This window comes from Argentina anserina, chromosome 7, assembly GCF_933775445.1.
Source record: "Argentina anserina chromosome 7, drPotAnse1.1, whole genome shotgun sequence".
Taxonomy (NCBI): domain Eukaryota; kingdom Viridiplantae; phylum Streptophyta; class Magnoliopsida; order Rosales; family Rosaceae; genus Argentina; species Argentina anserina.
The window spans coordinates 4,095,145-4,167,233 of NC_065878.1; the positions used below are offsets into that span (position 1 = coordinate 4,095,145).

Here is a 72,089-nt window from a genome sequence, read left to right on the forward strand (position 1 = left end):
ACGATTGGTTATGAAAGAATTAGTCGAGACGTGTGTGATACCACACTGTCCTTATGACGTTTACGCCTCCTCTACCGGTGCAAGGATGCTTGGCGCTTGTCTCCCAGGATATAACGACTAAACGATTCTAGGAAGTTGCACTACTAACTAAAACCTTCAACGGACTCGAAATGTACATCTTTCTATCACCAGAGAAAATCTAAGAATTTTGAGAGTGGGAGAAGATTGTGTTTTCGAATGGGATGATTTTACAATGAAAGGATTGTGGATTTTATACAGGGAGGATTTGCAATCAGCAATAAATAAGATAGCTATTATAGAAATCAAAAGATCATAACATATATGAGTTACATATGTTACAAGTACTGATTTCAATTCTGTTATAATTCTCCATAACACACAATAACTCATTTGTTACAAAAGAAGAATTTGAACAGTCAAGAGAATTTGAAAAGTCAAAACCGAATTTTCGGAAATGTAAAAAGAATATGCGTTCCGACCCTCAATTCGGTGAGGCATTCGTGTCCGCAGGTCGCACGGGCATACACGAGTTTCCCTTGTGACCTGAGATTTGCACTCCCCCTGCGTGTGCGTGCGAGGGTATAAGGGAGCTTACAGACTTTACAATCCATACACAATGGATTCTATATAAAGTCTTTTCAACACTTCTTTTTTCCAATGTGGGACAAATACGTTTCCCTCATTCTAAGTAGTCATATTTGAGTGACAATTTCTTATTCACCCACAAACCACAAATTACACAAAAAAACATATGATTTTGTAGCCCTCATTATGAAGAACTTAAATCCATGTTCATTTTTGATTAATTATAAATTTAACTTCGTTAAATTAATCAATTGAAATTTAATTTTAAATGATTTTTCTAACCATTTTCCAACAAGTTGTTACCACCCCCACTACCGGAGGATATAAAACGAGTCAAGGCTGGTCTGCGTGAAAAGCTGTGTTAAAGCCAGGTAGTTCTCTGTAAAATTAGATCTTAGCTTAATTAAAGTTGTTACTTGTATGCTGTTATAAGTCTATAACTTTGAATCTTTTACAGGGAACGTGTAAAGATTTTCAATGAAGTATTGTCTGTATTCAACAAGGTTTTTCCTAGTGTTCCATCAAAGAAGGGTTCAAGAACAGAAGGTTTTTCTGGAGATTGATATGACTTTGGTGTTACCGGGTGATCGTTCAATGATGGGACCAAGCATCGGTAAGATTGATATGCAGAGTCATGCTGCGGCAGGTGGTTTTGAACTTGAGCAGCAAAAGTCTGAAGAAAGGACAAAAAATTATGTCCCTAACAAACGCACTCTTACTTCTTTGGTGGATGTGAGGGTCAGTATCTGGGGAAGAGGATCTCTCCTTAGCTGGTGGTTGTCCAGTTACCCTTAACTTTTAATCCAAACCGTTCAGGATATATCCAAGAACTAATAAAGGCCCACGCTAACAAACTCGATAATAATGTAGAATATTTTTATTATTTTGCAGCCAACAATGATTAACCCCGTCAATATATCTATCATTTTATTTTTTCACGTGACTTCCTAGTTCTTACCTTCATCGCTACAACTCTGCATCTACAACACACAATACGTGCATTTTCCATTAATTCCACGGAAATTGACAAGTATTAATCAAGTAAAAGAATAAGACCAAGAATTCAACCAAATCATGAAATTAAAATCATTTCACAACGAGAGCTTATTCCATATATGGGGTGTGTATATACATGGATTTGGTTGGTTTGCACGTGCTACCCTCTTTCATTCTCACCTCCACCCTTTCTCTCTCTTTTTACATTCCTTCCTCCTCCCATCTCCCAATCTCAGTTCCAATTTTATCGACAAAATTAAAAAATAAAGCGGCGAAGATTTGGGCTTTATTTCTCAAATTCGTATCTCTTTTCTTCTCCTTCAAAACCCTAATCCAATTATCTGATCCATCTTCCTCAACCTTGCCATAAATCCCCATAAAAGATTGAGGAAGAGGATCGTTGCTATACGAATTTGACCTCACCCTCCTTCGTCACCATTCACCGTCGTAATTGCTCTATGAATTCGACCTGTTGCTTTGCCTACGAATTCGATATCATGATTGAGACATTTGAAGCTATCTGCTGCCTTTAGGCACTCCCATGACACTCACCCATGCTGCCAGAATTAAAAAGAAAGGAAGAACAATTTTAACCCGACCCACTAAGAACAAAACCAAAAAAGCTTGCTACTGTGGTGGGTTTTTTTTTCCGATGATTACTAGGGTGGTTTTTCGATGATGATGATTACTGGGGGTGGTTAGTTTGGGGGAATGGTTCTGCTCATCTTCACTCGCCTCACTAAGAAGGCTCAAGCGCGTTAACCCTCATCGATATAAATTGTTGTCCACCTGTCAAATCCAACGGTGCACATGACTCGTTTATATTCACGGGTCGTGTACTGTGTACGGTTGTTGATTTGAGTATATTGGAAAAGCTAAGAACTTAGATTTTAAGAGCGTCTTCAACAGCTTTAGCATTTTAGAGAAAACGTGGGGTTTTGCAAAATATTGGGTTTTTTCTCACTCCAACAGCTTATGCATCCTCTTGTCCAAAATAGAGAAAGAGATGAGAGAGAATGAGACATTCTTCAAATTTGTAGCAACCTGAAAATTTTTGCATAAGCAGCATTTAATACACTTTATCCAATAACTCAAGCTTTAATAACAACTAATTATAACAATAAATAATTAGAACCATTTATTTCAAACTAGTAAATTAAATATAAAAACTAATTTATGGTTATATAATATTTTATTCACTTGTAATAAATGCATAAAATATGCAAAATAGAAAAATTGTTAGAATTTGAGCATAATTTTGTTTTTGGAGATTTTAGCATTTGTTTCTCCATTTTAGAAATTTTTTGTTAAAAGTGTTGGAAATGCTCTAATAGAACTTCAAAACCTCAAGTCTTGGACAGTCGTAAAAAACACACCAACCTAAACAAGAAGCAGTCAATTAATGCTATGTTTACTGGTAAACAAAGATGTCATTTGGTGAAAACTCATGGAGATCGAAGTTGAATCAAAGATCATTCGTTTTCCTCAATTCCAAAAAAAAAAATGATCGACTATCGAAAAAGATATGAGGTTGGGCTTGAGGGAAATATTGAATCTTTGGAAAGAATGGTGATATGAGAAGGGGAAGGGAACGTGCAGAACTCAAAAGAGAGAATGGATGCTCAGAGAGTCAGAGAAGGTAGAGTACCTCAATGCAGAGAATTCATTATATTTTGTATGGAGAGGGAATTTTCCAAATCAAAACATATAGCATGCAGATTCTCTCCCATGAATTTTCATTCCCAATCTTGGATTTTCAGAAAAATTAAAGGAAAACTAAAAGAATTTGAGTTATTTGACGACGTTAGGCGTGGTTAGTCGTACAGTCTCATATATATTGAATTTATTATCGAGTTTGCTGACGTGGGCCTTTATTAGCTCTTGGATATGTCATGGATGGTTGGAATTAAAATCCAAGGATAACTGAGGACAACCACAAGCTAAGGAGAGGATCCTAATCCCAGTATCTGGATATTTTATTTTCTATATTTGCTTTCTTCTTTTATATCATGAACCTTTTTGACTTATGTAAGTTAATATCTAGTCTCTATAAAACAGAATCCAAAAGCTTCACTAATCTAAATATACTCATTTATGACTTTTATTGAAAAACAACCTACTAGGGGTGTTATGATTAAAATTAAATAAATAAATTGACAAATATTATTTTTTCCTCATATTGTAACCATATACTTTTCACGCAGATAGCTACTCATTTTCTCACACACATAGAGTTGTGTGGGCGGATTCTAGTAATAAATAATATACCAAAGTTGAAGAATATTTTCTTAATTTGTAGTCGTTCGGGGAAAACTTGAAGGGTGCGCCATTACAATCATATGAAATGTTGTATGTTGAACTTCTAACTCATGAAATAAACAGGGTTTTAAAAAAGCACTCCTGAGGCTTGAAAGGCGTGAGGCGCATGAGAAAATGCCTCTGTTTTTTTGTGTAGCTTCAGAGGCATGAAAGGCGTAGATGAAGGCGTGAAAGGCGCAAAAAACGCAACTAAAGGCATGCAAGGCTAATGCCAAAAAAAAATTTTGACGCCCAGAAAATAAGAAAGAATAAAATCAAACAATTTAGAGGCATTGAAGATTAGAAGGGTGAGAGAAGAACCTATGTAAGAGCCGTGAACTTTAGATATCTAGCTGAGAAAGATGAAAAACAAAGGAAAAACGAAGAAGAAGAAAGGCTACGTACGTATTAATCTTTTTAGTAGAGTTTGTATCCATGTCAAACTATTAGTAGTAATCTTATTTATATTCCATGTTACTTTTCCTAGTTATACTGTACTATTGACTTAGTAATTTAGTTTTTTTACTTCAGTTAATTTCTCATCAGTTTTAGTGTTGTTTTGTTATTCGAATTTTCTATTGTTTAAATCTTAAGGATATGATAATAAATCAATAAATTTACACTAGGTTAGTAGGTTATGATACATATGGGAAAAATACTCTTTCGCTCCTTTCCTCGAGAAAAATTACGAACGCACTCTGCTCCTCTTGATGGTGGTGACTCGACAAATCTACTACCTTACGGCAGGAAATCTTGCTCTGGAATTGATGGTGTGGCTCTCTTCTCTGTCTCCTTTCCATCGATAGTAGCGGTGGATTTCGACGAGGCATTTGCCCGTTTTGGTTGATATTTGGTTGCCTATTGAGTAGTCTGTTCCCGATTCATTGGGTGTTGAAGCCGATGGGACGCTCTAATCCATTAGTTGTTGTGGTGCTGGCGTCAGAGGAGTTGCAGGGTTTCATGGTGACGACGCCAGTCATTTGGGATGCCACTGATGCCTATTCTTGAGGCTCTGTTTTTGGTTTGAAATGGGTGATTAACGACGTTAGTGGTCCTCCTGATCTGGTAGATTCCTGGCGGCATCAGGTGGTTGATTTTGCGAGGATCCAAAATGGTGGAGGTTAGCTGGCGCGGGGGATCACTATCGGAGGAGGAGTTGGTGAAGTCAGCACTAGCTGATTGCTTCCCCAGATCTATGCCCTTTGGTTTTATTTGGCTTGGGCCCTCGTGTTGCTTGGGTCTAAGTGTTGTTGGGCCCTCACTTTGCATTGGGCTTGGTCAGGCTAGGTTTTTCTGCTCCACTGTCAGGCTAAATTAGTAAGGGAGAAGTTTTCTTCTCCTTTTGCTAACCTGGATTAGTTAAGTTTGGTCAGTGGTCACAGTGTTTAGGAGGTTTGGTTGTATCATTTATTCAATCTTTTTAAATGTTGTTAGGTAGTGAAATCATAGCGCTATAAATGATATTCTAGTTCAATCATAAACCTATACACTAAAACCATATACCCTAAACCCTAAACTTTAAACCCGAGATTCTAGTTCAAAATTATCAATACCCATGAAGCTTATTTCACAAATAATAAAAATATATAAAATTATAATTTTGGTGTAATAAATCCATGTGTCAAAATATAATAGGTGAGGAGGACCACTTGACATTGCCTTGTGGTTATTCGGGAGCAATGAAAAAAATTTCATAGAGAACACATTAATTGTTTATACCGTAAGGCTTACGCCTTGCTGAGGCTCTCTGGAAAAAGCCTTGGTTACGCCTTGGCTTTTTAAAATATTGGAAGTAAATGAGAGGAGCTTTGCATGAGTTTTTCTTTGGCGGCAGCTTGGCACCATTGCCCACTAGTTTAGGATTTTTCCTTCTTGAGGGGTAGTAGAGATGAATTTGATGGTGGCGTGGAGATCCATCAACATCATGTTCGTTCATGTGGAGATGGTGATGCTGGGTTGTGGCTTTGTTATCGAAGTTCTCAAGCGAGTGGCGTGGTTGCTCCTAAGTTCGGACACTAGTGCCCTCATGTCTCCATTCTAATTGAACCTCGATGTGGCTGCATCAGTTGAATTCAAGGCGTTGGGTTAGATTAGTTGGGGTATCCACCAATTGGGTCGCAACATATCTAGGATATAGGTTCTCAATTGTAGATGTGGTTTGGTGCTCTCCGGTGATGGTGGTTGGAAGAGTTGGTAGTAGGCGGTGGAGTGGTGTTCAGTTGTGTCTGCTTGTCTTGGCTAGCTTTTCTCTAAGATAGACAGTATGTGGTGGAGGTTCACGACAGTGGTCAACGGCTTTGGGTGCTGATATGTTCATAATGTGCTATGCTTTTATGGCTCTAAATTTTAGTTCTTCTTGTTTTTAGTTCTTTTACTTAGTTTAATATCATGAGGAAAAAGTAGGAAAACAAGAGGAAATACATTGAAGAGGAATTCCTGATGTTGAAACAGTAGTAGTCTTTGTGGAACTGCTAACTTTGAGGATTAAACTATATGTACTGATCTAGACGGAATTAGAGAACACGTCTTATACCAAAAGAAAGGCCTATATGTCTACTTTGTAAAGGATTTTACAGTCCGTGATTCCGACATTCCTAGGGGGAGATATGGAAGTTTGAGTACGGGCAGCTCAGGCTACGCATGAGTCTGCTATGTGTTACATGAGCTCGAGCTTTGAAGGCCTAAATGACTTGGCAAAATTCCAAAAAATTAATACATCATTGTAGACCGTCTAAGAGCCTAATACATATTTCCTTGAAGATTGGTCCGTGCTGCAATACCTTATTGGAGTCAAATTTCTCAAAGCCTTATGCAAGAAGGAAAGGTTGCATATATATATATATATAGAAGATTATGACAAGGCACGTGGAGGAGTCAATCATTCTAGACCAGATTTATACAAAGGGCTGCTACCATCACAACGTTTCCTCCATCTTCATGCATTTAGTTTGTTTATGATTTTAAGTATACTTGCTATGTTTTCTAAAAACATGAGTTGCTAAACTTATTTTCTAGGGCTAGGATAAGGCCCTAGCATGATGATTTTATGAATTTGATGTTTAATTGATGGATTTCTGATTTTTTTTTAGATGAATGCTTGATCCTTGTTTGAATTGTATGCTTTATGTTTAAGTTTTTTGATTGATCACTTTAGGACTTTGTGTATAGTAATTCGAAGATAAATTTGAAGTAGAGATGAAATATAATTTATGAAGCTTCTTGTGATTAAATGTGGTGAATTACATTGTTACTTGAGAGAGAATGATGGTTTGCTTGATTTCCTTGTTTTTTAGAACGTAATGAGTCATGCATGTTAAATTTATTCCTAAGAGGGATAGACTGCATAGTTAGGATATACGACCTTTACCCGAGAGGGAGAGCATCATACACTTAAGAAAAACTATGGTCTAGAATACCTGAGAATGACTTAGCTACGGAAATTCTCATCTAGAGAAAAGAAAGAATCCATTAGTTGCATCAAAGCGTAGATATGATTACTTGTGGTTGATTCTAATACCCCAAGCTCATCATTATCGTATACTTACTTCTGATCTTTAAACTTCTTGTGTTCTCGATTGTTCACATTTATTAACTTTGTTTTATACTTATTTTCTTGTTATATTAATGTCTTTTTCAGACAGAAAAAAAATGTCTTTCAAAACCAATCATAAGAACAATTTTATTGTGAATCACTTTATTTGTTTCAGTCCCTGTGTGTTTCTTATTTTTTGTGTTTTTAGTCATGATTAATTTAGAATTTCATACTTTGAATTAAGCTAATATCCTCGTGGGAACGACAACCCTCTCTTCCATACACTATCTTACATCTTCTCATTTATTTGTGCCTTCTTTGACTTTCTTTGATGCATGAATTTATAATGATTCTAATATAGATTCGTGCCTCTATATATAGGAGAAACACGGCCCAACTTTCCCTCATAGCCATTGGATCAAAAGCAAATCAATGGCTGAGATAACTCTGCCGAGCCAATTGGACCTCCGAGTAATGATTCGGTCATATCTCCCTATAGGAATGTTTCAATTTCAAATCCTACAGAAAATATACTCCTAGGGCTTTCCATCAATATAAGGAACGTCTTCTAATTTGATCTGAGCTGTCTAGAGGAGCCCGTCAAAATTGGACTACGAATCCTGACAGCTTTATGATTCTTGCATGGATTGGACTTCTATGTGCATATCTTATTCTCCTTGATAATTCTAATTTATATGCACGAAAATATCTTCATATACACCTTGACAATCTATCTCCAACTTGATTTTGAAATCCAATTCCCAATAGGAAACCATCAATGCCGCACGGTCTCTCCTTATCCTACTAGGAAACTGATTTTCAGTCTCTCATCTTTCCTTGCGCAACTAGGATTGCTTTCCTTCTCCAACATGGTCTTGTATTTCCTAATAAGAATAAGTACGTTAGAAACAAAGAAATAGGAAATGATGAATCATACTCGAACAAGGAATCATATCTCAACAATGATTCTTAACACTTAGCACGATATCATCATCAATTCACTCATAATTGATATAAGATCTACCTAAACACTTATTCATTCAAAAGAAACTAACATTCTAAATAAGAGGTAACATAGAGTAAGAATATGACATAAACACAGTAAAAATGTCACACTTTGTGCTCCTATCACTTTGCTTATAGTAGGAGTGGGCATAAAAACCCATAATCCCAAACCTGTTCCGAATTTTACAGGGATGGGATGAGACTGAAATATAATAAACGTTAGGTCCATCCCTGTCCCATCCCGTTCGATTACGGTGGATTGAAACGTGAAAGTAATACCCATTGAGGCCTATCCCGTTTCGTTTCAAAATAAAAACTTGTAATTGCTATACTTTTTGTGTCGAAATGGAACTTACTTATGGTTTTGAGAACTTCAAAGTATTAAATATTTCTATAATATCGATAATTAGTTATACTGTAATAACCAATCAATTAAAACCACGGGAAGAAGTCAGTAATTGGAGTCTCCGCTTTTTGCAGAGCATCTCGGCGCCCTTTGAAACCTAGGTTTTGAGTCGATGGCGGTGTTATCTCTTTCGAGTTGCGACGATCGTAGTGGCAACACATTAGTGGAAGAGGTTGGTCGTGGAGATCAATGGCAGAGTGGGCTGTGGTGGTGGTGTGTCTAGGTGATGCAGATTCGAAGTTGTAATCTTCGAACGTTGGGTATCGGTTTCGAGGGCGGTCTTCGGAGGTGTGCCAGTCTTTCTTATTGGCCTGGATGTGGTTGTTTTCAGTAGAACAGAGTTGTCTTGCGGGGTTTTCTAGATCGGATCCAAAAGAGTGTGGCAAGCTTTGCTTACCTTGGGTCTGATCACCTTGTTAGATGACAAAGTTACTGTGATGGGAGCAAGCCCGGTCACCGAAGATGGTCAAGATGTCCTTGGTTTGAGTTCGTGTATGGGCTTTTGGGCTTGGGCCTGAGTCCAGACTTGGGTTTTTGTTTGAGCTTGGGTTTTCTAGCCTGAGTAGTTTAGTCCATTTTTTCTTTTCAAATAAATCAAGATAAGATTTTGATGTAGTTTCGGGCTCTACCTTGGCAACATCGTTTGGTTCTTGGTTTTAGTTTCTATTGGATTGTAATTTCCTAAGGTTGTATTGCTTTAGAAGCGAGGTTTTATTTAGATTTTCCTTTTATGATTCATTATTGATGCATCTAGGGATCTCTTGGTGGGTCATGTTGGTAATATAACCTTTGTTTATATATATTAATTGATGTGATGTCTCCGATGATTTAAAAAAATAAAATAGTTATACTTTAATACATCTTATGCATTTATCTTGTTAAAAATTCATTATTAGATTTGAATTCTTAATGAGAATTTAATATCATAGATTTTTATTCAACTTCCAGAATGGCAGGAATGGACCCTTCCTGATCTTGAGCAAGATTAATCTTGGTGGGATTAAATTTTAAAAACACAAGTAATCTCATTTCATGCCTAGTCCTAATTATAAGTGCGGAAACTAAGAACCCCAACAACGGAAGACGCACGATATTGGTGCTTACGTGCACCCCAACATCTAAAGAGAATATCCATTTTGATTAAGAAAGTAATTATTAAGTACAAAGACAAATGTAAGAAGGGGTCGGTCATCTATATATAGACATAATATTTTCTATAAACATAATTGTTTATTAGTTGATCAGCTACAAATCTTATCATGCATTTATACGAGAGATGAAGTCTCAATAAAAAAACAGATGTTAGGCTCGTGGAATCTGTAGCCAAGACTCTCTTAAACTCGTGTATTTAAAGCACAACACACGCTATGTGCACTCTCCCGGCCCCTTTGGCTCCCAAACTGTTTAAACTAACCACATGGAAAGAATTGCTTAATCATACGTACTCAACAATTTTCCTCCAACACTCATAGGTTCATAGCTAGCCTGCCTTGGTTGATACATTAGCAGCAGATATGATTTCAATGCAGCACAATCATCAACTCTCGTGGACTCGATTATACTAGTTGTATTCGATTATTTTGGACAAGGTTCCTTCAACATATGCATGAGTTTGCCAGATGTATGATGTATACGTTTTGCTAGCAGTGCAGTTTTCGATCAACTGCATTGAGGGTCTAAATGGAGAGGTTGTTCAGATGTTGTTGTTGTTGTTGTATTTTTTTTTCTATAAAACCAAGTTAATCATTTTTGCCAACTCTGCGAGTCCGTTTATAAGATCTACACTCTAAGTTAATAGTTAAAGCCACATAGTTTTTATGGAAACAACAGACACGGGCACACACACGCCGAGGAAGTTGAGAAATTATATTCATAACCATTTTATTTTAATGAAAATTCTGATGTAAGAAGCAGACCATGAATAACTTAATAGGCCATGAGAATGACGGCTGTGTGTGTGTATATATATATGAATGCCATGATCTACAATTTCTAAGCAAACAAGCCTACAATTCGATTCGATTCAGCAAGTTAATCAATCTCGAGCTCTCATCATGTTGGCTTTATCTCCTTCTCTATGTTCAACGGGTTGGCCCTTGGAGGATTATCCCATGAGCCACGTCTATAACAACTATTTCTCTGCAGAATCATCGCTTCTTCATTTTCCTACGACTCTACAACCCCAATTTGATCAGGTTGATGATCACTCCACGCCAGCCACCGCAATCAGTGGCGAGTCCGACATTTCTTCAACGGTAAATAAGAAGCTTAACCACAATGTCAGTGAACGTGACCGCCGGAAGAAGATCAACAACTTGTACGCATCACTCCGTTCACTTGTTCCTGCTGATCAAGCGGTATGCATAGCTAGCTAGATAATTACTTTCCTAGCTAAACCCTGAATTACATATATAAAAAAGACCCAAAGGTAGGGTTTTAGAGCATGAAATACAAACATGCAGTTTGTTCGTGTCATTGTCTAGTATTGAATCCTACTTACAATTTCCAAATATCTGGTTTCATTACAGAAAAGATTAAGCATTCCGGCCACAGTTTCACGGGTGCTGAAATACATTCCAGAGCTCCAGCAGCTATTGGAAAAATTAGGTCAAAAACGAGAGCAGCTTTTGTCGAAAATATCTAAGCAAGATAACATTATATCACAGAAGGAACAGGAAGTAAAAAACACAGCTCGGAGAAGTCCAAGCTCATTATCTGTTGTTTCAACAACTCGTCTTTGTGACAGTGAAGTTTCCATTCAAATATCTACGGTTAAGCCCTCTCACAATTTCCTATCTCGAATTTTACAAAGTCTGGAGGAGGATGGGCTGGAATTACTGAATGCTTCTTCCTTTCAGTCATCTGGAGGGAGGGTCTTTTATAATTTACATCTCCGGGTAATTTTTCTCTTATTCAAGTTGTACACATTCTCTTGATCGTTTACATTTTTCATTTTTGTGTGTGATATATATAGTAATTGATCGTTTACATTTTTCATTTTTTTTCTTCTACAGGTAGACATGCTCTTTAAGATGGATTGCGACATTTTAAGAGAGAAGCTCATGTCCTGTGCATGAGAAAAAGTAATTCTAGAGGTTTTTCTAATGATTAATGTGTTACCACTTACGTACTTCCGACCACCAGTTCTATCTACATTGAATGGATATCGCTTATCTTCAACAATACCAACAAATAGCCATGGCGTGTATATATGAGAGAAATTATGACCAATACATAAAATAGCTTGGAAGAAGATGCACATTGAACTTTACCAGTAAGACGACCAGAGTGTATTGTTTATTTTTTTTCAGCACATATAAATTGTGTATTACTCTAAATGATTTCTTCCTGTGAAGGGAATAATAAAAATTACACAACCAGCAGGAGTGCAGCCTCTCACTAATTTTAAAGCCTGTGGAATATAAACTCAGTGAATGCAGGGAAACTAGCCAACCTACAAAACCCAAACCACGGGCTGAAGATTAAAGAACAAGATGCCCTTGCTTGTTTTAACTTTTAATACTCTATATACAGTCGCACAGAGAGAGAGAGAGAGAGAGAGAGAGAGAGAACAGCAGCAGCAAAGCATGCATATGAATCACATGATAATACAGTGTTAGTCATTAGATTATGTCAGCCTTAGTTAAGTGGGATTAGATTTAAATAAATATACTCTTGATCTTTTTTTTAATCATAGTTACATATGTAATGATTCATGACATATTTTTTCATTAAAAGAAATAGACAAACACTCGTGGAGTGTCTATCCGGTCATCGCCGACGAGGAATGACATCGGGAGCGTGGTCTGCTCGGTGGCAAAGAGCGCGAACAACCGGCCGGTGACCGGTGTGGTTTTTGAGCCGTTTGAGGAGGTGAAGGCGCAGCTTAAACCTAAACCCTAAATCAGAAAATGAAAATTATCTTGCAGTAAAGACAAAATACTACAAGGACACTGAAGATGAAGAACTTTTAAGATAAGTCACATGAAACATCCAATTTTCTTGATCAATTTAATATCAGGTCTTGACAATAAATTGCATTTGCCGATTTGCCATGCAAACTACTTTCTCTTGATCATATCCAACATAAACACCGATGTCTTAATTTTTCTAATCTTAGACATCACCCACTAACACATCGAATTTTGTTTACTATCATCGGTTAGGAAACGATGTCTGTAAGCATATATAGTAGTGCTAGCCCACTCTACCTGCTAACTTGAACGAAGTGTACCAACCTTTTAAGATCATGATGTCAAGCTACTGCAATTAAGTACAAATTTACTGGAAAATATGTACCCCACCATTCATCACTTCCACGATATAGTGAAAGATCAAGATAAAAGGTGATACTAAGGTAATGAGAAAAAGAAAACACTAAGGATATTTCCTACAAAACAAGTATCACACAACAAAAATACTTACTACTCTGCAATCTAGTCAAATCCAAAGGAGTCTGTATATAACCAACTAGATAATTCACTACAAGTGAATAGAACTTAAGAGGACTCTGGTGAGGATCCAACAGAACCCAATACTGAAGCTTTGGTTCTCCAGTATTGCTGAAACCTCTGCTTCGCATATTCCAAGTAGTCAAAATCAATTTCATTCACATGTTCCTGACAGATTGGGAAACAAATAGTAAAGAGCACATGAGGGAAAGCCAAGAAAAATCTATATGGGATGCAGTAGACTTGACCGCAATTAGAAACAAAGAATTTGAAATTTGAATTGGATGCCTCATTCTACACTCTAAAATGAGCTATCAATTTGGTGAAGTCAGCATATTGATTTTGTATACTAAAATGGAAGTCAGCATATTTGTATAGAAAAGTTAACTAGCATAGTTATAAAATTTAAAATCAGAGAAAGACAGCAATTTTTAGCTAGGGGTGGGCACGGGACGGGATGGGACGGGACGAGGCTCATCCCACGTCCCGTCCCACTCTTTTGAATCGGGATGGGACGAGGGTTTTTAAGAATGCATCCCACTCGGGATTAATCCCGGTTGGGACGGGACGGGATCGGGATCGGGACGGGACAAATCCCACCTTCCTATGAAGTTAAATAAAAACCCATATTTTTATTTTTTTCATAATAAAATAACATTCAATAATGAAATTTTAATAAAAAAATGCATATTATGTTCAAAATATTATAATTTACCATTATCATTTGAGTTGATATAATTTTAGAGTTATTAAGAACATAAATTAGTTTCATTTTGATACAAATATATAAGAATTTTTAAGTTTTCATTAAAGGTAGGACGGGACGGGACGAAGCAGGATAGAAATTATTCGTCCCACGTTCCATCCCACTATTATGAAGCGGGACGGGATCGGGACGGGACGAACATTTTTAGACCTCCGTCCCATCCCGTCCCTATGAATTTCGGGACGGGATCGGGATTTCCATTTTTTATGCCCACCCCTATTTTTAGCAATCAAAAGTCACATGAACTCAGAAACCACTAGACCAGAGAGCACCTACTTCCATAGTTGTAATCTTAATATTTTAGACAGATTTTATTTAGAAAGGATAAGTACCGATATTATTCCCCATAATCCCCAGAACAGATGATCTGGAAGGGTATACTTCTCAACATCTTGAACTAGCTGCTCCAATTCATTGTCGCTGGGTTGATTCCCTGCAAAAAAATACAAATACAAATTTTGATCAAGGTAACAAATTCTTCTAGTTCCCTGTATGATTCTATTGTTACATATTACCACAATCCACACAGTAATACTACAGTTTTGATTCTTTAAAGCTGTTGATAATTGAAAAGACAAATGACGAAAACAAAACCACCAAATATTTAAAAAATAGATGTATACTAAAGAAAATATTGTATGAGGAAACAAAATGGTGTTTCTCTACTGTAATTGTTTTTTTTTTCGCCAACATACGTACTTAGCTTGTATATACTATATATAGGACGATTTCACTATATATACATAACGAATCCAAAAGGACATTACCTGAAGAACTCAGATACAAATGAACAAACCTCTTGCGCTCCTCTAAGCCTATTAGTGGCAGACCAATTATATCTCATGTCAAAAGATTGAAATAAAAGAAAAGAAGACAGAGAAGAATCTACCAAAGCATATGACATACCAGGATATTTATTATAGTTCAAAATATGTGGGGCGTCAGTGTGATAATCAGCGGCCATCTCACAGAAATGGTTTGCTATGTCAAATGCAATAGGATTATAACTTGCATACTCATAATCCTGGTAAGAAGTACACAAATAATTGTTATGAAGTTGAATCAAATTGTATGGCTCACGGTTTCCTCATCTGCATATTGAGGAAAACAAAACAGAACCTAAAGGTTAATGTGCAGACAAAATTACACAACTGAAGTTATTCACTGAATTGGAATAATTAGTTTGCATATTTTCAAACTTCATAGAAGGGACCGTTACGGATTTGAAGTCTAATACATCAAAGAATACCAATAAATCACAAATCAACTCAAATAGTATAGTGCCACAATACAAATAACAAAAAAGGGTTGTACCTGTTAATAACAATAAAACAAATAAAAAATAAAAAATATGAAGAAAAAATCCCAGCCAGCTGACACAACAACAGGTTGCTAGCCTGCTGCAGAATGAAGATTCGTACTCCTAGGAAATAGAAGAATGTGATTTCCATATATAGGCTCTGTAAGCCTCTTCTGGACGGGCAAATGGAGAGTCTAGAGTGCTAAATTCACTATATATTAATATTATTTGTTTTTCAAAAAGTGATCAAGCAGCCAAACAGGTGTAATAGGTGGTAGGGTAAACTTCATATCTTATCATCCTCTGTGCCATGCAAGCTATATAAATTTATAACTTTTTTGACTATGTATCACTAATACTAAGTGGGAATTGCAATCCTAAAGTCAGGATAAGCTACCCTTCATACCATTATTTATTATTCTACATTACCCCGCCACCGACAAAAATAATATCTCATCAATTACATATACATCCTGAATAGAATCTGAGCTACATACATCATTATCCAAATCAAACAAACACAGATTGTCCGACCACAAATCAAAAGCATCAAAACAGAGACACAAATCAGAAGGAAAAACTCACAATTATTGTTATCGCTTTACTTTCTTCCTCAATCATTATGTTACCGTACTGTAGATCATTGTGGCAGAAACCAATCTGCTGATTAGGCACTGAGAGCTCCTTTTCCAATACAGAGATTTCCTCTTGAATGGAATCTAACTGAAATTCATTAGCTTCTTCTGGACTACACAATCTCTTGGCTGTATTGAGCCAATTTCTGTAACATTTACGAAGTGTTGGTTGCACATATGGTAAATTAAAAAAGCATCTAATGTAGGCGAAAATTTGTGGTCTTATGTAGACATGTGTTGCTCAATATCTTTTAATGAATATAGGAGAGAACAGGAACACACCTCAATCTGCCCCAGAGGATGACATCCTTTGGACCGGGCATCTCAAGATCATGGAACTCCTTCAATTTAGCAGCTATAAGAGCAGATATATCTGGATCACGAAGATCAGATGCTGAAAGTGTCTGAAATTCACAAGTGCAAAGAGAGATGTGATACATATTTCAAGAGGGGAACAAAAGTACTTCACATTCAAGGATGTATAAAATCTTCAATTTTGAATGTATATGCAATTTATCTATTTACTGAATTAAATTTGTGATTCAAATTCTCATAAACAAACTGCACCAACATACATCACTGTACCACAGGAATGGCATAAAAGTTCTTCAGTAGAAACATACGTACTAAGATTCGTAGATAAGTGTTCATGGCCAAAAATTTCATTGCTGAGCTCAGGAAAATAGGTGGTCTAAAAATTGCAAGAGTATGATTTCTTTTAGGTTTTGAACCAATTCCACTAGGCTGCTCTACAAACAGACATACACTAGTATTATGGCAAATAAGAGCATTTTCTGCAATTACATAAAGCATTGCCAGTACTTATCAGAATAACAGAAAGATAACTAAACAATGAAGTACCCTTGCATGGATGAACTCTTCAATACGGCCATTAGGAAAACGCCCCAGCAGACGAGGCCCCTGTCCGTTCTTTGACATGTACTCAAATGTCCGGATCTCATTGTCCCTGTCAAAGAACACCTCAACACCCTCACCGTAAATCCTAACCAAAACTTTACGTGAAACTTCCCCGGTGCTTGTTGGCCACTTTATTTGGAACACCTCATTGGTCATTGCACCCTTGAGAGGGATCACCTGCAACGCAGTTGAATCTGCCACATTTTCCCACTTGGTAGCCAATGATTGTAAAATCTCCTTGGCTTCTTTTGGAATATGATCATACCTACCCATGGAATTCTCCGCGGAACACATGCCAAAATGATCAACCTGATCTTCCACACCAATATGATGAGAGCTGCCCAAGCAACTCAATGTCTCAATGTGGAAATCTCTGCCGGATAAAATAAAATAAAGAACAAAAGACACATAGTGTGATTACCAAAACTCTATAGTCGATCTTAACTTCAAATTAAGAAAATGAAATCAAACCCCCAAAGATGTACAAATACTAGTGATCACTAGGTCATTTTGACCTCAAATTTAGGAGCACACCCAAAATGCAACCAAAGTGTCATAAAGCAAACAATTTCTTAGACTCTCCGTGAATCATTCAGCTGATTAGCCATGCAAAGCAAAATAAAGCACTAAAGTTCTACAGAAATGAATTCCATATGCACTAATCTGCAATTGCACCAACGACGAAGATTATGTTTTCCGCCCATTCACGGTTGTCCGAGCAAAGAGCAACGACAGAGAAGCGTAAACATTATTCACAAAACAGAGAAGAAAAAGAAAACGGTTCATTTCTGCATGCAGATTATTCTGAACAATCTCAACCCCATAATTCATCTGAAAAAGTAGAAGCAGAACAGAGATCAAAATTGAAGGAGTGCCCTGAATCTTAGCGTTACCTAAGAAGAAGAAGCGGATGGGCCGGGTAGGACACCGTACGAGAAGAAGGCTAGGAACACCGGCGGCTATCGGAGAGCCACGTGATCGTTCGGTTTGAGTTGAGTTTTGAGGAGGAAGACGACCGGAATCCGAGAGAGAGAGAGAGAGAGAGAGAGAGAGAGAGAGAGGGTGATTTTGTTTATCTATGGGAATTGAATAGTTACGGGGTTGGCAGAGGAACGTGGGCCGTCGGATGACGGTGACGAGATTTGTATTTCATTATCGGATATGGTCAACTATGATCGGATATTCCCCATTTTGTTTTCATTTTTTTTTTACAGAAAATTAGTTAGAACACCGATGTGGTTTAAGAATTTATACTCCATTGCTCATTAGTTATTACTTATTAGGTGTAGTTATGTACACAGTACAGTACAGTTTAACTTCAATAACTATGCCTTTCGGCCTGATGTTAGGCCCGAAATCACCCTCACTAGATGAACCTTGGGGTGGAACTCTTTCGGTTTTCAGAATATTGGATCTTTAAGAGATTTTTTAATGAGGACTGTCTTGTTAAGAATTTTAGACATATTTTTCGATCATATTTTTTCATCTCAACGTTTACATATTAGGTACATATGAATATATTGTGTATACAAATTTTCAGCCAATTTAATAATCGTTAAAGTATCAAATTATGTAAAATTAATAAACGAACCAAAATCGTCAAACATGAACCGTTTATGTTAATAATAAATAAATCATATTTATAAATGTCTTAATGATTATTAATTTTAATGAAATTTTTCAAAGATGATCTACTCGTATATATTTACAAACTAAACGGTAGAGATCTAAATATGACTTCGAAAACTTGGTGAACCAAAAAAGTTTTCAACTAGTCCTTAACAAAATGATCCTCATTAGAAAAAATCCATTGGATCCTTAAAGTTATTGATAAGATATGTTTAAATAAACACGTATGTGTCACTGATTGATTCAAATCTCTTTAAATTGCAAAATCTTGACATTTATACATAGAGAAATATCCTTTCAAAAAACAATATACATAAAGAATAGTTAAAAAATAAGACACTATATCATAACCTAATCAAATCCTTGTGATGTGGTTTTCTGATGGCAGAATAACGCTAGATGAAATGAATAGAAAACTTAAATAACCGAAGCATGAAAAGATGCAAACATTAGCAATTTGAAAAGAACAAACCCATGCCAGCATATGCCTAAGCATAAGGCAAAAACCAGAGTAGCCTACGGTTCGGTTCGGTTCTTAGAAAAAAAATGAAGTTATACAGTAGAACCGAACCGTTTTTAAAACAGTTCGATTCGGTTCGGTTCTAAAATCTAAAATGTATAGGAACCGTTTGGAACCGTTTTGGGACCAGAACCGTTTGCAAAAGGGAGAAATTGCTTTAAACTAAAGTACTAGTTATACTCCATTTGGTGGAGGACAAAGACTATACCCGGGTTTGGAATTATCTTGTCTCGAATTATTAATCTTTCCCCATTTCTTGTCACCAGATATAAGTATGATATGCTCAAACTAACATCAGTCTTGAATTTAAGACAATTTTTTTTTGGAACCAGAACCGTCATGGAACTGTTAGAAACCGAACCAAACGGTTTCTATTCCGAAAAATACAAGAACCGAACCGTTTAAATAACACGGTTCGGTTTACGGTTCCACCTATTTTTGGCTGTTTTGGAACCGTTTACAGCGCTAATAGTAGGTAACATACCCTACAGAAAGAAGCGAGGTAGGAGGAACTAACATATAACAAATGCTAGTAATATTCAATTAATGACATATGTGACATCAGTATATAGCTGTTTATAGCATGCAACTTCCTTAATGCATGCCAAAATATTTTACACTGCACTGCAGTTATCGTTTATGCAAGATTATGTGTGCACCATATTGCGGTTGAGTCGTTATAAACGTGATTGGACCATGAATATAGGTTGGGGAAAGCTCAAATGTGAAGCTGTGTAATATCAAGGACAACGCCAATTTTGCTTCCATCAAACCAAAGTTTTGTCCAATGCATATCCGAGGACCCCATCCAAATGGAATAAATGAAACCGGACCCTTTGTTGCCTTTGAAATTCCTTCTGAAAATCTCTGTGGATTGAACTCCTTTGCATCCTCACCCCACAGGTTTTGATCTTGCTGCACGAGGAGTATTGGTAATGATAACTGGACTCCAGCTGGAAGTAACAAATTTCCGACCTGTGTTTCCTTCTGAACAGTTCGAGTCATCACCGGAAGTGGGGGGTATAACCTCAAAACCTCATATAAAATCATGGTGACCTGTGTCATGTTGATCAGTCATCCATTAGTCTCACAAAAATCCATAATGAGTTAACATTTCACTAAGACGGTGCAACCTATCAAGACATGATCGTCTGCATATACTTACTAAGAAATGTTAAAGCATGCATATTATGTAAGTATACTCACGACTTTTAGTTGAACCAGACCATCAAAATCAGGTTTTTTGTTGCCAAATACTTGTAAAACCTCCTCTCGGGCACGAGCCTGCCAGTTTGGATATCTACTGAGTAAAATTACTGTCCAAGTAAGCAAGATCGAGGTAGTCTCTGCCCCGGCAAAGTAAAACAGCTTACATTCCCCAATCACCTCATCAATGCTCATTCCAACATTCTTGTTGCCTCCATACTGTTGTATTTCTTTCCGATTCGATTCTAGAAGTATGCCTAACAAGTCATTCTTAGCGTCTTCATCACCTGCCTTCATTGCCTCCTTTTTTTACTGATAATATGCTTCAGTGTAGCATCTATTTCTTTGCTAATAGCCTTCATCCTCCTGTTCAACTTAGTAGGTAGAAACCTACAAACAAATTACATTAGATGACTCAATGTTCGATCTATTTATCTAGGTACCTAAAGCTGGGTCCTTGACACAGATCAAACTATCTGAAACAAAAGGATCTGATGTAAGCAAACTCTTTCAGTTACATGTGACTTTGTTTAAAGTTGGATCAGACATCTAAAATATTGTTAGAATTTAAAGAATGATGTAATCTTCCAAATGCCAACTGGACCTAGTTGGATTAAGGGGAAAAAATATCTGATTTAGTTGGCTAGAGTTAATATAAAATTTGATTACCTTAATCCTGGAATGTAAATAGTGAATAAGGCTTTAACTATAAGTTGTGCTTGTTCTTTCTGGAGTTCGAATATAGTTCTCCCTTCTTCATAACTACTACCGAATGCTGTCCTAGAAATCACATCTCCTGACATATTTTGAAGAAAAGGCCAAATGTCCAGTTCACAAGACCCCTCCTTGGACACCATGATCTCCCATTTGGTGACCATATTGGCGCAGCTCTGATAAAATGCTGGCAGCATATTCTAATACAAAGAAATGATTTTATTAGAACATTTCTGTTAATTTAATTCACTGTTTAGTGCACATGATATAGAAAAGCGAAATTGCAGTGACAATACACCTCTCATATGCATAATTGCATTTTAAATTTCATAGGAATAACACATTTTCTTGCTTCAGCTTGACAACTAATCTGAGTATTAACTTGAATTTGAATCAATTAAATGAGAAGTGGTGATAATACCTTTAGCTTCTCGATATGGAATGCCGGGTTAATAACCTTTCTCCTTTCAACCCATTTTTCTCCCTCAAGGTTCACAAGACCATATGATAGCAACTTGACAACAGGACCAGGATGTGGTTTCCGAAAATCATCATATTTGGTATATATCTCTTTCAAATAGTCGGTGTTCATAATGGTCACCCTTGGTGTGGTACCAAACCATGTGAAAGAATTCTTACCTGCAAAATTTTATTTTAGGCTTAAATAAAATCTGAGGTTCATAAGGCATCCAGTGCCATTATGCAAATGCATTTTTTTTTGAAATAGAAAAGAAGACGGTCCTCCCCATTCCATTGGTTAAAACAAACCAACATGAGCGTCGAAAATGAATATTCTTTAATCTTATGGAATACAATTGATACACTTATATGCCTAAAGCTACTATACAGTTACAAGTAATTATAAGGATAAATTCCTCCTATGGTATCTGATGTTTGGCTACTTGGACAATTTGGTACCTGATGAATGAAAGCGGACAATTTGGTACCTAAAGTTTTCAAATTTAGGCCATTTTGGTACCTCTATCAATTTTGACCATATTTTCAGGGTTATTTCCGTCATTCTAGTCCTAAATTCATTAAATTCACATTTTTCTTCATTTCTTCCTATAATTGCCTCTTTTTGGAGATAATTAAATTGATATATCTACTCCACTTAGCATCTACTTCGCATATATCGAAAATAAATTTTTTTCTTAATATACTCATTGTATCCTAATTATTTTATGCAAAGGAAATAAATTGCCTTTATGCAATTGTAATTTTTTCAAATTTTTTTTAATTACTTATAATTAAAATTAATTTATATTGATAGCTACATTATGAAAACTTATATACGTAAATCATCACAGATACTAAGTGGATGAGTTATCAAATTTTTAGTGATAACTTAGAGGCAATTTGGAGGTATTATAAAAAAATGAAGTAAAGTTGAGATAAAATGACGGAAATAACCCTGAAAATATGGTCAAAATTGACATAAGTACCAAAATGGCCTAGATTTGAGAACTTTGGGTACCAAATTGTCCGCTTTCATACATCAGTTACCAAATTGTCCAAGTAGCCAAACATCAGGTACCATAGGAGGAATTTACCCTAATTATAATGGCACAGAATTGAGATCCTATCAATAGTGGTGAATCACCCTTGATTTGGGGGGAATTGTGACTCACTCTGACAAGATAAAATAATGGGCAGTAAACAATCACAAACAAATTCAGTCTTGATGCTGTGCTACTTAGGAAATATGAATTAAAGCCTATCAAAGCATGGTATCAAAAAAAAAAAAAAAGCCTATCAAAGCATGTAAAGGCATACAAAAGTTGAGAAAAATCTCATACTAACTATTTAAGCTTATGCTTTATATTATAAATTTTAGGCCAGTCCACCCATTTGCAATCGTTTCTATCTCGAATGTTCCGACTTTCAGATGACACCAGAATTTCCAAGTAAACTAATTCCTTGGCTTGCCATGAATTCATGATCTATAAACTAGCTAAAGAAAAAGGATTAAACTAGCTAAAGCAAAGGGAATTTGATGCATGACATAACATCAGAAGGTGAAAAAAGATCGAGACCTTGGGACAAGAAGTAAAAATACTATGTAACCAACTGTTGTATACAATTTCACTCACATTTAGCCTCTCAAACAACCGCTATGAGACATTTATGTAAATCTTTCACCAGGTTCCTCTTGTTTCTTTACCCCTATTATTTTCTCCCAAAGGTTTTGATTTTAATTTACCGTTGATCTAAATTTGTTCAAGCAGGTTCGATAGCCAATCCTATGACAGAATTATGCCAACAAGTATAAAATAAAAATATAGTCAAAGACCAGCATACAATCCATAGTGATTGTACGGTTTGTAGCACAGCATCTCAGTAAGGAGTAGTTGTAAACTAGCGATTATTCCCATATATTCCTTGTGTTGGTTTGAAAAGCTACAGTTAGTTGAGAAGCAACCATTGTCGCTCTGTCTAGTATCTACCTAATATTTAGTACATACATAGATGACTAGCAGATAGTGAGATACCATTCCAGTTTCATTGCTCAGTATTGTATATGCAAGGAAGTAACGTGTGAAGAAATGGAACGTACCATGTTTGGCAATGGTTTGATGAAGAAATGGCAGGACCCGTGGGGCTACATCATCAGAGAGGTTCATGGGTTTTGAACTTGCTTCTTTCATCACCTTCAAGGTCTCCTTGAGATCTCCAATCAAAAGGCGGTACGGATTTCCGGCAAGACCTTGCTGCCTTAGACATTTTTCTAGCTTCTTTGGCTTCAACCACACCCAAATTAGCAACCTCCATGCCCATGATGAAGCAATGCACAACAAAACAATGGATATTGCTATGTTTACTGAAACTTCCATTTGCATATACTTAATAATAGCTGATCTAGCTTCTGGGGATAAATGAATCAATGATAGAGGCTAGGTGAGGCAGAGAGATTGGGATAGACTGAGCTGTGTTGCTTTGGCTTGATTATGAGTTTATGACAGTATTCCTGTAGTAGTATGGGAGAATAATGAGTTCTTTTATGAAGCCACCTAAACTGATTGCAACTTGCAAGGGCTTCCCGTAAGGAAAGGCAGCTTTTTCTGACCACAAAAAATGATTTGATGCAGTTGGTCTATAAATCCTTTGCCATAAATTTCTGTTTAGATATTAGATATTTCTGGGGCTTTCCTTGTCACCAAAAACCAAGTTATAGGGGTTCCCAATATAAATCGTCTTTCTCCAATTCTTCTGCTCCTAGTTCTCAGGCGTATAGGAATGTATTTTATCACTTAAGACTATCAGAGGCAATTTCAGATTGTTTCCAGCATTATGTGAACAGAAAAAAATTGAGTTACAGAAGGATTGTTTACTTGTTTTTGAAGAAGCAAATGGCATGCACTTCCTGAAAAACGGACTTCAAGTGCATTTGGATAAAACAGATGAGAAAGCTTCTGGTAGGAAAGCAATCCTAAACAGATCTAAACGAAATGCAGATATCAATTCTGTTAGCGTGAGAGACAGCTTTGTGAGCTGTGAACCATGTTACTCATGGTGGTAGAACAGCTAGGATGCATCATTAGACATAGTGCTACAGCAATGCAATTATACATGCTCATTTTCTATAAATACCTAGTTTTAGCTTTGTATCAAACATTCAAGATCAATACAACTCTCAATATTCAACTTGGTATCAGAGTATACTTACTTGGTTGATTTGCTCCACCGTTTTTTAGGTGTTTTTCTCCCAGCTTCCATACCAGCCAGCGAGGCCAGCCCGTCGTCTTCCTCCACAAGACGAATCCATCTCTGTGTTCTTAAAGCCTTAACGCTTCGTTCTATGTTGAGAGACAATGTGCAAGTGAGAGAAAGAGAGGGAAGAGATTGTACCGGTCTTGTCCAAGTGCTGCCCTCCGCCGTCGCCTCTCCTCTGCTCCCCCTCCGCCACTGCGTCCAGTCGATCTGATCGGCAACGCCCTGCTCCGACCGATGCCCTGCTAACTCGACGATGACGTGCTGCTCCCGCCGCTCCAATCTCCGATGTTCCCCGTCGTAGCCTCCTCGCCGACGCAGCAGCAGCGACGACCGGTGATCCGACCTCGGCCCTCAATCCCTTCGGCCTCTTGTGTGAACCCGAGAAATGGAAAAAAAGGGGGATTTTTATCAACTTGGAGACCCAACCCGAGAAACTCCCGAGATCCGACCCGAGAAACGACCCCAGCTCCGACCCGAGATCCGACCCGAAATCCGATCCGAGATCCGATCGGCCCGGCCCCTTTTTTTTCCTGCTGCCTTGTCAGTGCATTTTCACCGACAGTGCTTGTGCACCCGAGGCAGGTTCCTATCAGTTTTTTGTTTCCGCAGCATTATTGCTAATTTTTTATTTTTGCTTTGATTTACAATGGGCTATGGAGACGAAAAAGAGAGTTCTCAGGTCAATGATGTTTAGAAATTTGAAGTATCTGTCAAGAATTCTGAAAGTTGTTCTTTTGGGGGAGCCAAACTCAATGGGGCTAATTTCCGTAAATGGAAGAGAATTATGACAGCCCATCTCTGAGGAAGGCACAAGATAGGGCATGTAACCGGAGTAACTAAGGCTCCCAATGACGATGTTGTTGCCTACACTAAATGGGACGATGATGATGGTCTTGTAATGTCTGTCTTGTTCAAAGCTATGAATGAAGAGATACTTGACCTGGTGGCAGAATGTGATACGACGCATGCAATATGGAAGACATTGGAAATCCTATTTACTAGTGACTCTGATTTCATACAGGTTCATGAGTTAATCTGCACAGCTTTTGCAATGCACCGGGATGGGCAACCGGTGGCGCAATATTTCACCAAGCTAAAGAATATTTGGGCTGAGATTGATGTGAAACGTCCTTGCATGATCAAGAATCAGGAGGATATTGTTTGGTACCAAAAGGAGAAGGAGATTGAGCGAGTTCACCATTTCCTGAAAGGTCTTGATGCAAAGCATAACAGTGCAAAAAGAGAGCTGCTCAGAAAGACCAAACCCCCTAGCCTAATCACAGCTTTCACATTTATCCGTAAGGATGAGTTTCAACAGGAGAGTCTTCATAAGACCCAAGTTGAAGTTTCTAGCCTTACTGTTCAGGCTATATCTCCAGCACCATCCCTTCAGCAAGCAACTTCAGCTCCACTTCATAAGCAAGGACCGCCACCAGGCTTCAGGACTCAGCCCTGCCCTCCTTGCTCTTATTGCCATGATACAAACCATGCTCGTGCAACCTGTTGGAAGTTGTATCCACACCTTAGGCCCCAGAAGCGTAATTATCGTCTTAAGGCGAAAGCAGCTATTCAACTGGTCCAGGAACCAGATATGTATGGTGTGGTTGGACATGATCATCATACAGCAGGAGGAGCAACACCCACAGCATCAATAGCTGGTCGTGGTAAGATTGGTATGGCTTTACATATTTCTCACTTTGTTGGTTTTGATACATGGATTATTGATTCTGGTGCATCTGATCATATGACTCATGACAAATATCAATTTACTATATTATCTCCTCCACCCGTACCATATGTTACTAATGCTAATGGTGAGGCCTTCCCCGTATTAGGGAAATGGTCAGTTCGTCTTACTCCCAGAATAGAGCTTCACAATGTGCTATATGTACCTGCTTTATCTCATCATTTGATATCTGTCCCACAATTGAATAGTGAAGCTAAGTGCTTGGTGACATTTTTTCCCATGTATGTGATATTTCAGGATCTTCTCACCGGGGAGTTAATTGGTCGGGGGTATCTAAGGGGCAGGTTGTTTCATCTGGATAAGACATATGCGGGGGAGAAACCAGGGGCACCGTCCCGGATCGCTTTACTCTCCACTTCTGATAAGCTAAGTGAAGTTTGGTTATGGCATCGTCACTTGGGGCATCCATCGTTTAGTGTTATGAAAAAATCCATGCCTACTTTGTTTCTTGGTGTGGATGAGTCAGTTTTTCGTTGTGAAACATGTGTTTTGGGTAAGAGTCATCGATCTACTTATTCCCTTAGTATTTCTAATAAAAGTACTCTTCCTTTTGAATTGATTCATTTTGATGTTTGGGGACCCTCCAAAGAGTCTACTGTGTCGGGAATGCGGTATTATGTGTCATTTATTGATGATTGCACACGTCTTTCGTGGATTGTTCTTCTGAAAACAAAAAATGAGGTCTTTTCGGCTTTTCAAGCCTTCAATACCACTGTCCAAACACAATATAATGCCACAATTAAAATTTTTCGTTCTGATAATGGGAGGGAATATGTGAATCGTGTCTTTCAGGAGTTCTTTACGGCGCACAGAATTGTTCATCAAACAACGTGTCCTTACACACCTGAGCAGAATAGAGTTTCCGAAAGAAAAAATCGTAATTTACTTGATATGGCTCGGTGTATTCTCTTTAGTGCCCATATGCCTAAATACCTTTGGGGTGATGCTGTTATAACTTCTGCTCACCTCATTAATCGTCTTCCATCACGTGTCCTTGAAGGCAAAGTTCCATATGAGGTGCTTGCATCCCATGTTTCCTTACCCTCTTTTCATAATCTTCATGCCCGTGTTTTCGGTTGTGTTGCTTTTGTCCATCTTTCAAAACATCAAAGGTCTAAGTTGGATGCCCGAGCAGTTAAATGTGTGTTTGTTGGATACAGCGGATATCAGAAAGGGTACAGGTGCTATCATCCACCTACCAGAAAGTATTATGTCCCTATGGATGTTACTTTCTTTGAAGACATGAGCTATTTCACATCCTCTAATACTGCTCTTCAGGGGGGAATTCATATTTTGAAGAGCTGTATCATGTAGAGGGGGAGACATGTCAGCTATGAAATATGAATTCAGGTTCAATTGAGACATGCACCACCAGATGATTCTAGTATAGTCACTCCAGAGATTCTGGCACAATTGCCCCTCATGCCCCCCCTACTGTTGTTTATACCCCTGATCAACAATTCCCTGGTACAGAAGATCGCTCATCTGAGGTTAATCATTCTATTGGGGCTAATACTAGTGAAGCTAATAGTAGACAATATGTCTTGCCAAATAGGTCTACTCCGGGTCAGCCAACAAAAAAATATGAACCTACCCTTCAGGCTAAAGCTAAGTATCATGTGGCAAATTTTATGTCTACCAAAAAATTGTCTAAGTCATATGAATCATTTGTGAATCAAATTTCTGCTCTATCAATACCTAACAAAGTGCAGGATGCATTGAGAGATCCAAAATGGAGGAAAGCGATGGAGGAAGAGATGGAAGCATTACAGAAGAACAATACTTGGGAGCTTGTATCTCCACCACATGGCAAGAAGGCAGTGGGATGTCGTTGGGTGTTTACAGTGAAGCATAATCCAGATGGGTCAGTGAGCCGGTATAAAGCACGCCTAGTAGCAAAAGGGTTCACCCAGACATATAGCATAGACTATGATGAGACATTTGCACCTGTTGCAAAGATGAACACTATTCGGATATTGCTCTCTTTTGCTGTTATTTTAAACTGGCCACTTAGACAGTTTGATGTTAAGAATGCATTCCTTCATGGAGAACTTACAGAGGAAGTCTATATAGATCTTCCTCCTGGATATGTGACAGCTTCTCCAGATAACTTTGTATGCAGATTGAGAAAGTCTTTGTATGGTCTTAAATAGTCTCCTCGTGCATGGTTTGGAAGATTTTCATAATTCATGAGGAAAATTGGCTACAGGCAGGGTAATTCAGACCGCACATTATTTCTCAGACACCAACAAGGGAAGATAACAGCCTTAATTATATATGTTGACGATATGGTAGTTACTGGTAATGATACTATTTAGGTGGATAGATTACAAAAGCAGCTAGCCACAGAGTTTGAGATGAAGGACCTAGGTACACTCAAGTACTTCTTGGGTATTGAGGCAGCCCGGGGAAGTGATGGTATCCATATGTGTCAGAGGAAGTACATCCTTGATCTACTAACTGAGACAGGTATGTTAGATTGCACTCCAATTTATACTCCTATTGAGCAGAACATCGGTTAACAGAGTACCTAGATCAAGTGCCCACTAACAAAACTCGTTACCAGAGGCTAGTTGGACGCCTGATTTATTTGTCACATACCAGACCAGATGTTGCCTATGCAGTAAGTGTAGTGAGTCAGTTCATGCATAATCCCAGTATGAATCACATGGATGCTGTTGTGAGGATTTTGAGGTACTTAAAGTCAGCTCCAGGGAGAGGAGTAATGTTTTCGAATCACAACAATATCCTTCAGGTTTGTGGCCTCACAGATGCAGACTGGGCTGGAAATATTACAGATCGGAAGTCCACATCAGGGTGCTTTACCTTTATTGGGGGTAATCTTGTTACGTGGAGGAGTAAGAAACAAAATGTGGTAGCTCGATCTAGTGCTGAAGCAGAATACAAATGTATGGCTCAAGGAGTGTGCGAGCTGTTATGGCTTCGGAACTTGCTACAAGATTTAGGTGTTAAGCCTAAGTGTGCTATACAGTTGTACTGTGACAATAAGACATCTATTGATATTTCACAGAATCCTGTGCAACATGATCGCACAAAGCATATGGAGGTTGATCGTCACTTTATAAAGGAGAAGCTAGACGCTAAGATCATTTGCTTTCCGTTTGTTCCTACAGAAGAGCAACTTGCGGATATGCTCACAAAAGGAGTATCTAAGAAGGTATTTTATGACTCACTTAGCAAGTTGGGCATGGTTGATGTGTATGCGCCAACTTGACGGGGAGTGTTAGCGTGAGAGACAGCTTTGTGAGCTGTGAACCATGTTACTCATGGTGGTAGAACAGCTAGAATGCATCATTTGACATAGTGCTACAGCAATGCAATTATACATGCTCATTTCCTATAAATAGCTAGTTTTAGCTTTGTATCAAACATTCAAGATCAATACAACTCTCAATATTCAACTGATTCGACCTAAGGTTGACTGCAGGAAAACATTCAACCCCAGATACATTCAGATTTCAAGTGTGAAAAATATCAATAACTGTTATAGAAATACGATAACTTGTTTTGAAGAAGCAACTAACATGCAATTCCTAAAATATGCACTTCAAATGCTTTTAGATAAAACAGTTGAGAAAGCTCCGTATAAAAGTACCAGTTCTACTACAAGCTCTTGTAACAAAAGACTCCTCGAAATGCAAAGCTCTATTCAGGAAAAATAAATACAGAGATCATTCTAGCTAAAGTGGACTGCAGTAATTTATTCAACCCCAGATTGCCAAATACGTCCAGATTTCATAGAACTGCACATTTTTAAACTGTGGAGAATCCATACGTGGGAGACACTACTCAAATTAAACTAAATAGCCACCTTTAGACTTTAAATCAGCAATTTGATTAAACCTAATCCACAGAAAGCATTACCCTTGAATAGTCCATAAGAGTTACTGAGCTCAACCAAGACAGATACTGTACAAAATAACTCGAGCGATCCTTATGGTTCAGCTAGAAATGACAGGTTGATTGTCTTTTCTTCAAGATCAAAATATCAATGTTACCTAGGATATGATAGGTCAGTATTTCTGAATTTGAAGTGGTATCAGAATCAATGTTTTAAAAAGTGAAGACGTACCCTAAGACGTTTTTTAAGAGCTTTGATCCTTAAAACTTGAGGCACATTAAGCGTATGTCTTATGTTTAAAAAATTAGTAGTTAAATATTTATATATAATTATATACATACGAAAATAACAAATATACATAAGAACTTACCAATTTATTACATTTTGATATAATGAAATTCATAATCTAAATGGTTTATATAGTTTTAATCAATTTAAACACACTATATATAAATATAAAATATATCTAAAAAGATTTTTTTCTAAGGCATAGTAAAATGCGTAAAAAGCGTGAAAAACGTAGCTATATGCATAAAATGTGTAAGGTTTTTAAGACTCACTGTCTAGACTGAAAAACAGAGGCGTTATATAAGTAACCTTAAACTTTTTAAGCCTTAGACGAGTCTTCAGACGAGTTTTTTTGTCAGAATGATTCTCTGATATAGGGGAGATGTCAAGGGAAACTTTTACATCCGAGGTTCTCGTTCGAGGACTGCAATCACATAATTAACTGATATACTGCACATACTCTTGTTTTAGGCATGACAACTTGGTTTTCTTCAAAATTATCATAGTGTTCCTGTCAAAAGAAAAGAAGTTAGTCAAAGTATTACATAGACAAGATAAAGGATGATTAAATATGGACAAGGACGAAACTAGCCATGATTTCCACCAAAGTTGTTGAGGGAATGTGATCGTTAACTTCTGAAATGAATTGGGAGCTCATATATATATTGGCTATAGAGAGGAATTTTATGAAGAAACCAAAGAAATTAAGGACGACAAACAAGTACCATTGAATTGAGGTTTTTTGTTTTTTGTTTTTCACCACATTTGACACCTAGATTCACAGAACATGAAATTCTCCTCCCAAGTTGGAGAGAAATTCTGAAGCAATCAAAGAAATTGAGGATAACAACATATACTATTGAGTTTATTTTTGACAACAAATACTACTCAGTTGATTTTTTTACCACATTTGACAACTAGAGGCACAATACAACTGCCCTAATTCAGCAGCAGAGATAACCAATAGCATTTAGTCCATTTACATTCAGAAAGCAGTCAGACTAATGTCTAGGTCATTTCAAGAAATTAAATATCAAAGATGAGTTTCAGGAATGAGAGGAGTCAGAATTAATTTAAGGAAACGACTCACCTAGATAGAGCCAAGTCTATACGAAATGGCTCTTTTTCATTAAAAACAAAAGGTTTCATTGTAATGAAACTTATTTTTTAATCGAAAAAGAACTTCATTGGTAATGACTCAACTACAATAAGGGAACACACTACTTCAATTTACCATCAACGTGGTAACAGATCTCTCAAGTTTCCATCACTAGACTTCAGAATCAAAGTCCAAAGCCTCTATTCACAGACTGGTGGAGCCAAGGAAAGTCCGTTTCCTGTCAGTGAGTCATAGAATGTAATATAGGGATGCACATCATATAATTAGTACTTATGTCACGACCCCGAATTTCGAATGATAAAAATTCGAATTCGAAGCCATGAAAACTCAAAAACAATCTCAAATATATTGAAATCATCTTATCATAACAGTGTATCGAAATTGAGTCCACATCATGACTCAGTCAACTCGAATAATACACAACCAATAGAAATGTAAAATTCACTCAATCCTCACCACAAACAGCAGAAAGAAATCTTCGACAATCTTCAGCGAAAGCCCTCTAATTCTGTTAATCTACACCTGCATAACTATCCCCTACACCATCGAATAGGTGCACTGGGATTGTAAACACAAACCCGGTAAGTTTTGCAGCTCGTATGAGTAAATCAATAATATAACTCGCATATAAACACAGAAGAAAATACTGAAAAAATTTAATTATAAATGTACTCATGAGTCATTGGATGGCCCATCTGGTTGTCCAATAATATCTGAAAATATGCGTGCTCACGAGAAATTGGGCAACCCCTATGTTTACCCAAATACATTTATAATACGTGTACTCATGAGTGCTGGTACTCATCTGTTATCCCTCATGTAGTACGCCGTCAGACATTCGGTAACCACTTGCTACCCAATATCCAAAAATATGGGTACTCATAAGCCGGTAACCCATCTGTTACCCACAGAAGAAAATACTGAAAATATTTAATTATAAATGTACTCATGAGTCATTGGATGACCCATCTGGTTGTCCAATAATATCTGAAAATATGCGTGCTCATGAGAAATCGGGCAACCCCTCTGTTTACCCAAATACATTTATAATACGGGTACTCATGAGCGCTGGTACACCTCTGTTACCCCTCATGTTAGTACGCCGCCCGACATTGGGCAACCACTTGCTACACAATATCCAAAATATGGGTACTCATAAGCGTTGGTACACCTATGTTACCCCTCATGTTAGTACCCCGGCACACAGACTAGAGCGTAACTGTCGCCCGGCCAATGCTAGGTTCCGACATGCCAACACATCTGAAGACAGGTCCACAGACCACAAAACGTTTTAACATAACTCAAGTTAAAACCACGTACAAACAATCATCATATGATATTGTACAAATCAAAGTGACATGCTCAAATAAATAAATATCAACGCTATAATGAACTTATTCGCAAACGGAAAATATGACAGTATATAGTATAGCAAACCATCTATATGTACCTATTTTACCAATTATACACATACACAATCCACTATATCATATACATATCATAGTTCGTTCTTTTTAATTAAGCATAATTATGAATCTCCGCAAAGGTAGATTCGTCACTGTGAGATTTTACTCACATTTACCATAGTCCATAATCACAAAAACCTTTTCAAAATCATTTACTAAAATAGTGTTTCACTTACCCATAAACCGTAGACGATCAAGTTCATGTAATTTAAACCAAAACATATTTTTAAAATAATTTTTATAAACTAGTCATGCAACGACTATGGTGACAACTCAAACTAAATTCATAATTATAATACTACTTCGATGATGATGATCATTGTGAGGTTTAGTCACCTTATTTCCTGCGTGCAACTTCCACGACACTGAAAGTAGTTTCTTCACTCGTTTCGTTGGTCACCAAATAGCATGATAAAATACTTAGAAAATGATATGTAAAATATCAGGTGATGATTTCAGTACAGCTTAATATTGTTCATAAAACACTGTTTAAATTTCACTGTTTATCGAGTACTGTTCATGACCACTATTTATATAGTACTGTTTACACTATTATTCATGAACATTGATCATTCCACGACACTGTTCACCGACCGCCTCCAATGACCACCAAATTTCACCACCACAATCTAAATGACATTCATAACAACTTTCTAGTTCACAACAAAGTCTAAATCAAAACTTAAAACCTCCAATTTCGGAATTTCCAAAAAATCCCAAATCATGAACCCTAGAATTGATATTTCTTTATTCGAGTTCTTACCTTTCGATTTAGCTCAAAACCTTTGCAGGGGTTGTTGACGATATTGAGGCAAGGAGTTTGAGACTGGTGGTGAAGCCTAAACTCGCCGGAGATCACCGATTTGGGAAAATTGAAGAACACAATCGGGTCACCGATGGGTATTCAGGTCGACTTTTGGGCTTCTATGCGTGGAAAGTGCTACTCCACGTTCCACCACCAAAGGGAGGCGCACAAGGAGGAGATGAAGCTATCTGGGTCGGCCCGGTCACCTAAAACCGCCGGAGTCGGCCGGAAAAGTCGGGTCGAGTCGGAAGGAAATTTTCGCCTCTAAAGGCGCGGGTGCGGAGAAATGGGGAGAAAAATGGGGTTATGACAACTTAGCTATTATGTATATGGTAGTACATAGTACATATGGTTGTAGTACAATGTAAACTTTATATATGACCTCTAGTGTGACATGAATAAATATCAGAAAATTCATTCTCTAAATCGTGTCATATTTGACTTGGTATCAGAGCAAAGATTCGAAAAACTTTGTGTTAACGTAGTGAACTGTACTGATGCAATACGCTACACTCTTTGTTGATGCGATACGCCGTGCTCCTCGTTCCTTTTTGGGTGTTGGTTGGTCTCGGTGCGTCTGTCAAGCGTAGAAGATATTTACGAGTGGGACATCTGGAGAGCGTAGCGCGTCCATAATAGCGTAGTGTAACCTTACGCGTATGACGTCTTTGGGCGCTATTATAGTGCCTCCGTCATAGCGTACTCAATCTTTACGCGTAAGACGTCTTTGAACGCTATCTTTGAACGCAGTGCATCCGTCATAGCGTACTAAATCTTTACGCGTAAGACGTCTTTGCACGCTATCTTTGAGCGCAGTACGTCCGTCATAGCGTAATAAATCTTTACGCGTAGGACGTCTTTGAGCGTTATCTTTAAGAGCAGTGCGTCCGTTATAGCGTAGTAAATCTTTACGCGTAGGACGTCTTTGAACGCTATTTTTGAGCGCAAGACGTCCGTCATAGCGTAACAAATCTTTACGTGTAGGACGTCTTTGAACGCTATTTTTTAGCGCAGTGCGTCCGTCATAGTGTAGTAAATCTTTACGCGTAGGACGTCTTTGAACGCTATCTTTGAGCGCAGTGCGTCCGTCATAGGTAAGTAAATCTTTACGTGTAGGACGTCTTTGAACGCTATTTTTGAGCGCAGGGCATCCGTCATAGCGTAACAAATCTTTACGCGTAGGATGTCTTTGAACGCTATTTTTGAGCGCAGGGCATCCGTCATAGCGTAACAAATCTTTACACGTAGGATGTCTTTTGAACACTATTTTTTAGCGCAGTGCGCGTCATAGTGTAGTAAATCTTTATGCGTAGGATGTCTTTGAACGCTATCTTTGAGCGCAATGCGTCCGTCATAGCGAAGTAAATCTTTACGCGTAGGACGTCTTTGAACGCTATTTTTTAGCGCAAGGCGTCTGTCATATTGTAACAAATCTTTACGCGTAGGACGTCTTTGAACGCTATCTTTGATCGCAGTGCGTCCGTCATAGCGAAGTAAATCTTTACGTGTAGGACGTCTTTGAACGCTATTTTTTAGCGCAGGGCGTCTGTCATATCGTAACAAATCTTTACCCGTAGGACGTCTTTGAACGCTATTTTTAGCGCAGTGCGTCCGTCATAGCGTAGTAGTAAATCTTTACGCGTAGGACGTCTTTGAACGCTATTTTTGAGCGCAGGGCGTCCGTTATGGCATAGCAAATCTTTACGCGTAAGACGTCTTTGAACGCTATTTTTTAGCGCTGTGTGTCCATCATAGCATAGTAAATCTTTACGCATAGGACATCTTTGAATGCTATCCTTGAGCGCAATGTCGTGGGCCGAGAGAGGCGCGATTCGCGCTGTGGGCAGCATGTGTCGTACATGCATTGGGTGAACGTGTCGTGGATGGTTCAATTTCGGGGGGAGGTGACGTTAGCCAAGGAAGTAGTTATTGCGTGCAGTTATTGAGTTCATTATCGAAGCGTCGTCTCGGTAACTCATGCCACGCGGCGGGATCTGGGGCGATGCCAATTGGGTCAACGGCTAAGATGTGAGTAACGGTTTTCTATATCCAATGGTTAGGGAGCATTTTTGAAAAATCAACGGGCGAGATGTGGTATGAAGTTACTATAACAGGGTGAAAGGGATAGGAGGACTGTCATTATCGACAGTTCCAAGCTCTTTTGAATTTCAAAAGCTCTCAGTTTTCTCGTTCCCTCCTTTGTTCTCCATTTTATTTTTCAAGTTTGGACGAGATCCTACCGGGGTTATTTGTGCAAATCGGTCTTCAAGGTATGTTTTGATCGGAACTTCCTATTTTTGTATGCACTTTTGGTTGTTTCCTAGTGATTTTGTCGTCGAAATTGGTAGGTTTTGGATAAGTGTTTTCCGACTAAGTGGGGTATTTGTGTGGGCGGTAGTCGATGTGTTTTGGCCTGAAACTGGGCTTGGCGTTCTTCATGTTCTTCATATTCTTCCTTGCGAGGTTCTTAAGCTAGATCTGATTAACTCTCTAACTTCTAGGTTTAGGTTGTTCATCTTTAACTATGGTGTTGCTTACTGCGGCGTAATTCCTAGGACAAATATACTAATTGACAGCGATTCCATGCCTGCAGAGGGGAGTTGGTTCGCCTCTGAATCGTGGACGAGCGAGTTGGAGGCCAACTACCTAAACTTGGTGCGGCGAAGCAGTGGTGGCAATTCACGTTGTGAGGACCGCGTTGCTGTCTTTGCGAGAGTATTAGCGAATTGGGAGAGTAGCGAATCGTCGGGTACAATGGAGTCAAGACACGAGGAGGTTGGAGAAAGTGAGATGGGCCCTGTTCCGAGCCGAGACCAAGGTGTGCGCGAGCGTAGTGCGAGCGCTTCTGGGACTAGCACCTCGAGTCTAACACTGAGTCCAGCGCATGTGAGGCGTTGGTTAGAAGGCGGAGTACAAAGGTCGGAGGTAGAGGAACCACAGGGGGGCGGTCCCCGCCACAGTACTTGGCTACATGGATGAGTTCAAGCTGTTGGCAATGATTGTGGCTCGGGCCATTGAGCTGGATGAGTACGGGTCGATATTGCCAGAGGGATATGTGCTTGTCAGTCCCTCCGTATTACGGCTCGGGGTGGAATTGCTGTTGGATCCGCGCCTTCATGCTTGGTGGCGGAGTTTGGCTTGGCCTTTGGGCAAGTCAGTTACAACATGTGCCGGGTTATTCTTGGCCTCTACTCGCTCTTCCACCTGTCAGGATGTTGGTTTCCCACCGCGGTAGAGATACTCCATTTCTTCAAGATAGACTATAACCAGCAGAATGGAAATGGAGGCACTGCGCGGTTCCTTAGGCGAGACGAACGCAGTGAGTTCCAAGTCTTGGAGAATTGGCCCCCCTCGGAAGCTAATTGGTGGAAGAATAGCTTCGTTGCAGAGAACGGGTGGGAATTTGGGCGTATTAACGGGGAAGAGTATATCCCGGAGAAGCGTATCCCTTCACGTTTTCAAGCAATTAACTGTAGGTGATAATTTCTTATGAAGTGCTTGTTGTAGAATAATTGTTTACTGACTTTGTTGTTCTTTTGTTGCGTAGCAGGAAGGAGATTAATACTGTCGGAGCGCGAAGTTGACCGTGTCAATCGTGTGACGTATCTTTGGAGGTGTCAAGGTGAGGATTTGCTCCACGATTTGAAGGTGTTGACGAACCCGTATCTGCTATTTGAGCAAGAACTACTCCGCCACCATCGTGAGTGACACCACTACGCTCTCATTTTCCGCCCTTTGTTTACTTTTTTTTATAGCGTACTGATCTGTGATTTTTGTGTGCAGCTACGACGCTCTCGATAAACAGAAATTTTGAGAAATCGAAGTGTGTTTGCTACGTGAGGTTCTTGCAGCAAGAAGACCCCAACGTAACGTCGGACATTGAAGGTCTAGCCGTAACCATGCTGCAGCGTGTGATGGCGAAGAAGGTGGCGGCGTCCACTATGGCTGTGAACGCAACCGCGAAGCGGGTTTAGGATTCGGTGTAGGTCGTGGATCTGCCCGTTCCGTCCCACGTGAGCTTGCCGAATGAACAGGGCTTGCCTCGCCGAAGTGACGCGGAGGGTGTAGGTTACATAGACACCGATCCTCAGTTGGCTACTACGACGGAGTCATTAGAGGTTCGTAACAGGAAGAACGCTAAAAAAGCGATCACCTCTCAGAGAAAAGCAAAGTCCTCTGCTGCTCCTGAAGAGGTGAAAGATATGACGGTCAAAGCGCCGCAACCCAAGAGGCAGAAGACTACAGAGAAGGGGCCCATAACCTTCACCGACTCCCGGGTCTATGAGGATCGTAGTCCATTAAGCCAGCTGAGTGCCACGGATTTAGAGAAGTTGGTCCTGCTAAGTCAGTGTGCCAGACTCGAGGGATTACGACGACCTGAGAGGTCCGGCCTCGAACTGTGTAGCCCGCTCGGTCTAGCTGCGACTATAGCGGCAAAGATGGTTTTCAACCTGCTCGACGCGGAGCGGGATGTCCTGGAAGAGCGGCGTCTGCTCGCCGAAGTGACTGAACGGGATAGCAATCACGCCAAAAGGGGGCCGAGTCGCTGGCACATCAGATGGCCGCGGATAGAGATGCGGCGCAGTCGGCCCTTACGAAGGACGAAGCAGAGGTGGAGAAGGCCCGCGTGGTGTAGGAGGCTGCAGCCAACGCAGTGGCCTCATTCAAAGCATCCTCAGAGATGACGGAGTACTTGGAAGGTTACTACGTCACAGCCGTGGGTGATATGATCGCGCAGTTCCAAGAACTGGGAATGTTGGATCCTGCGGACTACAAAGTTCGGCTGAGGGAGAAGGGGTTGAAAGCGCCACCGATGCCGCATGAGGTCGTCCCACCTTTCTCGCAGCCATCTTCTGCTGCGGAGGCCGAGGCGGAGGTAGAAGTTGGTAAGAAAATTTCTGACTCTTCTTCTTTTGGTTTATCTTGTGATAATGACAGGTTTGATTCTAATCTGGAGACTCATTCTCCTACTCCTCATTCGCATAGCGCCAGAATGCACAATCGGCAAGGCGAATCGGGGCAAGTAGCGGAATTAGATGCTGCTCTAACCAGTAATGCTGCCTGAGCGGTGCCAGCGTAGCAAGCTGCGAGGGAGGAACGAGATGGGAGTTATAAAGACTTGGCGTAATGGAAGAACGTCCGTCCCTGAAGTGCTGCATCATCTCTCACTTTTTATTTCGGTGTATTTTTCCAGTTTTTTGCTTCTGTAATGGGCATTGTGTCATACTGATTATCTAAATGAACTGAAGCCCTTTGGGCCTTTCAAGTAATTTGTCTCCTATGTGATTGCCGTAGTAAATGTTATGTGATTGTTGTTTTATTTTTTTCGCTACATGTTAAATACTATCTTTGTTGCGCGCACAATGAAATAGTCTGTTGAAGGAATTTAATTGTCGTGGTATGCTAGTGAACTGTCGTAGTAAGGATCAATGGTTTGGAAATTCCTCATTTCATTGATAGCCTGGCCGTAGCCGTATGTACAAAGATAGCTTTGACAATGTGTAGTAAGTCCCAGTGTTGCGCTATGCACATACCTTTACTTGTAGTAGTACTTAAGTTGTTCCACGTTCAAGGGTGGGATAGTCTTTCTCCGTACTTGTCCTCCAGGCAGTACGTATTTGGTGCCACAATCTCGACGACTTTATATGGTCCATCCCATCTCGGGCGCAACCCGGTGACCTTTGTTTGGACCTTCTTTAGGACCCAGTCACCGAGCTGAAGTGTCCTGCTCTTCACTCTAGAATTTTAGAAGCGTGCCACGCGTTGTTTGTTTAGGATGTTGTGATGGTGCGCTGCGATGCATTTCTCTTCCAAGAGATCTTTATCAAGTTGCATATTTTCCGAATTGGTCTCGAGGTCAAACAACAAAACCCGTTGTGTTGGCTGGATTACTTCAATGGGAAGTACTACTTCCGTGCCGTACATTAGGCAGAAAGGTGTCTTGCTCGTGGCCTCTGTTGGCATGGTGCGGATTGCCCATAGTACATTGTCGAGCTTCTCGGGCCAAAGCTCCTTTGCTTCATCAAGTTTTTTTAATTAATTAGTTGGCGGCTTACACTTACCCATTAGTTTTGGGGTGCGCGACAGAGGCGAACTTGAGCTTAGTCCCCCTTGCTTTGCACCATGTGATGAGGTAGTCATTATTAACTGTGTGCCATTGTTTGTGATGATAGACTCTGGCGTACCGTGGCGGTAGAAGATGTTGCGTTGTAAAACGTTTTGAACCTTCTCAGTTGTTAAGGGTGCGGCTTCGATCCATTTGGAGTGATAGTCGATGCACACGATAACCCACTTAAATTGGCATTTCCCGAAGGGAAGCGGGTCTATCAGATCCATTCCCCAGAGGCAGTTGATCCATGGGCTGACTATATATGATAGTGGTTCTGAGGGTTGTCGTGGTATAGGTCCGTGTATTTGACATTTATGGCAAGATCTGGCTAGCTCTTGTGCGTCGGCGGCAAGTGTGGGTTAGTAATATCCTACCCGCAGTGTTTTTCCAACTAGTGCGCAGTTGCCGTAGTGGTTGCCGCAGTCGCCACTGTGGATTTATTGCAAGACCCATTTGCCTTCTTCAGTTATAACATATCTTAAACTGGCGTTCAGCAGACCCTGGTGATAGAGTGTGGTGTTTCGCAAGTGATATCTCACTACGTGTCTCGTTAGCTATCTTGCGGCATCCTTGTCTTCGTGTAGCTTGCCATCACGCTTAAGTTCTATGATCTCATCCATCTACGAGCCTTGGTGTTGCTATATCTGGCATATCTCCTGTAGAGTTTGGGAGATGGAAGGATGGTGGAGCAATTCGACCCTGGTATCCTTATGGCATTGATGTGGCTGCGTCATGGCAAGTCTTGCTAAGGAGTCCACCCTTGCGTTATTGGCCCTCGGGATCTGGGTAATGTGATAGAATTCGAATCATGTCAACAACGCCGTGACGTGTGTCAGGTAGGCTGCTAATTGCTCATCTTTAGCAGTGAAAGACCCGGTGTCTTGACTACCGGCGGAGAGTCATTGAATACGTTGATACTAGTTGCGCTAGTGCTGAGGGCCAACTGTAGTCCTGCAATCAATGCTTCGTATTCTGCCACATTGTTGGAGACAACAAAATTGAATTTGAGAGTATACTCTAGCTCGAGTTCCCCCGGTCCGCTCAAGATGATTCCCACGCCACTAGACTTTGCGCAACTAGAACCGTGTACATGTAAGTTTCATGTAGAAATTATGGTGGGGGTTATGACATCGTCTGGTGCTATTTCCACCGTATCTCGGAGAATTATTTCTGTAATAAAATCAGCTACGGCTTGGCCCTTTATAGCGGGTCGTGGCTTGTATTCGATGTCAAATTCTATCAGCTCGATAGCCCACTTACTGAGTCGCCCCGAGTGTTCTAGATTCTGCAGTACTTGTTTGAGGGGTTGGTTTATAAGTACGTGGATACTGTGGGCTTGGAAGTAGTGGCGCAGTCACCTGGCTGCCACGATAAGCGCAAGGGATAACTGTTCCAATGTTGGCTATGTTGTCTCCGGACTGTTCATGCTCTACCCACGTAGAAGACTGACAATTCTTTAGTTCCATCTTGGCGAACTAAGACACTACTAACCGCGGTTGTAGATACTGCAAGGTAAAGGTACATTGGTTCTCCTGGCTGCGCGGTTGACAATAATGGCACCGCGGCTAGGTAGTCTTTTAACCCCTGAAAGGCTTCTTGGAAGTCAGGTGTCCATTCAATCAGCTTACTCTTGGAGCGTCTTAACAGTTTGAAGAATGGTTCAAATTTTTCGGTCAGCCTCGAGATGAATCGAGATAACGTCACGAGTCTGCCTTGAAGGGCTTCCACATCCTTCTTAAGTACCGACTGGGCCATGTCTAGAATGGCTGTACTTTTTTCCGGGTTTGCCTCTATGCCACATTGACTGATGATGTAGCCCAAGAACTTACTTGTTGTCACCCCGAAAAAACACTTTTCTGGGTCAATCGCATTATGTATTTTCTGATCACGTTGAAGATGGTTCGGAGGTTGGCTACGTGGTCCTTGGCCTTGACGCTCTTGGCCAACATGTCATCCACGTATACCTCAATATCGCGACCGATGTGCTTATCAAATATTTGTGTGACGCAACGCACATACGTAGCCCATGCGTTCTTTAATCTGAAGGGCATGACATTATAACAATATAAGCCTCTGTCTGTAACGAAGGTCGTAGCATTCTGACCCGCAGGGTTCATGCGTATCTGAATGTACCCAGAGTAGGCATCCATCATGCTTAGCAACTCATGACCTGCTGTTGCGTCGATTAATTGGTCGATTATGGGTAGAAGGAAGCTATCTTTAGGGCATGCCTTATTTACGTTCTTGTAATCCACACACATCCGCCATTTGTCGTTAGCTTTTCGGCCCATGACACAGTTTGAAATCCACTCAGGGTACTGGACTTTCCTAATGAACTTCATGCCTTTCAATTTGTCGACCTCTTGTCAGATGAGACCGATAAGGTTCACTCCGATACATCGCGAATAGGGCAATGATAAGCACCACACCTTCCCCATTGAGCTTACATGTGGACGGTTCCAGCTACGCCAAGTCTAGTGGTGCCGGTATCATTATGAGCGGACCAGGTTCACTGGAGCTAGAGTACGCTCTCAGGGCTACAGTTGGCCCTAAACGCTGGCGCAACAAGTATTAACGTATTCAATGACTCCCAGTCGGTAGTCAATCAAGTCACTGGATTTTTCACCGCCAAGGATGAACAATTAGCAGCTTACTTGACATACGTTACGGCATTATTGAAACGATTCGAATTCTTCCACCTCACCCTGATCCCGAGGGCCAGTAACACAAGGGCGGATTCCTTAGCAAGGCTTGCCACGGTGCAGCCACATCAGTGCCATAAATATACTAGGGTTGAAGTGCTCCACCATCCTTCCATCTCTAAGACCTTATAGGAGATATACTAGATAGAACAACGACAAAACTCGTGGATGGATGAGATCGTAGCCTTTAAACGTGATGGCAGGCTACTCGAGGATAAGAATGCCGCAAGACAGATAAAGAGGCGCGTGGTGAGATACCACTTGCAAAACGACATACTATTTCGCCAAGGCCTTCTAAACGCCAACTTAAGATGTGTCACAATTGAAGAAGGAAAACGAATTTTGCAAGAGATTCATAGTGGAGACTGCGGTAATCACTATGGCAGCCGCACACTAGCCGGAAAAAGACACTGCAGACAGGCTATTATTGGCCCACACTTGTTGTTGACGCACATGAGTTTGCAAGATCCTACCAAAAATGTCAGACATATAAACCTTACCGCGACAACCATTAGAACCACTATCAAACATAGTCAGCCCATGGATCAATTGCCTCTCGGGCATGGATTTGATTGGCCCACTCCCTGTAGAAAAATGCAAGTTCAAGTGGGTCATAGTTTGTATCGACTATCACTCCAAGTGGATTGAAGCTGCACCCTTAGCCGCAATAACAATTGAGAAAGTCCAACATTTCCTACAACGCAATATCTTTTACCGCCATGTTACACTAGAGTCCATCATCACGGACAATGGCACGTAGTTTAATAATGACCTCGTCATCACGTGGTGCAAAGCAAAGGGGACTGCGCTCAAATTCGCCTCGGTCACACACCCCAAAACTAATAGACAAGTGGAAGCTGCCAACAAACTAATCAAGGGTCTCCTAAGGAAGAAGTTGGATGACGCAAAGGGACTTTGGCCCGAGAAGCTCGACGAAGCATTATGGGCAATCTGAACCACGCCAACAGAGGCCATGGGCAAGACATTCTTCTGCATTATGTACGGCACAGAGGCAGTACTCCCAATCGAAGTGATCCAACCAACACAACAGATTACACTGTTTGAACTTGAGACTAATTCAGAGAACATGCAACTAGACAAAGACCTCTTGGAAGAGAAACACATTGCAGCACACCGCCGCAACATCCTGAATAAACAGTGCGTGGCACGCTTCTACAATTCTCGTGTTGAGAGAAGAACACTTCAGCTCAGGGACTGGGTCCTAAAGAAAGTTCAAGCTAAGGTCACTGGACTACGCTTGAGGTCGGAAGGACCATATAAGGTTGTGGAGATCATTGTGCCCAACACGTACTATCTGGAAGACAAGTACGGAGAAAGACTGGCATATCCTTGGAACATGGAACAGCTTAAGTACTACTACAATTAAAGGTCCGCGCGTAGCGCAACATTTAGGGACTTGGACTGTTTTAAGTACTTACGGCACACTACCAAAACTATCTTTGTAAATGTTCGGCTACCGCCAAGTTATCAATGAAATGAGAAATTTTTCAAACCATTGATTCTTACTACGCCAAAACGCACTTTGGCGCATTACGACAATTAAATTCCTTCTGCAGACTATTTCATTGTGCGCATAATAAAGATACTATCGGGCGTGTAAAAACAAGTATAGAGTATAATCACACAACATTTGTTACAGGACGAAAGCTCAAATGAAACGGGAAAACTTAGAAGGTTCATGGGCTTAGTCCATTAAATGATCAACAAACAGCACAAGGGCCCATTACATATAAAACAGGACAAATACAGAGAAAACGCTCAAAGAGGCGCATCAAATACAAAGGGGGTTCTTTCACTTCGCCCACTACTGTCCTGTAGCTCAGACTTCGCCGTACTGCTCAGGCTACATCATCTGCTCTCGCAGTGTCTGAGTCCGTCATTTGCCCCGGTTCACCTTGCGACAATTGTGCATCCTAGTGCTTGCTAGGGAGGAGTAGGAGAAGGAGTCTCCAGATTAGAATCAGACCTGTCATTATCACAAAATAAACCAGTAAAAGAAGAGTCAGAAAATTCCTTACCATTTTCCTCACACGCGTCGTCGCCCGCAGCAGAGGGCAGCTGCGAGAAGGGTGCCATTACTTAATGCGGTTTGGGTGGCGCCTCTAACCCTCTTCCCTTCAGGTGCACCTCATAGTCCGCCTGATCTAACATCTTCAGCTCCTGGAGCTACGCCACCATATCGCCCACAACTGCGATGTAATAGCCTTCTAGCCTTGCCGCGTCTCTCTTAGTAGTCAGCTGCTGCGCCAAAGACTCAAACACCTCTCGCTTGGCGACCTACTGCCGCAGATCCTCTTGCAGGTTTGCTGCATTCTACAGCCTTGCACTGGCATTGGCAAGGTCATTCTCCAGCAGCAAAACCTTCGTGGTGTGCCCGCTCTCTCTCCCTGTCACTTTGGCGAGCAATCGCCGCTCCTCTAGGACTTCTTGCTCCACTTCGAGCAGATTGAACACCAACTTCTCCCGCCCTGCTCACGGCTAGACCTAAGGGACTGCCCTGCCAACGTCCAAACTTGATCTCTTAGGTCGCCGCAGTCCCCTGATACCAGCGCGTTGACCTATCAATGCCAACTTTTCCAAGTCCGCTGCGCCAAGCTTATTGAGGGGACTACGGTCGAGCACCGAGAGGGAGTCCGTAAAGGTTAGGGGTCCCTTCTGAATGGTCTTTTGCCATTTGGGCTACAGAGCTGCGACCATCATGTCGACTACGTCCTTAGAAACTGGCGTGGCCTGCGAGCCCGAGGCACTAGCTTTTCCCTTACACTATGCAGCAACCACCTTCTGTTGTTTCTTCTTCCGCTTCCCATCCAACGACTCTGCCAGAACGGCTAGTCGCGGATCTAAGTCTATCCGCCCCACCCGCTCCGCATCACTCAGGTGAGGCATGCCTTGCTTGTTTGGCAACGGCGCATGAGTCGGCACCGCAAAGTCAATTATGTGTGGCGCATCCTCCACCCTCTTCGCTGCAGCGTTAACTTTCTTTTTTGCCGCCCCAGATTGCTTGGTCACCACTCGCTGCAACATGGTTAATGCGATACCTTCGGTTTTCGCAGTCCCGGCGGGGTTTTCTTCTTGCAAGAACCTCGCATAGCAAACATGCTCCGACTTCTCGAAAACCGAGAAGTAAATTATGTGTGGCGCATCCTCCACCCTCTTCGCTGCAGCGTTAACTTTCTCTTTTGCCGCCCCAGATTGCTTGGTCACCACTCGCTGCAACATGGTTAATGCGATACCTTCGGTTTTCGCAGTCCCGGCGGGGTTTTCTTCTTGCAAGAACCTCGCATAGCAAACATGCTCCGACTTCTCGAAGTTCTTATTGACCGTAAGCGTAGTAGCTGCGCAGACAATCGCGGATCAATACGCAAAAAAAAACAAAAAAAAAGAAGTCTTGGATCAGATGTAGTCACATCACTTACGATGCTGGTGCAACAATCCTTGGTCAAACAGCAGATGGGGGTTGGTTAGCACTTTCAAGTCTTGGATCAGATCCTACCCCTAGCACCTCCACAAGTAACTTACTCAATTGATATGCTCGGCTTCATGTTCTGACAACGCCAACTTTCTCCCAGATGCACAAAATGCAATCACACATTAGTGCACAATTGATACGCAGTAAGCAATCAACCAACTTAGGAAACCTATAGTTAATAGCTTGAAAACGCGAAGGAATACACTTTCCCGAGAGATACTGCTTCCCGTGGATAAGGCCATACTCCCACCCACTCTCCACGACGAAGCTATTCTGTTGAAAACCCGTCTTCATGGAGGGCCAGTTCTCCAGCACTTGAAACTCGCTACGATCGTCCCTCTTGATGAATCGCGCAATCCCTCCATTCCCGTTGCGCTGGTTGTAGTCTATCCGGAAGAAATGGAGTACCTCCGCCGCATTGGGGAACTAGCACCCCGAAAGGTGAAAGAGTGAGCAGAGGCCGAGAATTACCCTCTACATGTTGTAACCAACCTGGCCAAAGGCCAACCCAAACTCCACCACCTAGCCGCAATACGGAAGGGTTGACCAGTGTGTACTGTTCAGGCACTATCGAGCCATATCCATTGGCCCTAATGGCTCGTGCTACGACTGTAGTCGGCAATTTGAACTCCTCCACATACCCAATCACTGCGGCGGGATCTGCCGCTTGAGGCTCCTCCACTTCGGACTTCTTCCCCCCACATCGAGCCAGCGCCATACATGCACTGGACTTAACGCCTGACTCGATGTAGACGTCCCAGACACGCTCGCGATACACTCACACACATCTAGGTCTTGGCCCGACACCAGATGAACTTTGCTCTCCCCAGTCTCCTCAATGTCTTACTCAATTGGATTCGATGACTCGTTACTAACCCAATTAGCTAACACTGCGGCGCGATTACTACTATGCAAGGGGCTCACTCTGCTACGTTACAACAGGTCCACGTAGTTGCCCTCCAATTCACTAGTGCAAGATTCGGACGAAGTTGACGCGGAGCAAACTCAATTTGCAAGCGCGAAATCGTTGTCAGTTAGTACATTTACACTAGGCATTATGCCGCAACAAGCAACACCATAGTCAAACACGAACAACCTAAACCTAGAAGTTAGAGAGTCGGATCAAATCTAACCTAGAATACCGAAATGATGAACACGAAGAACAGGATGAACAACAAACCCAAATTTAGGCGACATTCATCGACAACCACCCAAACAAACACCCTAACTCGCCAGAAAACACATCACCACAGATCAAACAAACCCAAAACCAGAAATTTTGTCAGAAAAACAAAGGCCAAACCCACTGCATCACCTCACCAACCCAGCCACAACCCAAAACCTACCAAAATCTACCAAAACACGCAAGCAAGATAAAGGGTTTCGAGAGATACATACCTGGAAGAACGATTTGCACACCAACTCAGGCAAAATTTCGACTTAGGACGAAGAAGGTGGTCGAGAACCGAGGAGGGAACGAGAACTTTTGGGAATTTGAAAACTTGAATCTGATGAAAATGACACTTTCTCTCTATCTTTCCCCCTTTTATCTTAACCCTACAGTTGATCATAACCTTCGATGTCTCACAGGCAACTGCCAGCCGTCAATGTTTAATGGCACAAACAGGATCACAACCGTTGACCCGAAAGGCGTCGTTCCACATCTTGCCACATGACACGGGAGTTACTGAGGCGACGCCTCAAAAACGTATGCAATAACTACCTTGGTCACTAACATCACATGCCCGAAATTGAACCGTCATGCCCACGCTCACCCATTGCAAGTAAGCCACGTGTCACCTGGAGAGCAAGTAGCGCCTCTTTCAGGTCACATCACTATGCTCAAAGACAACATCCAAAGACGTCCTACGCATAAAGATTCACTACGCTATGACGGACACACTACGCTCAAAGATAGCGTCCAAAGACATCCTACGTGTAAAGATTCACTACACTATGACTGACGCACCACGCTCAAACACAGTGTACAAAGACGTCTTCCGCTTAAAGTTCACTATGCCATGACGGACGTACTACGCTCAGAAACAGCGTTCAAAGACATCTACGCTCAAAAACAGTGTTCAAAGACGTCTTACGCGTGTAGTTCACTACGTTATGACGGACGCAATACGCTCAACAACCGTTCCATCGAGATCCACAACTAGAAAGAGGCATTCCTTAACCGGGGAGTAGGGGGACTCCGAGTGGGGCTCAGCGAGCCCCGCAGAGCTAATTATGGCAAACACTTATTTTAATTCACTAGTCAAGAAATTGCCTCCTAGTCTGGGAGCTTAGGGGCAGTTTTTGGCATAGGCTTATGCCCAGCCATAATTAGCGGACCATTAGTACACTTAGGCTAAAATGCAACCCAACCCTGCAATACAGGCATGGAGCCAGCTACACCAGCTGTGCAATTAGCCGCCCCGCTGCTCAAACCAACTACGGACGCGCCCAACGTGCAACTCAAAGGAAGCTTCAGAGAACACCTCAACTGGACTAAGTCCCACATCAGAGGATAAGTGAATGATCTACCTTAACTCAACTGCTAAAGGTCAAACCCTTGACTTCATAAGGTAAGCATTCCCAACTACATACTGTTACTCTGTAGAAATTACTATCTATCTAACTTAAGCATCGAAGAGTTGAAGACTACGCCGCCGTGGTCTCCACACTGACAAGTTGTGCTACTTGTGACAAGAAAGAGAGAAAGGAGCATGGCGCAGTCAGTGTACGAGTAGTGGAGTATATTGCCACAGCGAAGTATACAACGTTAACAGGAAGGTTGTGGACTTGATTATATATGTTGATGATATGGTGATTACTAGCAATTATACTGTAGAGATAGATCGGTTGTAGAGACAGTTGTCCTCTGAGTTTGACATAAAGGATTTGGGTGATCTCAAGTGCTTCTTAGGGATTAAGGTAGCAAGGGAGAGAGACAGTATTTACTTGTTCCAGAAGAAGTACATACTTTATTTGTTGACAGAGACATGCATGTTAGATTGCTCACCCTATTAACACCTCTATTGAACAAAACCATTGTCTAGTAGAGTATCTAGACCAGACATCAACTGATTGAGCTCGCTATCAAAGGTTAGTTGGGCGCTTGATTGATTTGACACATACTAGACCAGATATCGCTTATGCAGTGAGTGTAGTGAGCCAGTTCATGCATAATCCAAGTGAGAGTCACATGGATGCTATTGTGAGAATTTTGAGGTACTTGAAGTCAGCTCCAGGGAGAGGAGTAATTTTCTCTGAACACAAAAATATTTTTGAGGTTAGTGACTTTACAGATGTAGACTGGGCTGAAAATATTAAGACAAGAGGTCAACATCGGGTTACTTTACATTTGTGGTAGGTAATTTGGTCACATGGAAGAGTAAGAAGAAGATAGTTGTGGCTCGATTGAATGTTGAGACTGAGTATAAAGCTATGGCTCATGGAGTGTGTGAATTATTGTGGTTGAGAAATTTACTACGTGATTTGGGTGTTAAGTTGAAAAATGCTATGTAATTATATTGTGACAACAAAACAACAATTGATATATCACAAAATTTTGTACATCATGATCGTACTAAACACGTAGAGGTGGATCATCACTTAGTAAAAGAGAAGCTAGATGCAAGATTATTAACTTCTCTTTTGTTCCTAATGAAGAGTAGCTTGTAGATATACTCACTAAATGATTTTCTAAGATGGCGTTTTATGACTCACTTAGCAAGTTAGACATGGTTGATGTGTATGCGCCAACTTGAGGAGGAGTGACAGCGGGAGTCATAGAATATAATTTAAGGATGTACATCATATAATTAGTACTTACCTATTATGTATATTGTAGTACATAGTACATAGGGTTGTAGTACAATGTAAACTCTATATATAACCTCGAGTGTCAGATGAATAAATATCAGAAAATTTATTCTCCAAATCTTGTCATATTTGACTTCTCCAAACACAAAAACCGCTTTGCTAAGCGATGTGCAACTTTTATTGTCATCCATCCCAGAGAGTCCCCATTTTAGACTCAACTTCGTCCGTAGTATGACCTTCACTACTCCAATCGTCACTACTATCAGTCTACATGCAATGCCTAACTAAATTAGCTTATCAAGAACTATTCTCAACCCAAGTGGCATACTTAAGATCATTTCTGCCTCATAAGCTAGGAAAATAGATGGCACATCAAAGACCCCTGTTTCAGTGAGCAACCATCAAATAAGACTAACAACTTTGGAATGTAGCGGGCCAGGCAGCCATTTATCCTTAGCAATGCTGATCTTCTACCATCTCCAATCCTCCAACTAGGTTCTGTTCCAGATCCTTCAAACTAGTACCTCCTCTTCCCAGTTCACTCCTTAAGCTCTGTGTAGGAGAGCCAAGAAACAAACGCTTGACAGGTGATGACAGTAGAATGCCTTTAGCCCTCCCTCGCCTGTTTCAGGTCACTCTCCCCTCTTCTGCTCAGTTGCATTGCTTCCAAATTCTGGTTTACCTCTTTGTTTAGGTTTCCTGCCATGTATTTGACCTCCCACAATACATTCTTTTTACCTGCCCTTCAATTTTGAGCTCAGCTTCTTAGGTTCAGAGACCTCTTCCACACCATACATGAATTCTTCTTCCCTCACTACAATGAACTTAATTAAGGCCCAGTATGGTACACCTGTGCTGTGAGCAAAATGACTTTTAAAACTGCTGTGAGCAAAATGACTTTTGGAGTTGCTGTGAGAGAAAACTGTTAAAGCGTTTGGAAAACTGTTTTAGAAAATATTGTGAGAGCAAAAAACTATTATTTGTGTTTGGTATGTTGTAAACAAAAATGGCTTTTAGTATGTATAATTACCAAAATGTTAATAAATGTTTTAAAGTGTTAATAAAATGGACAAAATGATTCATTCACCTTTAATTTGTATATTAATTATATGAATTATACACTATGGGCTATTCCAATTGTTAGTATAATTGTTTTGGTTATACATTGTTTGAACCAAATAAAACATTTACGTTAAAACACTTCAATTTTCAACAAAATCCATCCAGAATATTACACAAAAATATTTATTCACCATAATTAAATAGAACCAATTTATGGGCATGTAATATTTAGGAAAGACTAAGAACAAAATGAGTTGCCCATAAAATTTCATTAAAAAACATTGTGCTCCGTGTTTTTGCCAAAAGCCACTTTCAAAAGCCACTTTTCAATTTTAGCTGTGGCCAAAATCATCTTGAGTCAAAAGTAGTTTTAGAGAAATTTACCAAACATCATCAATTGCTCTCAAAAATTAAAATAGCTCCAAAAGCATGAACAAAAATTTTGTCAAACTGGCCATAATTCTTCTTCTATTATATTTTATCTTAAACAAAAAAAAAACCCTGCAGTAACTCCACCCTTCTAGCCGTCAAAACCTTATCAAAACCCGATGTCAGCAGAAAAAAGCAATACAACAACACATGAAATAAAACTCTTGAAGGCTCTACCTTTTCCTCAAACATAAGTTTGTGACTATGAAATAAAACTTAATAACTTTAAAATATTCAACACCATTCGTGCCACAGATCCTTTGATGGATTTTTAACATGCCAAATTTTTTTTAAAAAAAAGGAGATATAAGTATATAACTCTTCAACCTAAAATAATAGAGTTTAGGAGTAGAACTAAAACTGATTAAAAACAAATTATGCCATTTGATCTACTACATCAAACTGAAAGAAAAATTAAAGTATGGGACAAGACAGTTGATGAGCTTTTCTATTCGAAGTTCTCAAATATGATGAATAGTATTGAGGTTTTCATGCCAATCCAAAGCGAGTACATTCTCCCCTGGCACTAAATGGGTATGAGAATGAACTAACTACAACGGCATTGACACTAAATGGGCATGAGAATGAACTACCTACAATGGCATTGCCACTAAATGGGCACGGAAATGAACTAAATTAATACGGCACATAGTCAATTTGATTTATGTAGGTGCAACAGTAATGATATCCAAACACAATGGTATTGGCACTAAATGTCACAGTCCCGAAATTCGAATGATAAAAATTCGAATTCGAATCAATGAAAACTCTAAAACAATCTCAAATATATTGAAATCATCTTATCATACCAGTGTATCGAAACTGAATCCACAACGTGACTCAGTTGACTTCAATAATACATAACCACTTTATATCTCAGTATTATAACTAATGGAAATGTAAAATTCACTCAATCCTCACTACAAACAGAAGAAAAAAAATCTTTAGAGTAAGCCCTCAGAATATGTTAATCCCCACCTGTAGAATTATCCCCTACACCATCGAATTGGTGCACTGGGATTGTAAAGACAAACCCGGTAAGTTTTTCAGCCCGGATGAGTAAACCAACAGTAAACATACATCGCATACAAATGAAATATATCAAATAACATTTAAAGACAAACGTACTCATGTGACACTGGGCAACCCATCTATTACCCAAAATCATTTAAAAACATGAGTACTCATGAGACTCAGACAACCCATATGTTATCCCTCATGCAGTACACCAACATGCACTGGGCAATCTATCTGATTACCTAAATTCATGTAAAACATGGGTACTCATGAGACCCAAGTACTCATATATTAACCCTCATGCAATACACTGACAGACATTGGGCAACCCATTTGTACCCAATGTCACTAAAAAAATATGGGAACTCATGAGACTCAAGCAACTCATCTGTTACCCATCATGTAGTACACCGACAGACATTGTGCAGCCCATCTGTACGCAATGTCACTAAAAAAATATGGGTACTCATGAGACCCAGACAACCCATCTGTTACCCCTCATGCAGTACACCGGCAAACATACTAGAAGGTTTCTTTCATTTTGTTGAGACTTTCTATCTCGGTAATGAAGTTGCTCAAAGTATTGTGGCAAATGAAGAGGTGTTGGAGTATAAGGCCAAAGAAGGTGGGTTTGAAAGAACACTAGCTAAAATGGGGTGTGATAACAATGATCACAAGTATGATCCGGGTAAAAATGAGACGACCCGTCCCAAAATAACCTAATTATACGTTAAAAACTAAATTAAAACCGGCAAACCGAAATCTAATCTAAAATAATTGTGGTTGCACCCAAACCTTGTTTGGGCTGCCTACGTACCCTCTACGAGGGATCAAGCCATTCGTAGTTCAACTAAACAGTCATTAATGACTTGCCTACAATCATATACAATCACGACTAACAAATCATCGTATAATCCGATAGTTGACCACATACTTGACCAACCATGACTATGTCACAACCAAACCACATATCAATTGACCCATTTTATGATTAGTTCGAATTACACGACACTAACCAAAAAGTACTATCGACCAATTCCGATCATATCCAGCATAATATAATGCCAACTTATAAACGAAGTTTATTAGGTACACCCATAAGTCGACTATGGGCACCTAATACCATATATAACGTCATTACCAACACATTCTTATATGCAAAACAGCATTCCATGATCAAATATAAGATCATGGCCACATACAGCAGCAACAACGTTTAATCCCTGAACCATGACATCAGTTCACTATCTCTTCCATTATTCTCATCCAACAAGTCCATAATAATCGACCTACCAATTCAATAGACCAAATTCCCTCAACTGAACCAAAGTCCATGTTCTGTGAACCAATAGTTAATAGACCAATTTCCTTAACTAAGTCCCAAATCAATCTTTGCTGCCAACTACTAGCTTTCTAACAGTGAACATAGTTTCACCAAATTATAAAACTAAACTTGTACAACTCCCTCATGTACCACAGTCGGCATACAATCAAGCAAATTAAAACTTCCAAACCAACTGGATAGAATTCATTCCAACTCATATAACTTCTTCTGTAATTGAATACATAACTCAACTCTAAACATTAAACCACAGGAGGCATGACAACCAAATCCCAGAATTTCCCAATTAATCAAGTGCCCAAATACAGTAGTAATAAGCCTAAAATTTACCTCCAGTAATTCCAGTATGTAGCTTAAGCTTCAATCTCCCTTTTAGCTCCTAATTGCTCCCTGGAAACTCAATTGATGATGGACTAAATATACAAAGCCACAGCTCCAACAAGCTTCTCAACAGCTCGGTCCTAATCAGCTCCTAGTTGGCTCAGAGTTCAGCTACAAACGCAAGCAGAGGAACAAGAAACTGAAAACAAGAGGAGATCAAACGGTAGTCGGAGACGCTAGAGGAGGCTGCGAAGTCGCCGGGAAGAAACCGAGAACAGTCGGCTTCTCCTTCCTCCGGCGACGATAGGACAAGATGCTACCATGGAAAGGAGAGCGACGACGAGAGGAACAAACCAGGCCGGTGCGCCGGTCGGGGCTGAGCTGACGGCGGCGGAATCGCCGGATTGGCGCGCACGGGTGGGAAAGAGCAGAAAAAAAGAGTCGGAAATATCTCGTTCTGATCCCCTTAATCATATATATCTCACTAATTGAAATCCAAAGACTAAGATTTAATCATGGAATTTCAATGGCCAGATTACACTGTAAGTATTTATAATTTCCCAAATAATTTCATAAATTTCCAAACTTCGGAAAATCATATGAATATCTGGTGAATTCGAATAATTCACAGAATACTCCCACATACTCGTCGTGACGTGTACTGTAGTACAAAGCCCTTAAATCAATCATTCTACCTTGTAAAATATTCTGTAGAATATTTATGAGCGTTCACTTAAATAATCACCGAGACCGTAAAATAATTCTTATATGATCTCAATTTAGTTCGTCAAAATTTCCGCGGCTTACAAAATCGATGAACCACTCAATGGAGCAACTTCCTGCTCCGACAACCTCTGCACGCGCCGCCGCACGCGCCCAAATACGCTCTTGATTCGTAACTTGTACATACGAACTCCGATTTAGGTGTGCCGCGTGTCCACGAATTCGTATCGACATGCTCTACGACTTTCATGAAGGAAGTTTTCTCGAAAAATTTACATATTGAAAAGTCAACTCTTAGAGTCGTCACACTTAGTACGACTCTAGTTCCGAGTAAAAGATTAAACTATTATCGCCACGAATCGTAAAAGATTCGGGTCGTAACAAAAAAATTCTTATCTTTTGAAAAATAATATATGCATAATTACTAATTTACTTCCTTTGTTTTGTTTTTGTTTATTAACATTTAATTATTATTAATTTTAATTGTTCATAATCATATATGTAGTTGGATGGTGGTGTAACTATGGAAATGGTACTCCCTATTTACAAAGAATGGCGAGAAGGAAACCACGGGGTGTGGTGTAGTGGTTTCTGACCGCGAAAACTCTTTGACTAGGGCTTAAACATGGGACTTGTCATGGGTTCGATCATTAGCGGAGGCATTTTGTTTCTAACTATGGCATAATGGGCCTGAGTTGGGGCATTGCGGACATTACTGTGGCCAGGGCACCCGGTTTATGAACTACCGGGTTGGAACCATTTCACATGAGCCCCGTCAGAGATTAGCAGAAATTACCTTCTTAATGTGGATACCTTGATGCTCAGTTTCTAAACTGTCCACTCTGCTTCGGTATGCAACGGTGTACCACCGTGAAGCATTGAGGGGTTTTACTCCGTTGGGTTTGCCTTCGAGCCCCACATAGGAAATGTCTTGGAACTGGAAATCAAAAAAAATGGCGAGAAGAATACTTTCTTTAACTACAAGTTCCTCTAGATGCGAGAGAAATTGAAGTACTTTTGAGGGGGTAAGTGTTTCATTAAAATGTTGAATGTGTAGACAAATTAAGCATATACTTATACTCTTATAGTAAAAAAATTAATAAGTTGCCTATTCTTGTGTTGATGTTATATTTTTTTTTTATCTTCATGTGGATCCACAAAAAAAAAGAGAAATAGACTAGATGTTTCAAGATTGAACAATTTACTCTATGTTCAATTTAATGCTAAGATAATCAACAAAAAGAGAAGAATACAAGAGTTGAGAGTATATGTGTTACTTTGTAAGGAAGCTAGTAAGACTCAAGGGTGGATTGTTGATGGTGGTGATGATGAAGAAGAATATGAGTTGGATATTACTAGTGTGGAGGGATGTTAGGTTAATATTGATCTAGTAATGCTTATTTTATTCTTATTATTTTACTTTATCTTTTTGTATATTTATCTATTTCTTATTACGTTTCTTACTCATGCTAGGAAAATGTGGAAATGATTAGAAACACGTCAAAATGAGTGGATTTGGCGCACATTTTGGATTCGGGTGAAAGTTTCAAGCCAAAAAGAGCAAATGTGGAGATTTCACAAGAAGACAAAAGTCAACGCCGGAAAATGTTAATCAAACTCCGGCGATGAGAAGGTGGTTGCCGGAAATAGTGGTGGTTGAAGTCAATAAGTCAATGGAGCATTGATTATGGATTTAAATTTAAATTCAAATTCAAAATAGAAGAAGACAAATAAATGGGACAATTTTAATAACAAGATCCATAATTTGTGCTTCCACCTTTGTCCACGATATCTAGTCATTCATCCCCTTACATCTCCACCCTACATTTGTGACCCTAAGGCCTTTAAATACCATCATTCTTCCCAAATTCGTGCAACCTCCTTTACCACACTCAAACTCCATCAAAACTTCATCTTTTCCATAGTTTTAGCTTAGTTTCTTAGTCCTAGTTCATAAAATCAAGTTTGTGTAGAGAGAGGGGTGTAGTATCTTGGGTTGATAACCAAAACCTAAGATTCTACACATCTTGATCAATCACAATTGTGGATAGATTCATAAAGCCTTGTTCTTAATCTTTTTTTTTTTGTGTATGTAGATTTGTATAGTGTTTTGGGTTTGAGAAAACCAAAAATACTATACTTTGATGTTTCACACCTCTTAGTTTACATCTAGGAAGCTCATGGGTATTGTGGTTCTTTCTCACACACTCTTTGCTTTCATGATGTATTACTCTATTATGGCTTTTATGTATTTATCTATATATTGTGAATAGTAGAGTTGAGGCTAGACTAGCCTTACCCACACTTGTGCAACAATGTAATTTATCCAATTAATTTCTTGTTGATGCATGTTTGAATTTATTAGCTTCTATATCCCCGATATTAAGAAAACGATACGATAAGTTGCTTATCGGTCTATTATATCGGTCAACCCGAAAAATCAAATTAAATTGCGATATATTAGGTCAAACCGAGTTTGACCCGATATATTGGCGTTTTTTTTTATTTTTTTATTTTTTAAAACTACGTCATTTTGAAAAAATAATTTAAAAAAAGATTCATCGATAACATTCGATGATACGAGAGAGCTTATGATGAATGATCACCTCTATTTTTATTAATTAATACTATTTATGTATTTTAATTGTCAAAACAATCAAATATTTTTTTATGAAGTTTATTTGGCACATTTGAAGTATAAGTTTTAATTTCTCAAGTTTATATGGTATATTTTGAAGTATATGTTTGTAAATATATTAAATTTAATTAAAAATTAGCAAAAACGATAAATCCGATATATCTCGATATATCTCCGTTATATCCTTATTTTAGAAAATCGATATGATGCCGATAACCACTATTTAGACCATTGATTGTGCCACATATACCATGTTTGACTTTTAAATAATATTCAAATAACGAAACTTCTTCAAAAAATCATAGAAAATAGCTGAAGTGTCCAAAAATGTCGTAAAAAAAAAAAACATTACGCTCACACGGTAGTACGCTCTACAGACCCATGTGAAAATTTTAAGAGATTTATTTTCGCGCAACGAGATTAACCCTAGAGAGGTATAAGGATATCTATAATAACTAATTTATATAAGGGTTAACCGCATCGATCAGATCTAATTGTTGTCGAAAATAAATGAAATTTGAATCATAACTATAATTAACTATGGCGATAACATCCTACGGTCGAGTTTTGAAAATATGGTCTACTCGATATAGTTGGTTTAGAATGACACACATTCATATATAACTTAGGAAGAAGGTTATACTACAGTAGTGCACATGTTGTGATGTAAATTTAAAAATTAACGAAATAGAAACTTTCTCGATTTTCAAGGGGATTTGACGGTAAAATGTGATCACTATAATGAAATACACATGTGGTACAAGATTCAAAATTTTACTGAAATATTCGGGTCTCAATCGGCATGGTCAACCGTAAATCGTGACAAACGGTATTAGGGTTGACTGTATGAATTGAGAACAAAATAGTGACGAAATTTGGTGAATTTTGTACTATATAGACATGTTTCAATTTGAGACTCATATAGTGCGGTAAGATATTTCAATGTTAGTGTTCTTCGTATCGTTGCTCTTGAAAAATTTACAACCGAACTTAATAAATAATAAAAATAATAATATTTCCACAACAAGCCATGTTTGTTTTGTTGTGTATGACGATGTTAGAAGCATTTTCGCTCATATGCTAGAAAAGCGGGAATATTGCCGCCATTTTGGCTTCGAAACTTTATCTTTGTTCACATTTGTACAACAATATCAACTTTTTTATTTTGTGTGATAATGTATACAACTATGATTCGATTCATACCAAATTCATCCAAATTCTTCAATCTCATACCCAATCGATTCGATTCTTCCGCCTTCAACCTCATACCTTACTTTCGGCAAAGCTCGATTTCTTGTCCCCAAATTCTTAGTCGTCCTTGTAGCTCCTTTTGATGAAGTTCGGATTTTAGTCTCTTTCATTTCCAGAAACATCGAGGACCTCTCGGAAGCTTATAGATGGGGAAGCGTAAGTCATTTATGCTTCTCTCTTGACTTTTTGCTTCAGCTTATTGTCAATTAGGGTTTTGATTTTTTATTTATGACGATTTCGTTATTGTTTTTGTTTAATTGCCTGATTTAATTGTAACTTGGAAGCTTGATATGACAAATTTGGATATAATTTCACTAAGTTGCTCATATTATTGGTGCCGAAGCTGAAGGTGTTGCTATAGAAATCGACGATTTGAGGAAGCGGTCTAAATTACATGATTTGGAGAAGAAGTTGAGGCTAGAACAATGATTATTGTTTAGTTTACGGTTGCAAAAGAGAAATGGTGAGCATCTGTTGTTTGAATTTAGTCAGACTTTGAATTGAGAAAACTTTTGAATAAAGAAAACTATTAGAATAACTATAATATTTTAACTCTGATGATATTAGAAAAGTATCATGATATCCCAGCATATATATGTAGCATAATCAGTGTATCGTGATATCCCAGCACACTGTCATAGAATTCTTATCTTTATTATGTTACACCACATGATTATAAATCTTATGTTCAATTGATAAGACACATACTAAGGTATTTCTAGTTGCATAGCTCCTCTATAGGTGGCTGCCAGGCAAAGCATTAGGCCTACAGTTGTGATTTCAAGTTCCGAAGAATTTGAACTGCTATACATAGATATTGATGTTTTTGTACTCTTTTTAACTTTCTCCAGGATCCTTCTGTTGCTGCCAAAGGTGCCATGGTCAGTGTCATAGGGCTGGACTTAGACAAGGTTCAACAGCTGCGTGATGCAGCCAATGAAGAAGTTGATGACAAAGACAAAGTTCAAATTGCAAATTGCCATTGACCAAAAAATTTTGCAAACTACCTATGCACTGTAAGGATTATAAATCCTACTTAGTAAGCTTCACCAGGGAATTGCTTCTTCATTGCTTTTATCAATAAACTTGGCCATGACACCACAGGATTCTACTGTGGTAGGGAAACTATGCTGTTTCTGGAGGTGTGAAAGGAGTAGAAGCACTAGAGGCCAAGGCAAAGTCATTCAAGGCCCGAAATACGGTATTATTCTTCATCCATTATTCAAATTGGGTTTCAACGCAATTCTGCACCTACATTATTAGAATGATGAAGATCCCTGCCTTCTCTTTCCTCTACACTCATGTGCGTTTAGCTGTTGGCGGTGCTTTCCACTTCCACACTAGATTTATGGAACCTGCTGTATCAAGATTGGAAGCCTCTTCTTTGTTTGGTGATTTTCTTTACATTTTTGCTGCAAGTAAAGAAGATACTTGTTAATATTGCATAGTTTTGTTTTGACTATTTATCACTCCATTAATTTACAAATGTATACTGTTGGATAATCGGTGTAATTGTTTATACATTATCATGCAGCAATTACAACCTGCATTGCCAAATCAATCATACTCAATCGTATGACAATAGCTGACTGCGGTCACCTTCCTCTTGTAGAACGGCCAAGCTGATTTGTTGAATTTGTCTGAAGTCACTGATCGAAGGAGTATATAACTTGCTATTGCAACAAGTGCTAAGAAGTGGAAAAGCTGGATCTAAATAGACTATTTTAGATTAATATTAGTCTATTATCATAGTTGTTTTCGGTTCAAAGCAGTAGGTTATGGGAATTGTGAATGCTTAGTCAATGTAGTATTGCTTATTTATGTTGTGGATGAATTTTATCCAGAATTACTGGTATATAAAAGACATTTGCTCATGTGCACTGTTTCTAAATATTTATTACGTCATATAAAGTGCACCCTCCTACAACAGAAGAATTCAAAGTCTTTGTTGCATGAGTAATAAACATACAACTAATAACGGACATAAGATTGATTATACCAGTGAACCCTTCTACAACTAAAGGGAGCAAAGAAGTTGTTGTATTGGAAAACACACCAGGAAATACGGAATGAAATTGTTGTATGACTCCAGTACAAGTACAGACAACAAAATCACATGATGTATCAGGAGAAATATACAACAAGTGTGGAGTCAAACTTTGTTGTTTGAAAATCCTCTAGCTGCTGCGCATTCTGCCGAGCAGCTGCCGGACATTCTGTCGGGAGTCACACAACTATGTTTTACTTGTTGTATGAAGGTTTCAATCAGACAACACCGCCATACACAACAGTTTTATCATACTTCACACAACCGTAATCACCGTTGTGTGGTGGAGTTATTGTAGTAGTGACTCCTCTCATTGATCTACTCTCTACACTTGTTAATTTAGTTGCTTTATTTTTAATTTACTTAGTTTTGTTAAAATAAGCTCAAAAATCATTTTACTACCATCCATTGTAAATATTACAAATTGATGGTGTTGGCTTCCAAAGGGCTTACACCACTAAATTGTAAAAAAGTAGACTTGGATGTGTTTTCTAGATTTTATTCGCGGTAATCTAGTTAGGGTGGAGTTACTCAATCCATTGGGTACGATACTCTTACTTTTCCCCTCTATACTAAAACTTGACCTCCTAATCTTAGGAGTAGGTAGCTTCACACATAAACACACATAATTATACTTACGTGATGCACCAACAAAGGAGAGACTTTGGGAGTGGATAGTGCGCCTACTCGGCCTAGGACTAGGAGTGTGGAAATAAGAAAACTTCATGATGAAGATTTTATTTCGGATGAGGACATAGAAGATGAGGAAGAAGATATGAACATAGAGTTTGAGTTTGATACCGAAAGAGTTAGGGAAGAATTTGGAAAATCAAGAAGAAACTGGATTGCTTTGGTCGAGCATAGAGTGTTGCAGCCATCCAGAAAAATGCAATGTCACGCAATTCCGGGAAACCAGCAAAACTGCAACAGTCCCTGCTCAGTCAAGGTAGCGAAATCTCTTCATGACTTCCCAATTGATCTCAAAAACGTAGTCATTCATTTTTTGGATGAGCAAAAAACCAACATATAACCATTGCATATTGCAAATGGGATTGTCACCATCCCAATGGCGACTCAGACATCCACTCATGTACTTTTAGATGTCCTCTAATAACGAAAACTGATATAGTCACCAATGACATTATTAGTCATACCATTGTGGAATTCTAATGCCCTGCGACTGACCTCTTCATGTATATCACTAGCGGGAGACCTCATACATTGCAACAATAGGGACGATCTCTGTTCATTTCTACCAACTGAAATTTTTTTATACTCGAATAAGCTAATTAATTTCACAGTAAAATTACCTCATCCCACCACATTTCACCATAAAATTGCATGTGTCCCATGACAAACATTCCACATTCTGCATCTCCTCTCTGTGTCGGACCAATTTCAGAGAAGACAATGTCAAATGCTTCGAATGCAGGGCTGAAATATTCTCTTGTCTCCCTTGATGTCATGAATATTGTCTCACTAATATGTTGCAGCTGAAGTGATTGTGTAGTTAGATGAATGAGGTTTTACTAATGTGTAAGTTACTTGTCACAGAAGCTTAAAAGCACAATTTATATATTCCAAATTTTACCGCATTTTTGGCAATTTGTTTTGACAGATTATCATCGATGTACCCTCGCAGACTGTCCCAAATCTCCGCCACATTCTTGGTGGTGTGCACCACTAGTAGCCACCAATGCCCCCCGCCTTCTACTTTGTGGAGTGGAATAAATATCTATTTTGAATTGCATTAGCAGACGGAATTTATAAGTAAATATGTGAAGATAGTGTTACGAAGGGCATTTTTATAAAAAAAAAATCTGAATCTTGTACCTTCTCACATATGTCCATGCGACCGTCAAATCTAAACAAGTTACAAACACTCCTTGTCCGCATAGCAACATCCAAATATTCTTCTTCGGTCTGACGCACTTGGTTTGCTTGAGTCTGAGGAAATAACAATATGTCAAAGAAGCACAACCTCCAGTCAGTATAAACAAATTGACAATGACTGCAATAATGTGGTGTACTTCAATATTATAGCCCATTTATACATACCGTGAAATAAGTTGGGAGATACCATACTCTTGAGTTGTCTCTACACAGAAACTCGGCCACAAAATTTATAACCTGCTAATGCAGAAGTTGAGTAGGATTTAGGTGTCCTTACAATAGTAGATTCTGAGAAGCAATATTTATTAGAAAATCTGTGACATATGTATGGTGCCTTCTTATCTTACAAAGTTTAAAACAATATAAACTAGAAGTTGTACTTACTTCCATGTCCACCAGTGTGTATGGAGCCAGACACCTGAGGTGCCTTCTGAGTAAAATTTCCCTCCCTTCCCCACACTCAGCCATTGGGGTCCTACATCAATAATTAGTCATAAACATCAGTTCAACAACAAATTTGGTATAATAGTTTAACACTTGATGGTCTATATGCAGAATAAATCCTTACCTGTTCTCTTCTTCTGTAGGCACTTTTCCATTTAGGAAAACATAATTGATCAAGCAGAGGTCACTTTGTGGAAGGGGCCTATTGAGGGTGTACGGTCCGGCTTTGAAGCAAGTGATCTCTCTTCTATGGCGCAAACTAGTTACAAACACCTGGTCTTGTCCCATTTGTCTGTCCCTGGGTATTGCATTGTTGTACATCATTCGGACATGGCCCCTTTGAATAACAGTTTTGTTCCCGGCATCAATTATTTGTTTTCATGAGATCATTCTTCGTGTATCTTCTAAACCACCTAGGCTACTTGATGTCTCGGATAATGGTTGGCAACTTTTAGATGGTGTGTGTGCCCCTTTATTAGTTTCCAGCTGCATAAAATTACAATTACATTCGTGATAGACATCAGCAACCATCACTAATTAGAAATAACATGTTCACTTAGAAATAACAACATTTAAATTTTCAGATATCAAACGTACATGCTATTCATTTGTGATATCAGTTATGTAGATTGTATACTAAAGATGGCGTGTACTTACTGAAAGGCGTCTTGCGCAATATGGCTTATCTTTCATTGGCCCCTTTGTTTCCTTTTTTTTCCCCCCACTGGAAACATAAACCTTGTTTTTTTCGAGGGCCGCCTTATCATTTTGACACTGCTTCTCCGCGGACATTGTTCCTCCATCTCTATTCCCGTGGCTGCGCTTCCTGTTTTCTGTGTCTTTCATCTTGCAGTATGCACTCTCCTTCAACTCTTTCACAACCCTGCTAACACATTGTTTTGTAGTTCATCTAATTCCCCCTGCCACAATTTAACAACTTCTCTGATCTCACGACAGTCCGGTAAGTAGTCTTGCAACATTTCTGTCAATTTTGTAATGTTTTCCCTCACAGCCGCCACATCCCTCTTTGTATCATATACGTCCTCATGCAAAGGGCGCTGAAAACCAATTTTGAATCCAGTGTCAATGAATCAGAGTTTGACTGCACAGTTGCAGCCACATTATTTCTTTCCACAACTAGTGGGGCTTTGATCCGCCCATTCTATTAACTCCTTGTGAAACTTCTTCAACATCACCAGTAGTCCAAGCTGCAATTGGAATAATATCTCTATGCAATCTTCCAAATGCGCGGCCCACTACATCCAAATATAGAAGTTGAAGAAACAACATACATCCAGGCACATACTCGCTCCCCTCTTTCCTATATATATCGACCCCTTCAAAAATGCGCTGTATTGCAAATGATGCCCAATTTTTGTCTCTTATTTGATCCGTCAATTCCAAAGAAGCAAGCAAGTCTGTTTCAACTACTCCATCAACAGCTGGACAGATTATAGTTGTCAATGCAAATAAAGCATAAGCAATTTGAAACATGTAGTCGGCCTGAGGGCGATTTCGAATAATGAAAATCAGGCCTTCGACTCCCAATTTTCCGTCAACGTTACAGTACTCCGATGTCAGTATAGAAGTACCAAACTCTGCTTCCGCCAGATCCACTTGAGTTCCTCCATCCCTGATGCCGGTTACCCTGGCAAACTGCGCTGCATTCATGTTGTAAGCCACATCACATATTTTGACACTCCTGTTCTTCAGATCGACTGCATTAAAGCAAATCGTCCACATAGGCCGACTTAGTGCATCAAGTTTTAGATCTTGCAAGTGACCCATCCCAATGTTGTTAACTGCTTCAAGCTTATGGGCAGGCAAATCTGAGACGACCGCCCGAAATTTGGAGGGGTCACACCGGGTCTTCAGAGTCATTGCCTCCTGTACCAAAAATAAAAATTAAACTGATGTAGGCAATAAATACATAGGAGGAGATACATTTTTTCCCGCTAAATTTTAATTGTTAAACAGGTTTCCTTGCAAGGTGAGGCCCAAATATTTTTTATTCAACTTCTAGCCCATTTAAATTTCCACGGTGACCCATTTATAGTTACGGCCTCGACTACAATTACTCAAACCCACTTATTCTGCCTCACCTTTTTCCTACATTCGATTCAATATGATCCAGTTTCTCTGCAAACAAACAAAAATGTAGTTTTTAACATTAGTTCCTCAAAACACAGTATATATGAAAATTCACTATAAACACTTGCACTCCTTTGCAAGGAACGCCATTGCTGCAGTACAACCTATTTACATGGCCTTCACTTGCCTTGGCACCTCTACCGGAATTGTTCGGTCTGCCTCGAAACCTAGGGATTCACTGGATTCAGCCATCTACACCGTTGTATTCCCTATAAGTTGTTTTAATTAACCAATGTTAGTTACATATATATCCACAAACCTCAAACTGATTGATGTAACTTTTTGATGAAAACTATATATTGAGGACCATATTATCGACGCCACGAAATAGATAATGCGCCATCGATTATGCTGCATGAATTACGTAACTTGATCCTTCTTTTATACTTATGACCACGACCCCATATACATATTCCTACACGCCTCCTTCAATCACGAGCTTGTTATCTACTAAACAACAAACACTCTAATGTGAAACATAACCAACGATATAATCTTTAGGGAAACTTCACATATCTGTATTTTGAATGACAACCCTAAGGAGCAAACCCTAAAAACATACATGTTATCTGTATAATAACTTCGGATCCATTTGTTAAAAAGATTCTTTGTAAACCATGAGAGTACATGTAAACCTGATAAAAGCTCCCTGATATAGATTGCTTCAGGTCAATCTTCATGGTATAGTTACCACCACTTTTGACCTAAAAATTTTGAGGTGGCTACCCCCTGTTTCACTTTCACCATTTTATGTCGTCTTTATATGGTTGAGGAATATGGACATAGAGATCAGGAGAATGAGAAGAATATATTCCATTTACCTTTTCCCTACAAGTATCAAAAGACGACAGCAGATATGAACACTTCACAACCATTCATGTATAGCGATTATTACTGGAGTTAGTCTCCCTGATCACCGTCTGGTAGATCTGTAACCTGACTCGCTCTCTCTCTCTCTATCTGTCTTCTCTCCCTCCTCTATCACTCTCTCTCAGTCTTCTTTCCAATCTGCCTTCTTCTACTCGTTTATTTTTACCCACTAACCACCCATCAACTACAGGTTCCAAACTTTGAATCCCGTCCACGCCTCACAGGCTCCACAACCCTAGATAGTATTCATGGTTTTGAATATTTGATTGGAATCCGGATGGGATTTAGGAGCACCACGTGTTTAGGGTGGTACGAGGTGGAATATGCAGCCGTTGATTCCCGCTCTATTGCACTCGTCAAGGCCCACTAACCCTGTGCAAATCAGGTCCATAGGCAAAGTGATTATGTCTCCCTGCAGGCGTGTGTTGTCATACAATTCTAGACAATATCCACTGGTTCAACCATGTACCACCTAACTAGTGAGAACCAGATACCTCTCCCAAGTTTATCGTATGGTTATAATGGAATTGAATGACCTAACTATATTTGGCCCACATATTTTTACCCTTCCCTTGATATATCGTCACCAACGACAGGGACTGAGATCCTCTCCTCATGTCTCTCCCCTAATATTGTCTAATGAATTAATCTGTACCATCTATTATTATTTGAATGGCCAGGATTTCTTTCATATTGTTTTGGTGATATTTTCGTCGTCTCGCATCTCTCTCTGAAACTTCCATCTCCCGCCCTCTGACTTTTCTCATCTAAAAGATCAAATCTTGCGTGCATCTCTGGAAAAAGATTATAAGTTTCGTTCTTACTTCTTCAATTTTTTACAGATATCCAAAATCTTGCATGTTTTCCCAAATTATTATTGATATGCTCTTCATGTCCCGACATTGTTGTCATTAGCAGAAGGCATCCACAGATATTTCAGTACAATTATGGTACTCTGGAGAAGAAGATGGAGTACTTGATTATGATATGGGTCATGAAAAGAATTATTAGTCTTCCCTGCATTCCTGGGTAACTCTTTATATTTTGCCCAGAGTTCTAAGTTCTAACACACACGGATCATCTAATGAAACAAATCAATCAAAACCCAAGTATGTGCTTTAAACTCTTGCCTCTAATATGAAACAACAAATCAAAGCTATTATAAGTGTACAATTTCCTACATTTCATGATGAAGCAACAATTTAAGTATCAAACAATTTAAATAGACCCTCAAGTGACACTCATCATGATGTAGGCACTAGTATTAAAATTAATATACTCATTCTCATTTGTTTGAGAATATATACTATATGAAGATTAAATGTTTCCATACACATACTAGGCATTAGTATTAAAATTAATATACTCATTCTCATCAATGTATATAACTATATAATTATAATATGTGTGAGTATATGCACTCGATGAGAATGAGTGCTTCAGTGAGGGGAGATTCCAAATACCGTTCAATTCCTAAGTTGGCATGGATATCACCTCGAACTCCAACTTACTAGGAACTAGGATTACTATGGTCATTCTATGATGATCACTAAGATGAGTAAGAACTTTCTTATTAGGATGTGCTCATTAGGATCTTTCTCTGAGTATATATCTTATCTAATAAGTATTCCTCGAGGAGATTGATCTCTCCTTACTTGAATTCCCATTGAGGAGATCTCTCCTCACTAAGATCTTTCTTGAGATGAGTAAGAACATTCTTATTAGGATGTGCTCATTAGGACCTTTCTCTGAGTATATATCTTCTCCAATAAGTATTCCTCGAGGATATTGATCACTTCTTACTTAAATTCTCATTGAGGAGATCTCTCCTCACTAAGATCTTTCTTGAGATGATTAAGAACATTCTTATTAGGATGTGCTCATTAGGATCTTTCTCTGAGTATATATCTTCTCAAATAAGTATTCCTCGAGGACATTGATCACTCCTTACTTGAATCTCCATTGAGGAGATCTCTCCTCACTAAGATCTTTCTTGAGTGTGTATATATATATATGCGTGTATGTGTGTGTTTATATATGTATGTGATATGTACGATCTTACCCTTAAACTATTAGAGTGTAGGATATACGATTTATAATTTAGGGTTTAAAGTACAAGTTTTAGGGGTTAGAGTTTAGAGTTTAGAGTTTAGAGTTTAGAGTTTGATGTTTTAGGTTTGTAGTTTGGAGGTTAGAATTTATGGATAAGAATTTAAGTAGGGTTCTTTGAATTTAATTAATAATGAAAATCAATACAATTTAAAAAAAAACAATTATTTCCAAGGGCCACTACCCGTGGGAAATATTTATTCATTACCGAGGGTTATTTTTTACCGACGAAATTAAGAAAATTTTTCCGACAAAGTCCGCTGGCCCTCAGAAATAAAATTACTTTTACTGACGAAATGAAATTTAGTTAGACATAATAGTTGCGCCAAAACATCCCTCCTTTTTTTGGCTTTTCTAATGAAAATGAAATGTATTTCCTACGACACATTGTCTGTCGGAAATAAAATTGACTGAGACATGATATTTCCGACGACAAAATCTCGTGGTCGAAAATAAATGCCTTTTCCGAGGAAATTTCTTTGCCCTCAAAAATGTTTGTCGAAAATGAGAGTTTTTGTTGTATTGAAAGTGGCCGGACAAAAATTTAGGGTGACCTTACCAAAATTATAAGGTTTATATGGCCTATTTTGACAAACTTGGTTATGTCATATCATCGCCGACATGGGCTACCAAAATGAAAACTAGTGGTCCGGGCCGATTATGTCTTCATTGGTGGACAATGAGTGTTGTTGTGTTCATGAAACGGGCCGCGTGATGGATGACTCGACCCAATTTTTTTATATCATGTTGATGGATGAATGAGGGTGCTGCTCAGTTTCATGACTCCCTCATCTACCCGAAAATTGCTATGGGAATCTCAATCTCTGTAATAGTAGATTAGACTTAAAGTAACTTCGCCATTAGGGAATATTGTACTCTTTTGTCTAAACGTGGAATATAACATGTGGAGAGTGGAAACATAATCTTTGCAGGATGGGACTGGAGCACCATGGGCCTAACACCATTGAAAAATGGGGACATTGGAGAGATATGACTATGAATTATATTAGCACATGTCACGAATGCTCTCGATAGAGGTGTCTCAAGAATTATTGGACAGAGGACCAACTAAAGGACAAAGTTATATTGTGTAAAAAAAACTGACAATTATATTCTCTAATTTGAAAAGGGGGAGCCTGCTCCACTCGCTCGAGAACTAGGAGAGTAGGACATGCCAACCTTCTATATATTGTCCATAATAATGGCTCAGCGTAGGAATTTTAGTAGTATCAAAGAATATAATGGAGGGAAAACTGTATGAAGCTCCAGCAAGGTAAGCAAGGACTCTCTGAAGTTGAAATATAATTCCCATAATATTCTCTGTTAAACACCATTTACTGTAGTCACTCCCCATGGTGAGTGAGCTCCATTAGGTGTGATTGTAAGTGTGTTCGACATTATCAAAAAATTTAATTTCCAATCACTTCCATATAAGTACGGTATGCCGTAAAGCTAATTTAGTTTCATTAATGTTTTTTTCGGTAATTCATATATTGTATTATTGATGTTTTTGAACATTAGGCAGAATCTAATGATCTTATTTTGTAATAATTGAGAAGAAATGGTGTTTGCATATTACGTTATTTGGCTAGGAAATGAGCCTGGTATTTTTAAGACGTGGAGTGAATGCAAGGACAAAATCAATGGTTGTCCAAGGGCCGTATACAAGGGTTACAACGTTCTAGAACAAGCAGTTGATGCAATTGGAGTTCCCCCACCGCATTTTGTTTATGTTTGCCCGCCTCGTTGGCCATTCCATATCCCGAATGAGGCTGAGGAATTGATTTACAAGAAATACGGGTACTCACCAAAATCACAGCTGGCATCATCTTCATTAAGTATGGTTAAGGCGACTTACGAAGGAAATGGAAAGAAAGTCACGCTGGAGGGAAATGCGGATGACATAGCAGTGCTTATGGACCACCTAAAATTCTAGTTTTACTACTTATGTTCTTTCACAATCAGTGGCAGAACTTGAATCAAAATTCTGGAGAGGCAAAAATATATTTTTTGGGTATGAATCCTAATCAAACTCTTCTCTTCCCCTATAATCAATAAAACCTACTAATGATTCGTTAAGAAGCATGTGTTAGATATAAACTATGTATAGAAATTATAATTCTAATAATAAAATAACTAATTGTCGTTTATTGATAGGATTAAAAGCATAGTAGGTAAGGAAACAAAAGTAAATATTCCCCGAATGGGCCAATATATACCATAATTTTAAACTTAATGCCAATTAATACCTAATTAAAACATAAATGTTATACTAATCTGAAATCACCGGAGGGGCCATGACCCCCCTCTGGCTTGATCTATGTTCCGCTATTGTTCACAAAGGCGTAGGAACTAATGATAACTACAACATCCTTATATATTTTGAAAATGAGTTGGTTCATCCATATTATCCCTCTTTGTTAACATTGTGTGAGTACTTCCAATGTGATGTCTGATATAATAATGTATGGTATATTTATTTTAATGCGTTAATGAGGATCACATATTTGTATAGAAGTAGTGACAACAAATAAAAAGAAAATAAAGAAAACTATGAATGAAACTAAGGTCCCCAAAAAATTATATTACTTTATTTTACAATAAAAAAAAGTGATAAAGTGCAATTTTAGAGGAATCGTCCCAAGATAAGCCAACTTAGAATAACCCCGGTCCCATTGGAGAATTACAAGTTTCTAGCGGATGGAATTCAAACTCCCTTGAACAAGATAAGGCAGTACCAAAGTCAAACCTAAGGTGACTAATAAAATCTTGGTAGCCATCACACAATACAACAGTTTGCCTTAATTTACAAAAAATTTTCTCCCCACAATCCCCATTAGTTGTGGCAAACACAAACCAATTTTGACCATTTTCCATGTGGGAATGCACAAAATATTCGGGGATACATTACATCAATGAGGAGAAATAAATATATTTGTATTAGCACAAGGTAACATATTAAATCTCAAGCATAACGTGTTGAAAAAATAAAAATCTAATGAATTACCCCAAACTGGTCCTGGAAGATGCATGGACAAATTGGGTATTTAGAAAAATCACATGATGAAAATGTATCCCCCAAGGGGTATCAAGAAGTAGTCAGTCATTCTACCTCCCCAATTACACCCATCAGCGACAGGCTGTGTTTGTGGGCCAGTACATAAAGCCCAATGCATAGGTCCGACAATTTTTTTGGGGTTCTGTTGCTACCCTGACACTTCCAACCACAACTTTGCTCCTACAAAATGCTCATGTTTTCTAGAAGGAATCAGGAATCAATAATCAAACCATTTTCAGACTTCATTGTTCATTTTACATGATCTTCTCCCAAAACTGAAATTCTACGTATGCCTCCACCAGAACCTCCTGCACATGAAGGGTCGAAGTCAGAAACATCGGAGCTCTTTACCAATCCACAGAGGAAAAAGCAGAGGATCATGATGAAAGGCGTTGTACAGGGACAACGAAACAAAAGGATCGGCGCAATTAACTTGTGCAAACGATGATGACGACTTCACCGAAGAATCACTCTCAGGATTTTACAAACAGGGTGGGGGAAGACCTGTCAAGTGGTTAGAAGTGTCTTCATCTCCTAACAACAGTAAATTTCTTAAAGTTGTAACAGGTGGGAGCTCCAGTGTCGGTGGCCAAATGAAGCCGGATCCAGCCATGTGTAGAGGTCACACCGGAAGCA

The 72,089-nt window shown here is 39.3% G+C and overlaps 3 protein-coding genes across 5 annotated transcripts; 1 reads left to right on the forward strand and 2 right to left on the reverse strand.

Moving 5' to 3' along the window:
- Positions 1 to 10,897: 10,897 nt before the first annotated feature.
- On the forward strand, positions 10,898 to 11,975 carry LOC126803183 (transcription factor ORG2-like). The gene is made up of 3 exons (XM_050530950.1): positions 10,898 to 11,200; positions 11,372 to 11,740; positions 11,858 to 11,975. Exons 1-3 carry the CDS (start codon positions 10,898 to 10,900, stop codon positions 11,918 to 11,920), a joined length of 735 nt encoding a protein of 244 aa, XP_050386907.1. The 3' UTR covers positions 11,921 to 11,975.
- Positions 11,976 to 12,580: 605 nt separating this feature from the next.
- Positions 12,581 to 17,962, reverse strand: LOC126802046 (probable choline kinase 2). Of its 3 annotated transcripts, XR_007672893.1 has the most exons (9): positions 17,807 to 17,962; positions 16,857 to 17,286; positions 16,278 to 16,399; positions 15,946 to 16,141; positions 14,967 to 15,084; positions 14,828 to 14,875; positions 14,393 to 14,493; positions 13,269 to 13,462; positions 12,581 to 12,742 (listed from the first exon to the last, which is right to left on the reverse strand). XR_007672893.1 is itself a non-coding variant. In XM_050529574.1 (8 exons), exons 2-8 carry the CDS (start codon positions 17,205 to 17,207, stop codon positions 13,343 to 13,345), a joined length of 1,056 nt encoding a protein of 351 aa, XP_050385531.1. In that variant the 5' UTR covers positions 17,208 to 17,286; positions 17,807 to 17,962; the 3' UTR covers positions 13,202 to 13,342. The 3 variants fall into 3 exon arrangements, 2 of the variants coding, with proteins under 2 accessions (XP_050385531.1, XP_050385532.1); XM_050529574.1 differs by lacking the exon at positions 12,581 to 12,742 and having other exon boundaries at positions 13,202 to 13,462; XM_050529575.1 differs by lacking the exons at positions 12,581 to 12,742; positions 16,857 to 17,286; positions 17,807 to 17,962 and adding an exon at positions 16,623 to 16,827 and having other exon boundaries at positions 13,202 to 13,462.
- Positions 17,963 to 19,598: 1,636 nt separating this feature from the next.
- On the reverse strand, positions 19,599 to 25,040 carry LOC126802490 (cytochrome P450 72A397-like). Its single transcript, XM_050530131.1, is given in 8 exon segments — positions 19,599 to 20,118; positions 20,269 to 20,573; positions 20,576 to 20,658; positions 20,938 to 21,182; positions 21,404 to 21,621; positions 23,540 to 23,950; positions 24,650 to 24,750; positions 24,832 to 25,040. Coding segments are annotated over 6 exon segments (1,560 nt in total). The 5' UTR covers positions 23,823 to 23,950; positions 24,650 to 24,750; positions 24,832 to 25,040; the 3' UTR covers positions 19,599 to 19,692.
- Positions 25,041 to 72,089: the final 47,049 nt, after the last annotated feature.

What these genes read in the sequence shown, in the direction of transcription:
- LOC126803183 (XM_050530950.1), top strand. Translation starts at nt 10,898, where the DNA reads ATGTTGGCTTTATCTCCTTCTCTATGTTCAACGGGTTGGCCCTTGGAG. An exon ending in TTGTTCCTGCTGATCAAGCG is followed by an intron (nt 11,201 to 11,371) that starts GTATGCATAGCT and finishes GTTTCATTACAG; the next exon opens with AAAAGATTAAGCATTCCGGC. An exon ending in TTTATAATTTACATCTCCGG is followed by an intron (nt 11,741 to 11,857) that starts GTAATTTTTCTC and finishes TTTCTTCTACAG; the next exon opens with GTAGACATGCTCTTTAAGAT.
- LOC126802046 (XM_050529574.1), bottom strand. Translation starts at nt 17,207, where the DNA reads ATGTGTTCCGCGGAGAATTCCATGGGTAGGTATGATCATATTCCAAAA. An exon ending in TTTGTATCTGAGTTCTTCAG is followed by an intron (nt 14,494 to 14,827) that starts GTAATGTCCTTT and finishes ATTTTTTTGCAG; the next exon opens with GGAATCAACCCAGCGACAAT. An exon ending in GATTATGGGGAATAATATCG is followed by an intron (nt 13,463 to 14,392) that starts GTACTTATCCTT and finishes CCAATCTGTCAG; the next exon opens with GAACATGTGAATGAAATTGA.